Source organism: Amblyraja radiata, chromosome 4 (genome assembly GCF_010909765.2).
Source record: "Amblyraja radiata isolate CabotCenter1 chromosome 4, sAmbRad1.1.pri, whole genome shotgun sequence".
In the NCBI taxonomy this organism is placed as follows: Eukaryota; Metazoa; Chordata; class Chondrichthyes; order Rajiformes; family Rajidae; genus Amblyraja; species Amblyraja radiata.
In genome coordinates, this window is record NC_045959.1 from 52,307,097 (window position 1) to 52,379,185 (window position 72,089).

Genomic DNA, 72,089 nt, shown 5'->3' on the forward strand with positions numbered 1-72,089 from the left:
AAGGCGGAATGGCCGGGATGTGACTGGTCCTTGACTGTGTTGGCTGGTTCCCAGAGGGCGTGTGAAGTATATCTAGAGTTGGTGTTGGGTGGAGTAATCCAGTTGCTATCTAATTCTTGATTGTTCTTCCACACACTTTTCCCTGGGACTTTCACTAAATTCTGTCCAGATTGGAACTGATTTATTCTACAAGTGCCACTGTTCACAACTTAGCACCCATTCTTCTCAAAGATAGTTGCTCATATGGGGAAAATTACACAACTAATTTGTCAGTACCGCAGGAAGCAATTTAAACACGTACTTGTGACAAATCAGTAATTTGCATCTCGTTGATATATTTTGGGTATTTATTAACAAGCAGTGGATCAACCAATGAAATGGAAGGTTGTTGGAACATGAGACTTGCAGCAAATGGCGGAATGATCAACAGATATAGTTATTTTAGTGAGAAAATAGACCGTTCAAAGAGTAGAGGAAAAAAAATCAACAGCGATTTCTTTGAGTCACGCAGTGTCTCTTGCCCAGAGTGGGGGAATTAAGAACCAGAGGGCATAAGAATAAGGTGAGGGGGTAAAGATTTGATAGGAATCTGAGGGGTAAACTTTTCACTCCAAGGGTGGTGGGTGTATGGAACGAGCTGACAGAGGAGGTAGTTGAGGCAGGGAATGAGTTGCCAAAGGGAGATATAGAAATAGACACAATTAGAATTCCCCCCCCCCCCCCCCCCCAGATATATAGATAAGAAGGGTTTAGAGGACGATAGGCCAAATTCTGGCAACTGTTAATGGTCTAATATGTCGATATGGACAAGGTGGGCCGAAAGGGCTGCTTCTGTGCTGTATAGATCTCTGAAAAAATTAAGCACGGTATTTGTTATTCGTGAGGATGCTTTGAGGATGCAGGGTGTCTTGGACAGGTTGGGTGAGTGAGCAGATGCATGGCAGATGCAGTTTATTATGGATAAATGTGAGGTTATCCATTTTGGTGGCTAAACTAGGAAGGCAGATTATTATCTGAAAGGTGTCAAGTTGGGGAAAGGGGAAGTACAGAGAGATCTGGGTGTCCTTGTTCATCAGTCATTGAAAGTAAGGATGCAGGTACAGCAGGCAGTGAAGAAAGCGAATGGTATGTTAGCCTTCATAACCAGAGGAGTTGAGCAAAGAGGTCCTCCTGCAGTTGTACAGAGCCCTAGTGAGACCACACCTGGAGTATTGTGTGCAGTTTTGGTCTCCAAACTTGAGGAAGGACATTCTTGTTATTGAGGGAGTGCAGCGTAGGTTCACAAGGTTAATTCCCGGGATGTCGGGATAGTCATATGTTGATGGATTGGAGTGGTTGGGCATGTATACTCTGGAATTTAGAAGGATGAGAGGGTATCTTATTGAAATATATAAGATTATTAAAGGTTTGGACACGCTAGAGGTAGGAAACATGGTCCTGATGTTGGGGGAGTCCAGAACCAGGGGCCATAGTTTAAGAATAAGTAGTAAGCCATTTAGAATGGAGATGAGGAAAAACTTTTTCACACAGATAGTTATGAGTTTGTAGAATTCTCTGCCTGAGGGTGGTGGAGGCTGGTTCTCTGGATGCTTTCAAGAGAGAGTTAGATAGAGCTTTGAGGGATAGCAGAGTTAAGGGATATGGAGAGTAGGCAGGAATGGGGTACTGATTGTGGATGATCAGCCATGATCACATTGAATGGCGGTGCTGGCACGAAGGACCGAATGGCCTACTCCTGCACCTATTATCTATTATGCTTGAAAAATGCAGTGAGTGACTTTAGTTACTTAAATCCAGTGTTTAAAATCAATCTCAGTCATAGCTGTGTGGAAATGGGGCAGCACGGTGGCGCAGCAGTAGAGTTGCTTCCTTACAACGCCAGGGACCCAGGCTCAATCCTGACCATGGGTGCTGCCTGTACGGAGTTTATACATTCTCTCTGTGACCGCTTGGGTTTTCTCCGAGTGCTCTGGTTTCTTCCCACGTTCCAAAGACTTACAGGTTTGAAAGTTAATTGACTTCTGTAAATTGTAAATTGTCCCTGGTGTGTAGGATAATGCTAGCAGGCGGGGTGCTCGTTGGTTAGTGGACTTGGTGGGCCAAAGAGCCTGTTTCCGCGCTGTATCTCTAAAGTCTAAAGTCTAAAGGTAGCAAGCACGATTAATGCCCCTGTCCCACTTAGGAAACCTGAACGGAAACCTCTGGAGACTTTGTGCCCCACCCAAGGTTTCCGTGCGGTTCCCGGAGGTTCCCGGAGGCTTTTGTCAGTCTCCCTACCTGCTTCCACTACCTGCAACCTCCGGCAACCACCTGCAACCTCCGGGAACCGCACGGAAACCTTGGGTGGGGCGCAAAGGTTTCCAGAGGTTTCCGTTCAGGTTTCCTAAGTGGGACAGGGGTTAAAGCTAAGGAATTACCCATCTCCACACCCATCTCCCCACTGCTGGTTAAGGTATTTGCCAAATGAGTCAACTAGGAAGGGATAAAGTGAAGGCAGTATTGTTGTAATTATGGCACAGTTGGTGGAGCTGCTTCCTCACAGCACCAGAGACCTGGGTTCGATCCTGACCTCTGGTGCTGTCTGTGTGGATTGTGCACACTCCTCTGTGACCACATGAGTTTTCTCCGGGTGCTTGGGTTTCCACCCACATCCCAAAGACGTGCAGCTTTTTAGGTTAATTGGCCTCTGTAAATTGCGCCTCATGTACAGGGAGTGGATGAGAAAATGGGATAACATAGAACCTGTGTGAACGAGTGATCGATGGTCAGCGTGGACTTGGTGGGCTGAAGGGCCTGTTTCTATGCTGTATCTCTAAATTAAATTGCCAAGTTGTCCAAAAACCACATCTGATATAGTCTCGCCCTCCAGGCAAGGGAATCCCCTGCCTCATAGATGGGCCTGTCCCACTTAGGCGATTTTTTAGGCAACTACATGCGACTAGTTTGTCGCCACATGTTCGCTGGTGGTCGCCGGGAGTAGTCTCCTCAGTCGAGCAAAAAGTCGTAGCATCTTTCTGGTCGCCGCTAAATTTTCAATGTTGAAAACATTTTGGTGACAGTGGGTTTGACGCCAATGAGAGTAGCTTGACTTCTCCTAACATAGGTGCTGTCGTAGGTTGTAGCCGGTTTTTCAGTGACCTGCTATGACTATGACAGTCGCTGGCATTTTTCTAAATAAATCGCCAAGTGGGACAGGCCCAAGAGTCATAGAGTCATTCAGTATGGAAATAGGGTGGAAGATTGCAACCTTCACGTGGTCCACCCTGTTACGAGGAATGCAATCAACCCGGCGTGCACAATCAACTGAGATCAAATAGGACAAGTTGTAGCAATGTTACAAAATTTTGAGATTTTAAAAATCAAGTCTGTAATTTATCCCATCAGATAAAGCATAAAAATAAGTTTAATTTGACACCTAATTCACTTTCATATCTCAAGTATTTAAAAAGTTATGGCCATTTTCATACTGGGAAATGAGCATCTTGTTCCCTATTGATTTTCTATGGACATAACAAAAAAGCTGTGATCGTGAACAGTCAAAAGCCCATAACTTTCTTAAAAATTAAGAGAACTGAATGAAATTTTCAGTTATCATAGATTGAAGCATTCTGAGACAAATATAAAATAATCTTACTTGGATGACCTGAAATTAAAGCATATAATTAGTTAGTTACCTAATTGTAGCTAATTTCAGACTTCAATTACTAGATCTAAACATCTATCCATTTCTTAATAAATGATTAACATTTTTAAATAGCCTAAATGTCCAAATAATATTCACAAATAATTCACAATAAAACATGATTTTTAAATCTCATTTACATTAATTTATAGACCAAATGGAAGGAATTTAGTGTTTAATTGCTGTAAATAAATGCCCATTTAAATCAGCTTTCCAGTGGGTCCCTGTGGAACGCGCTGGTTTAGAACGTTCACATTGCGGTAGATTTGTGCCCCAAATGCCGAGAAAAATACTGCGCGATATAATGGGCCCAAATTGAGCTACTCGCAATATTAAACTTTGTATAAAGGGATCTTTAGAAGCACTTTTTAATGTAAAAATATGCAGCTTACCTTCAGATATTTGCTTTATGAGACCCTGCGGTTGCGGGCGGTCGCGGGTTTAGAGATTGATTTTTAAACTACTATAACTATTATTCAAGGCCTTTAAACCTAATAATAGCTTTTGCGACGGGGTCTTCCAGCGATTTTTCGTTAATAATTAACTAGGCTGAACATTTTCGATTGGAACAGCTTAGAGAAAATCGCGTTTTAAACCCGCCCCCTCTAAACGGCGCCAAAATCGCGCACACGGGCAGCAGCAGATCTTCAACGACGCTTCAGGTAGGCTTTGCAACATACCTACAAGTTGTCCTAAAACTTTAGGCTGTGCATGCCATACACTAGAAGAAGTATGGAAATAGGCCCTTTGACCAATCTCGTCCATGCTTACCAGGTGTCCATCCAGGTCAAACCCATTTTCCTGTAATTGGCTAATATCCTTCTAAACATTTCCCATCCATGTACCTGTCCAAAACTCTAAACTGGGTGGCACAGTGGCACAGCAATAGAGCTGCTGCCTGACAGCGCCAGTGAGCTCGGTTTGATTCTGACTACGGACACTGTCTATACAATTTGTACGTTCTCCCTGTGACCCTATGGGTTTTCTCCGGGTGCTCCAGTTTCCTCCCATACTCCACAGGTTTGTAGGTTAATTGGCTTAGATAAAAATTGTAAGTTGTCCCTAGTGTGCAGGATAGTGTTAGTGTGCAGAGATTACTGGTCAGCGTGGACTTGGTAGGCCGAAGGGCTGTTTTCACGCTGTCTCTCTAAACTGAACTAAAACTAAAATTGGCAGTGAATTCATAAGCTTCCACTATACCCTTTACTCTATAATATCTTTATCCTGTACCTGTACACTTTGCTTGATTATAATCATGTGTAGTCTTTTTGCTGACTGGACAGAACGCAAGAAATAAAGCTTTTCACTGTACCTCGGTACACGTGACAATAAACTAAACTAAACAAAAACTGTACTCTAGAGATGTCACCTGATGTTCACCTATTTTTCATTATTGCGGCACAGTGGTGCAGTGGTAGAGTTGCAGCCTTACAACGCCAGAAACCCGGGTTCAATCCTGACCACGGGTGCTGCTGTATGGAGTTTGTATGTTCTCCCTGTGACCTTCGTGGGTTTTCTCCGGGTGCTCCGGTTTCCTCCCACACTCCAAAGTCATTGCAGGTTTGTAGGTTTTTAAGAAGGAACTGCAGATGTTGTAAAATCGAAGGTACACAAAAGTGCTGGAGAAACTCAGCGGGTGCAGCAGCATCTATGGAGCGAAGGAAATAGGCAACGTTTCGGGCCGAAACCCTTCTTCAGACTGGGTTAATTGGCTTCTGTAAATTGTACATTGTCCCTAGAGTGTAGGATAGTGCTAGTGTATGGGATGATTGATGGCTGACGTGTGCTCGGTGGGCTGAAGAACTTACAACTTACAACTAGTTAACCAGACGCGCTGTTTAGCTGGAAACTCACATCAGCAGCAGTGGGAGACTCGGTATGGATCATTTCCTCTTAAGGAACACCACGGAAGGAGAGCATTCAGAGTTTTGGACCCATGTGGCTCTTTGAAAGAACGATCCAATTAGCCCAATTGCCATTGAACTTTCTGCTCACCTCTCCTCGTTCAATTATTTATTCAATCCCCCCCTGAACGTTACTAAATCTGCTTCCATTGCCCTTTCCGATCATTCCTGACCACAAGCTGATGGGCTGAAAAATTCTCATCATCTCTATTTCTGAATCAGCAAAATAAGCAAAGGCAAGATCGGAATGATTTTTTGTTTGCCTCACACTATGCGGTTGCTACAATACACAGGGCGTATTATTGGACATTAAATATGTATGGTCTTGAATTCAGGTCAGTGTCTGGAGAATGTGTATTGAGAGTGAAATTGGATTTACTGAGCAAAACGGGAGGTTAAACACCCTGCCTCTCACTTTAGGTTAGTTTTGTTTATTGTCACTTGCACTAAGGTACAGTGAAAGGCTTTTGTTGCGCGCTAACCAGTCAGCGGAAAGACAACACATGATTACAATTGAGCAATCCACAATGTATAGATACATGAATAGGGAATGATGTTTAATGCATGATAAAGTCCAGTAAGGTCCGATCAAAGATAGTATGATGGTCTTCAATGAGGTAGATAGTAGTTCAGGACTGCTCACTAGTTGTGGTAGCATGCATGGTTCAGTTGGGAAAGAAGAAACGGCTTGTGGAAAGAACCGGTTGAATGTGACCCAAAGATATCTGTCTTTACTGAGCGTTGAAGGTCATTGCTTTTCCCAGTATCACTGACGTGAGGAACTGGGGTGGAAGTGGTATTAAAGACGTGTAGAGTCACCAACATTGGATTTGGACTGAAAATCCAAACCCCATGACATGTGATCTGGATAATTCACCTTCATTATTTCCTTATTCAACTCCTAGGGATGAACCGCTTTAATTCATCTTACGGCAGCACAGTGATGCAGCTGGTAGAGATGCTGCCGCACAATGCTGGAGGCCCAGTTCAATGCTGACTACAGGTGCTCTCTGTGTGTAGTTTGTACGTTCTCGTAGAAACATAGAAAAATAGGTGCAGGAGTAGGCCAGCGCTGCCATTCGATATGATCATGGCTGATCATCTAAAATCAGTATTGCTTTCCTGCTTTTTCCCCATATCCCTTGATTCCGTTAACCCAAAGAGCTCCTAAACTCGAATCCTCTTCTCCTATTGATCGCTTCGGTTTCATCCGGATGCTCTGTTTTCCTACCACATCCTAAAGATGTGCGGGTTTGTGGGTTAATTGGCTTCCTTAAATTTCCCTTAGTAGGGTAGGCAGTGGATGAGGAAGTGGGATAACGCAGAACTAGTATGAAGATAGACACAAAATGCTGGAGTAACTCAGTGGGACAGGCAGCATCTCTGGAGAGAAGGAATGACTGTCTTTAGGGTCGAAATCCTTCTTCAGTCCCGAAACGTCACCCATTCCTTCTCTTCAGAATAACTCCAGCATTTTGTGTCTACCTTTGATTTAAACCAGCATGTGCAGTTCTTTCCTTCACAAAGAACGAGTGTGAATGGGTGATCGATGGTTGTTGTGGACTTGATGAATTAGTGGGCCTGTTTCCATAAAATATAAAAGAAGATAAAATAAAATTCCATGAAATAAAAAATTAAATTAAATTAAAAATTCCATAGAAAATAATATAAAATTCCATAACATAAAAAAACAATTCTTATTCTAAGCCAATATTACATCAGGGATTTTGAACATCATAGAATTTTAATTACTTGCAATAGGTTACATTTGGTTACTTAGAGGGTGGCACAGAGGCGCAGCGGTGGAGCTGTTGCCTGACAGTGCCAGAGATCTGGGTTCGATCTGGACTAAGGGTGCTGTCTGTATGGAGTTTGTATGTTCTCCCCGTGCTCCGGTTTCCTCCCACACTCCAAAGACATGCTGGTTTGTAGGTTAATTGGCTTTGGTAAAATTGTAAATTGTCCCGAGTGTGTAGGATAGTGTTAGTGTACGCAGTGATCACAGGTTGGCGTGGAGTCGGTGGGCCAAAGGCTGTATCTCTCAAGTCTAAAGTCCTGTGGTCATGGATTGGTTACTTTGGAAGATTTTAACCCTGTCTCAAACACTTTAACCAATACACTGGTCTAAATTAATTGCATGTTTCTTACAGAAAAAAAACAAAGCTAGGTTTAAAATTTCTTATCAAAAGATTTAAAAAAAGAAACCATGAGGGTTTTAAAACCCATGTAAATGCGGGCTGATGTGTTCTTTGCTGCAAACAGGATTTCTAAGGTCAAACGCCCAAACAATGGCAATGAATGTAAATTTGAATATTTATGAAAAACCATAAGCTTCATAGGCAAATGGGCTCCAAATTTACATCATAATACTTGATGCTGCACAAAATAGGTGACCTCAGCAATGCATTAATGAAGCATTTAATCTGATGCTTGTGCCGATCTAAAATGCATTGCATTTTGCAAAAAAAAAAATTGATTAAAAAAAAACAGATCAATAAGCCAATGCATCAAAATCTTTTAAAAGCAAAAAGCAAGGACCTTTCACATTCTGTGTGAAAAACATCAATTAAGCAAAACATTTGACAGGCCCTGTGGTGTAGAGGCGAGCTAGCCTCTTGTTTCATCTCGATAGCCAGGAAAAGTAGAAATGCAGACATAAAGACTGGATAGACTTGGTTTATACTCTCTAGAATTTAGGAGATTGAGAGGGGATCTTATAGAAACTTACAAAATTCTTAAGGGGTTGGACAGGCTAGATGCAGGAAGATTGCTCCCGATGTTGGGGAAGTCCAGGACAAGGGGTCACAGCTTAAGGATAAGGGGGAAATCCTTTAAAACCGAGATGAGAAGAACTTTTTTCACACAGAGAGTGGTGAATCTCTGGAACTCCCTGCCACAGAGGGTAGTCGAGGCCAGTTCATTGGCTATATTTAAGAGGGAGTTAGATGTGGCCCTTGTGGCTAAGGGGATCAGAGGGTATGGAGAGAAGGCAGGTACGGGATACTGAGTTGGATGATCAGCCATGATCATATTGAATGGCTGTGCAGGCTCGAAGGGCCGAATGGCCTACTCCTGCACCTAATTTCTATGTTTCTATGTTTCTATAAATTTGGAATCAAACTCAAAATGCATGACAAATAACATAGGGAAAGATTATTCTCATTGACTGCAGAGGTATTCTGTGCTGGTCGGATTTGTGAGATGGCTGACCCAATAATTCAATGGGATTTCAAGGACTGGTATTGGTTTTTTTAGTTTTAGAGATACAGCGTGGAAACAGGAACTTCGGCCCATCGAGTCCATGCTCACCATCGATCACTTGTTGACGCTATCACTCCTATACACTTGGAGGCAATTTACAGAAGCCAATTGACCTACAAACCTTTGGGGTAGTTTAAAGGTAGACAAAAATGCTTTGGAAACTTAGCGGGTGAGGCAGCATCTATGGAGAGAAGACATTTTGAGAGAAGAAATCGTTTCGTGTCGAGACCCATCTTCAGACTGATGTTGGGGGGCGGGAAAAAGAAAGGAAGAGTGGGGGACAGTAGGTTTGTGGGAGCCCTCCATTTCTTCCTCGACCGTAGAACCAACCAAACCCCATCTACGTATACTTTCCTCCTCCTAGCGGAGCTGGTCCTTACCCTTAATAACTTTTTGTTTGACTCCTCCCATTTCCTCCAAATACAAGGCGTAGCTATGGGCATGCGCATGGGCCCTAGCTATGCCTGCCTCTTTGTAGGGTACGTACAACAATCCATGTTCGAGACGTACCATGGCCATATCCCCGAACTCTACCTCTGCTACATCGACGACTGCATTGGTGCTACCTCCTGCACCCATACACAACTCACTGACTTCATCCATTTCACCACTAACTTCCATCCGGCACTCAAATACATCTGGACTATTTCCGACATTTCCCAACCATTTCTAGACCTCACTATCTCTATCGCAGGTGATAGACTACTGACCGACATCCACTACAAACCCACTGACTCACATGGCTATCTGGACTACACTTCTTCCCACCCTGATTCTTGTAAGGACTCCATCCCCTACACCCAATTCTTCCGTCTACGCTGCATTTGCACCCAGGATGAGGTGTTCCGCACCAGGGCATCGGAGCTGTCCTCATTCTTCAGGGAACGGGGGTTCCCCTCTTCTACTATAGATGAGGCTCTTACCAGGGTCTCTTCTATACCCTGTGACTCTGCTCTCACTCCCCGTCCCCCCCACTCGTAACAAGTGCAGAGTCCCCCTTGGCCTCACCTACCACCCACCAGCCGTCACATACAACAAATAATCCTCGACATTTTCGCCACCTCCAACATGATCCCACCACTTGCCACATCTTCCCATCTCCTCCCCTGTCTGTTTTCCACAGAGACCGCTCCCTCCATAACCCCCTGGTCAATTTGTCCCTTCCCACCCTTCCCACCCCCTCTCCGGGCACTTTCCCTTGCAACCGCAAGAAATGCTACACTTGTCGCTTTATCTCCCCCCTTGACTCCATTCGAGGACCCAAGCAGTCTTTCCAGGTGCGGCAGAGGTTCACCTGCACCTCCTCCAACCTCATCTATTGCATCCGCTGCTCAAGATGTCAGCTGCTCTACATCAGTGAGACCAAGCGTAGGCTTGGTGATCGCTTTGCCGAACGCCTCCGCTCGGTTCGCTTTAACTAACCTGATCTCCCCGTGGCTCAGCACTTTAACTCGCCCTCCCAATCTGAATCTGACCTTTCTGTACTGGGCCTCTTCCATGGCCAGAGTGAGGACCACCGTAAATTGGAGGAGGAGTACCTCATATTTCACTTGGGCACTTTGCACCCCAGCGGTATGAACATTGAATTCTCTAATTTCAGATAGTCCCTACTTTCTCCTCCCCTTCTCAGCTCTCCCTCAGCTCTCCCTCAGCACACTGGCTCCTCCTCTTCCATCCTTCTGCCCCCCCCCCCATCCCCCTCACCCTCACATCAGTCTGAAGAAGGGTTTTGAACCGAAACGTTGCCCATTTCCTTCGCTCCATAGGGGCTGCCTCACCAGCTGAATTTCTCCAGCATTTTTGTCTACCTTCGATTTTCCAGCATCTGCAGTTCCTTTTTAAACAGGTTTGTGGGAGAGCTGGGAAGGGGGAGGGGAAGGAAGGAGAAAGCAAGGACTATCTGAAATTGGAGAAGGCAATGTACATACCACTGGGGTGTAAACAACCCAAGCGAAATATGAGGTGCTGTTCCTCCAATTTGCGGTGGGCCTCACTTTGGCAATGGAGGAGGCCCAGGACAGAAAGGTCAGATTCGGAATGGGAGGGGGAGCCACCGGGAGATCAGGTTGGTTAATGCGAACTGAGCGGAGGTGTTGGGCGAAGCGATTGCCAAGCCTGCGCTTGGTCTCGCCGATGTAGAGAAGTTGACACCTGGAACAGCGAATGCAGTAGATGAGGTTGGAGGAGGTGCAGGTGAGCCTCTGCCACACCTGGAAAGACTGCTTGGGTCCTTGGATGGAGTCGAGGGGGGAGGTAAAGTGATAAGTGTAGCATTTCCTGCGGTTGCAAGGGAAAGTACCCGGGGAGGGGGTGGTTTGGGTGGAAAGGGATGAATTCACCAGGGAGTTACGAAGGGAACAGTCTCTGCGGAAAGCAGAAAGGGGAGGAGATGGGAAGATGTGGCCAGTGGTGGGATCCCATTGGAGGTGGCGAAAATGTCAGAGGATTATATGTTGTATGCGACGGCTGATTGGGTAGGAAGGTGAGGACAAGGGGGACTCTGTCCTTGTTACGAGTAGGGGGATGTGGAGTGAGAGCGGAGCTAACGGATATCGAGGAGACCCTGGTGAGAGCCTCATCTATAATAGAAGCGGGGAACCACCTTTCCCTAAAGAATGAGGACATCTCCGATGCCCTGTTTTGGAACACCTCATCCTGCGTGCAGATTCGGTGTAGATGGAGGAATTGGGAGTAGGGGATAGAGTCCTTACAGAGAGCAGGGTGGGAAGAAGTGTAGTCCAGATAGCCATGGGAGTCAGTAGGTTTGTTTAGTTTAGTTTAGAGATACATCGCGGAAACAGGCCCTTTGGCCCACCGAGTCTGCGCCGACTAGTATTCACACCATACACTGACACTACCCTACACACTAGGGACAATTTTTACAATTTTACCAAACCAATTAGCCTACAAATCTGTATGTCTTTGGATTGCAGGAGGAAACCAAAGCACCCAGAGAAAACCAATGCAGGTCATGGGGAAATTGTACAAACTCCACGCAGACAGCACCTGTAGTCAGGATTAAATTCGGGTCACTGGCTCAGTAAGGCAGCAACTCTACCGCTGCGCCACTGGGCCACCAAAAGAAGGCATCCCCAGGACACAAGAGACAAGCTGTCAAGGGTGGTTTTGTCAGCAAGATCATGGCATCCATGGAATTAGGGCTGGAGGAATTCAGCAGATCAGGCAGCATCTGCGGAGGGAATGGACAGAACCTTAAAAACAGACTGAATAAGGGTCCCGGCCCCAAATGTCAACTATTCTTTTTCTCCAGAGATGCAGCCTGATGCGCTGAGTTACTCCAGCACTTTGTGTTTATCTTTGTTATAAACCTGCATCTGCAGTTCATTTTTATTACATTTTATCATATTATATATTGAATTTCCAGCCGTGATGGGCTAAAATAACCACTGCTCTGTGGCAGTTCCCAGGACACGTTGTGACTCATCAGTTTGCGTTGAGCAGATAGTCAATAATTTCATCTGAGTTCTGCGACCTTCTCTTCCGAACGCTAATTAGTTGGCCATTAACTCGCAAGGACACCTGTTAGCGCCAATAACTGCCTTTGAAGACATGCTGTGTTATCAGAGCTATTCTCTACCTGCACCACGGCATAGCTCCTGTCATTATTGAACAACCTGTCATTCAGTTCACTGCAAGAGTCAGCACAAGAAGCCTTTAGACATTAGACTTTAGAGATGCAGCGCGGTGACAGGCCCTTCAGCCCACCGAGTCCGTGCCGACCAGCGATCATCGCGTACACTATCTTTATCCTAAACACACTAGGAACAATTTACAATTTTTACTGAAACTAATTCACCTACAAACCTGCACGTCTTTGAAATGTGGGAGGAAACCAGAGCACCCGGATAAAACACGCGCAGTCACAGGGAGAACGGACAAACTCCATCTAGACAGCGTCCGCAGTCAGGATTGAACCCCGGTCTCTGGTGCTGTAAGGCAGAAACTCTATCGCTGCACCACTGTGCTGCCCCAAAAAAGTCTGCTTTCAACCACCATTCCAATTTTCTGGTTTGATGATATTAAACATTCAAACATTGCGAAGGAAATTAAAGAATATTTTTACAAGATGACCATAAGACTATACGATATGGGAGCAGCATTTGGTCATTCGACTCATCGAGTCTACTCCACCATTCAATCATGGCTGATCTATTTATTCCCTCTCAACCCCATTCTCATGCCTTCTCCCTGTGACCTTTGAAACCCTTACTAACCAAGAACCTATTAATCTCCGCTTTAAAAATACCCAATGACTTGGCCTCCACAGCCTTCTGTGGCAATGAATTCCACAGATTCACCACCATCTGACTAAATAAATTCATCCTCATCTCCTTTCTAAAGGTTCATCCTTTTGTTCTGAGGCTGTGCCCTCTGGTCCTAGACTCTCCCACTAGTGGAAACATCCTCTCCACATCCACTCGATCTAGGCTTTACATTAACTGCTTTTACATTATCGATTATTAAATGGATTACCTCTGCTTTCAACCGCTCTTCAATTTTTGTTTGATATTAAACATTAATACATTTCAAAGGAAATTATGGGATATTTTTACAATATGAATACTTCAGACACATTTATATTGAGCTCAGTTTGTGCAGCCTGTCACAGTGAAGTCCAATTTTAGCTACTAGTAAATTATTTCTGTGGTTCTACAGTTCAATGGGGCTTTTATTGTCACGTGTGCAAAGTACTGACACAGTGACATTCTGTGTCATACAAACAGTGCAGTAGAGTGTTGCCATTATACCCCCAATGCCCGAATAGCAAGTGTACAGAAACAGTCTACTGAGGCCGCATGCAAGAGGCACTTTGCTTTGGCGCCATTTTCAAAGTCCACACCCCCAGTTCTTCTGTTCCAGGCGAGTCCCAGACTGTTGCGGGTCGCCAGCATCTCCTTCCTTGGACGCCACATCCCTCTCCTCGGACGTCCATCTTTGTTCCCCGTGGGCGCCTCCCGCAGTCGACCACAAGGGCGCGGTAGACCAGTCCCTGCCTCCCTCTCCTCTCCTACCGGCCTCGTTCCTTGACGGTCATCGCTGGCTCCATCCCCCTGGTCACATTCCTCTCACCTCTGTAACTACCTTGTCCTCGAAGATTTGTTGAAAGAAAAAGCAATATTTTGTTCACATTATCCTCAATCTTCTCATTATCTTCTGCTACTGGCAGGGTTAAGTGCTATGTCTCTCTTAATTGGTGGCATCCACGATTATATATTGAGTGAAACATAATATGTTCAATGATCTGCCCTCCAGAACTCCCCAGAGCAGAGGATTTCAAATATTCTTAAACCTCCCAAAAAACAATATCCTCCACACACTTCAACATCTTAAATGGGCAATGTCTTATTCTGAGACGAAACCCCTGGTTCTGGATCCCCCATAAAGACAAGCGTTCTTTCAGACTGTACCTTCTCAAGCCCCTTCTAAAATCTACATGTTTCAATTTGTTAGAGTCCTAGTCATACAACACAGAAACAGGCCAAGAGGTTAGCTTCTAAGTTCATGTTATAGGCCATTCAGCCCATCACGTCTACTCTGTCATTCAATCTTGGCTGATCCATCTTTTTTATCTCAACCCCATTCTCCTACCTTCTTCTCTTAACGCCTAATACCCTTAATAATCAAGAATCTGTCAATCTCTGTCTTAAGAATATCAATATTCTTGGCCTCCACTGCTGTGAATGAATCAATTCCACAGATTTATCCAATTCATCCATCCATCTTAGCATTCTAGCATCCATCCAGCTAACTGAGACAAAGGCACACTGGATAGCCACCAAGTAGTCACAGGAGTGGAAGGCAACCACATCTCCATTACACAGCTACATCTCTTCACCAGATAAAAGCTGTCCAGGGTCTGACCTCCCCAGAGGAGCATGGGTGAAGCTCAACAGACTTTGTACTGGAGTTGGGCGTTTCAGTGCCAGCATGTGGAGATGGGGACTCCGCCAGAGCCCAGCCTGTGAATGCGGAGCAGAACAACAGACAGCCAACCATGTCATCTCTTGGTGCCCGCTCTACCACCCACCAAATGGAGCTCAGGGCCTGGCAGACATTGACGCAGAGACAACAACCTGGCTGCTCAACACCCGGCTTGAGATCTAACTATTCCTTTGGTTTATGTTTCATTCACAAGAAGAAGATCCAATGCATCCATGCTGACCAAAATGCTTCACCTAATCTAGTCCCATATGCCTCTAAACATTTCCTATCCATGTACATGTCCAAGTGTCTTTCAAATGCTATTATAGTGCCTGCCTCAACTACTTCCTCCGGCAGCTCGTTCCATACACCCACCACCCTCTGAGTGGAAAAGTTGGCCCTCAGGTTCCTATTATATTTTGCCCCTCTCACCTTAAACCAATGCAGTTCTAACCCGAAACGTCACCTGTCCATGTTCTCCAGTGATGTTGCCTGACCTGCTGAGTTACTCCAGCCCTTTGTTACTTTACTTGTAAATCAGCATCTGCAATTCCTATTTTGAACAATGGGCCACACCAACCGCAATTTTCCGCTGATACTAATTCAGTGGAGAGGTTGAGATACACTTGCTGTCCAAAAGCACCATACAATGACTTACGTATCTTAGTTAATCTATAAATGATGCATCTGCCTCACGCAAAACTCACCTCATTAGGTGCAATTATTAAACTATCAAACAGGGAACCAAGGGAACAGAGTTATTGCAAGAGGAAGAGCAAATGTGCCAACTAATGAAATATTCTCTAATCAGTAATATATACTTATTTCAGATGTGGATGATGACTAATACCATTGGTAACTTTACATGTCAGGTTGGTTTTTAATTAGCATGATGAAGGTGATTTTCTAACTCATGATTCACAATCCCTATTTATGCTCTGCCACTTTAGCTTCTTTTCTTTCTTTCTTTCTTTCTTAATTTATTATTATTATTTTTTTTTAAAAACTTTTATTAGAAGCAGTATACAAAAGTATAAACCGCGGCATATGACATAATACATTTATTGTACAGCTTCAATTTTAATTTTTAGCTAAGATGAAATAGAAAAAGAGAGAGAAAGAAAGAGAGAAAATGAAAGAGAGAGTGAATGTGTAAGAATAGAACGCCTAGACTACCAAATAGGTGTAGTCGAAGAGTAAGTAAAAGAAATGAGAAAAACATAAAGAAATAAAAAGACAAAAACAGAAAGAAAAACAAAAAGTGATGATATACCTGCTTCATATCTCTCCCCATCCATCCTCCCCACCCAGTCCGTAAGTCGGTTTCATTCCGAAGTTGTGTTGCACCATACTATCCTTGTAATGAATCAATGAATGGAATCCATGTCTTCAAAAATTGCTCTGGTTTTCCTGCTAAGACAAGTCTCATATTTTTAAGATGCAGCATCTCAGACATGTTTGTAATCCACATTTTAAGAGTAGGGGCAGATGTATTTTTCCAAAATGTAAGTACCTGTATTAGTTTTTTCGCCGTTATCAGGACATAATTAAGGAAACGTCTTTGAAATATTGATAGCTCAGGGCAGGCTTCTGATGTTCCGAAAATAATCAGTTCCGTATGGGGGTCCAATTTTGTTTTTAATGTTTTTGAGAACATTTCAAAAATTCCTTCCCAAAAGTTAAGCAGTTTTATGCAAGAGGCATAGGAATGTGTTATAAGGTACACAAAATTGCTGGAGGAACTCAGCGGGTGCAGCAGCATCTATGGAGCGAAGGAAATAGGCGACGTTTCGGGCCGAAACCCTTCTTGAATGTGTTATAGTTGCTTCTTGAAGGAGACATTTGTCACAAATAGGAGATACATGTGAAACAATCTTATTCAGTTTAGTCTTTGAGTAAGAGTCTGCGCAGTGTTTTAAATTGGATTAAAATGTGTCTAACATTAATCGAACAATTTTGTATATATAAAAGATATTTTTTCCCATCTGTCTTTGGAAATTTTTAGGCCTAGTTCCTCTTCCCAGTCTCTTCTAATTGCATCTGACGATGGAATTTCTATATTTAGAAGGGTATTATACAAGTATGATGTTAGATTGTTTGACTCTGAGTTTCTATTCATACCTTCGTCTAATATATCTGGCAGCAGAGTTTGATAATCATGGGTATATGTTTTCAAGTAATCTCGAAATTGAAGATATCTAAAATATTGATTTCCTTTCAGATTGTATTTCGATTGTAATTTCTAAAATGACAGAAGATTTCCCATCTCGTAGAGATCTCCAAGTTTTTTAATTCCTAGTCTTTCCCAAAAGTAAACGTTTTATCTATAATAGATGGCTTGAACGACGGGTTATTAGCTATTGGTGAAAGAAGAGATAAATTTCTTAGTTTAAAACTTGATTTTACTTGTCTCCAGATTCGTAAAGTGCTGTGAATAATCGGATTTTTATCATATAGTGTGTTCTTCAACTTTGGTGGGGAGAGAAGGATCGCGCCTATATTAAAAGGCGAGCAATCCTCTCTCTCCATTATTAACCAGTCTACCTGTTGGCATGCATTATCCAGCCAGTAAATTACATTTTTAATATTCGTTGCAGAGTTGAACAAGAACGTTTAATTTAGTAACTAAAGGCGGGAAATTTGCGTTGAATAAAGAAGTATATTTTCTGGCTACCTGAACACCCAGATATTTAAATTTTTCTGTAGCAATTCTGAAAGGGAATTTTAAAAGGTGTGTCGCCTCTTGAGGTTTTATTGCCATAATTTCACTTTTGTTCCAGTTTATTCTATATCCTGAAAAGGAACCGAATTCCTCTATAAGATTTAATATATTTGGAATACTAACTTGAGAATTGGTGATGTATAATAATACATCATCTGCATATAATGATATTTTATTATTGGAGTGTTTAGTATTATAGCCGTGAATGTTCGGATGTACTCTTATACTTTCCGCTATGGGTTCAATCGCAAGGGCAAATAACAGGCGTGATAATGCACATCCCTGTCTATTGCCCCTGGATAGCTGAAATTTTGGAGAAAGTATGTGGTCGGTCAGTATTCTGGCAGTCTGCCTATCATATAATAATTTTATCCATGAAATAAAATTCTCTCCCATCTGAAATTTTTGTAGTACTGTGAAAAGGTATTTCTATTCTACTTGGTCAAATGCTTTTTCTGCATCTAATGAAATAATTGATTAGTTTTCTTCTTTAGTTCTGTATGAGTACATTATGTTAAAAAGGCATCTCAAATTATTAAACGAATGTCTCTTGGGTATAAACCCAGTTTGATCTGAATGTATTAGTTCATTAACGTATTTACTTAATCTTCTTGTCAAAGTTTTCGCTAGTATTTTCTGATTTGTATTTAACAGGGCGATTGCTCTGAATGAATCGTCTAGATCTTTTCTTTTTTGGGTATAAGTGTGATAGTTTATTCAGCTAGTGTTTGTGGTAATGTCTGTTCTTTAAATGCATATGTATAAAAATTGTGTAAACGTGGGGAAATTACCTCGTAAAATCTTTTATAAAATCCGTTACTGAACCCGTCTGGTCCTGGCGTTTTACCATTCTTCAGTGAATTGATTGTCTCTTCTATTTCTTTAATTGAAATCTGTGCTCCTAATTCCTCTTGTTCCAGCGGGTTAAGTGTTGGAAGTATACTGTTATCCAGAAAGTTTGTAATTTTTCTGTTTTCTGTTGATGTTTTGGATGTGTATAAGTTTTGATAAAATTGGACAAATCTTTCATTAATATCTTTTGGAAGCATTAACAGTTCACCTTTATCTGATTTAATTTTTAGAATAGTCTGGTCCTTTTCAACTTTTCTCAGCTGGTGTGCTAAAGGTTTGTGTGGTTTGTCGCCGAGTTTCTTTTCTTATTAGCATTTGATCGACTGACCAAATGGTGCCAGAGCAACAACTCTCTATGTCAATAAGACCAAGGAACTGATTGTAGTCTTTGGAAGAGGAAGGACGAGGATCCACAAACTTCTCTTCATTGACAGGATGGGGGTGGAGGGAGTCAAACGCTTCAAATTCCTGGGCGTGCATCTCTCTGAAGATCTGTCCTGGACCCAGCACATTGATGCAATCATGATGAAAGCCCATCAATATCTCTACTTCCTCAGAAGATTGAGGAGATTTGGTATGTCAATGAGCACTCTCTTGAACTTCTACAGGTGTGCAGTAGAGAGCATATTGACTGATTGCATCACAACCTTATTAAGCAACTCGACCACCCAGGAATGAAGAGGATTGCAAAAAAGTGGTGAATCCTGCCCGGTCCATCACGGATACTGACCTCCACGCCATCGAAGGGACCTATAGGAGTCGCCACCTCAAAAAGGCAGCCAGCATCATTAGGGACTCACACCACCCTGGCCACACTCTCATTTCACTCCGGCCATCGGGAAGAAGGTATAGGAGCCTGAAAACTGTAACGCCTAGCTTCTTCCCAACAACCATCAGGCTATTAAACACTACAACCTCCAAATAGGCTCTGAACTATGTAGACCTGGGAACATTATTTTTGACTCTTCACTTTTATTGTTTATTTATTTGTCTGTTTATTTTTATATATATATACACATGTATACGGAACTTTTTTTTGTTATTACAGGTTTTCGGGAGTACGATGTTTATATACCTGTTGTGCTGCTGCAAGTAAGAATTTCGTTGTTCTGTCATCAGGACATATGACAATAAAACACTCTTAACTCCTGATTCTTGAAAGCAATCATTACTGATCTCCATCGCAAAATCAAATGCAGAACACAAAGCACTGGAACAACTCAATGGATCAGACAGTATCTGTGGAGGGAATGTACAGACAACGTTTTGGTTCAGGACCCTCCTTCAGACTGTTTGTGGTAAGTGGGGCAGGTGAAAGCCTGGCAGGTCATCCACCTGTATCCACCTATCAATTGGCTGGCTTTGTCCTGCCCCCACCTCTCTTTTCCAGCTTTCCCCTCCCCTACTACAGTCAGTCTGAAGAAGTATCCAGACCTGAAACGTTGCCTATCAATGTTCCCCAGAGATGCTGCCTGACCTGCTAAGTTACTCCAGCTAGGTCCATTGGTGTTGAAGGTGATGTGTTGATGGCAGTCACACAGATATTTCTGCAAGCTGGCTTGGTTGAAGTCCCCAGCTATGGTGATGAAGACCATCAGGGTACGCTGTTTTGTGCTTGTTGATCACAGTGCTCCACTCCTCAAGTGCTAACCTGATGCCTTCCTGAGGTAGGATGTAGACTATAGTCCTTGCAGGTGTGATAGAGGTTCACATGAACTGCATTCAGTGCTCTTGATGTGGCCTCCTGTACATCATATAGTCATAGAGCCATCCACAGTGTACAGATATATGATAAAGGGAATAACGTTAATAATGTTTAATGCAAGATAAAGACCAGTAAAGTCTGATCAAAGATAGTCCGAGGGACTCAAATGAGGTACAGCTCAGGTGTACTCTCCAGTTGTTGGTTATTCCACTAATTCCCAGTGGCTTTGTAGTAAGACCATCTGACATGTTTTATTTTACCTGGAATAATTTGGTTAGAGTCAGAGTTATACAGCACTGAAACAGGCCCTTCGGCCCAACGCGTCCATGCCAATCGTGATGCCCCACCTAAGCTAGTCCCATTTGCCTGAGTTTGGCCCATATCCCTCGAAACCCTTCCTATCCATGTAACTGTCTATACGACTTTTAAATATTGTTATAGAAGCTGCTTCAACTACCTCCTGTGGCACCTCGTTCCATATACCCACCATCTTCTATGGGTAAAAGTTCCCCCTCAGTTTCCTATCAAATTTTCCCCTCTCACCTTAAACCTACAGAGCACATAGATCCTACACATAGATTTTTACACAGAGAGTGGTGAATCTCTGGAATTCTCTGCCACAGAATGTAGTTGAGGCCAGTTAATTGGCTATATTTAAGAGGGAGTTAGATGTGGCCCTTGTGGCTAAAGGGATCAGGGGGTATGGAGAGAAAGCAGGTACAGGATACTGAGTTGGATGATCAGCCATGATCATATTGAATGGCGGTGCAGGCTCGAAGGGCCGAATGGCCTACTCCTGCACCTATTTTCTATGTTTCTATGTTTCTACCCTGGATTAAAATACTCTATGCATTCACCCTATCTATTCCCCTTATGATTTTATACAACTCCATAAGATACCCTGTCAGCTTCCTGTACTCCAAGGAATAAAGTCTTAGCCTGCCCAATCTCTCCCTGTAGCTCAAGCCCTCGAGACCTGCCAGCGTCCTCGTAAATTTTATCTGCAGTTAACAGGCTGAAATATTTACACCGTTAACTAATTACCTCAGCAATTAGTGCTTCCATCTTTCTGTTTAAGTACTTTCATTACTTTCAAGGGGAAAAGATAATTTAATTAGGACCCCTGCAAGCATCTGTTTACACCCGTAGTCAAGGTGGCATCCAAGCCAGGCGACTCTCTGTGTACTGGTCCCAGAAATGGATCGGCAATCACTCATTACAATCGCTCCACTCCTTTAAGCCTCTACTATAACATTTAATGTTGCACGGTGGCGCAGCGGTAGTGTTGCTGCCTCACAGCACCAGAGACCCGGGTTTATTCTCCCCGTGACCTGCATGGGTTTTCTCCGGGTGCTCTGGCTTCCTCCCACACTCCAAAGACGCACAGGTTTGTAGGTTAATTGGTTCCGGTAAAATTGTAAATCGTCCCTAGTGTGCGTAGGACAGTGTTAATATGCAGGGGATCGCTGGTTGGCACAGGCCTGTTTCCTTTCTGTATATCTAAACTAATCTCTGAACTACATCAGTACACAGTGGCTCGATTGTAATTGTGTATAGTCTTTCCGCTGACTGAATAACATGCAACAAAAAGCTTTTCACTGTACCTCGATACACATGACAATAAACTACTCTCAGTCTGAATAAGGGTCTTGACTCGAAATATCACCTATCCATGTTATCCAGAGATGCTGCCTGTCCCACTAATTTACTCCAGCATTTTCTGTCTACTTAAACTAATTTACAGGTCAATTAGTATTTTTTTTTAATTTGATTTCCTTAGTGACCCGCTTCCAGGTATTAATAATGTCTTCAAAATTAAATACAAGCTTCATCATTAGATTGAGCGTTATTGTATTGAGCTTAAAATTAATTCCATCTTTCCATTGTGGGCTTTGGAAAAGGTTTAGATTTATTATTGATCGCGCCATCCCTTTGCTAAGTATGATTTGTGTTTTGCAGTGGGGTCTTGGTGAGATGCTCAATACAACTCATTTTAGAAATGAGTTGGAAATTTTGCAGTTTCATCAGAAATATCAATCGATGAAGTATGTGGCAGCCAAGAGCTACAGCCTCAGCCTCTGTTAGAAGTTAAAGTTTGGTCAGGATTGTGTTTATTTTAATTTAACTCGTGTTTCCCTCCGGTTTGAAAAGATTGAAACATGTTTCAGAAACACAAGGCAATCTTCAATAATTCCAACAGGGACTTTTCTGTCGAGAGAGTGTCGAAAACAAGCGATTGAATATTGTTGCTAACCATTCTAATCCCCTTCCCATTCCCATACTGACCTTCCTGTCCCGGGCCTCCTCCATTGACAGCATGAGGCCACATGCAAACTTGAGGAACAGCACCTCGTATTCCACTTATCATGCATAAATACAAACAGGCGACCTAAATACAATATGGGTGGTAGAGTTGCTGCCTCACAGTGCAAGAGGCCTGGGTTTGATCCTGATTACAGGTTCTGTCTGTACGGAATTTGTACGTTCTCCCCGTGACCTGCATGGGTTTTCACCGGGATCACCAGTTTCCTCCCACACTCCTTAGATATACAGGTGTGTAAGCTAATTGGCTTCGGTATAATTGTAAATAGTCCCTAGTGCATGAATGTGCGTAGATCACTGGTCGATGCGGACTCGGTGGGCCAGTTTCTTTGTGGTATCTCTAAATTAAACTAAACAAACCTCGATCAAGAACAAAATGCATAGAAACAGCCCACTGAGTCCATATACAAGTCTCCTGGTTTTGGCGCTATTTCCAAAGTCCCAGCTGCAGCTGGCCATGTAGGCCCATGTCGTCCGTCACCTCTGTACTGGATCGTCGAGCAAGCCGTCGTTCTTCTCCTCACCCGGTCACCATCAGTATTCATGCCCGGGGTGGGGGGTTGCCTCCTGCAGCTGACCATGAGGGCGTGGAAGGTAAGGACTCTGGTTCTTCTTACCGGCCTTTATTCTAGCAGGTGCATTTGAGTGGAAGTGCCGAATACGAGCTCAGATTTCGGGAGCTCCTTGAAGCCCTGTGTCAACATGGAGGGTGAGTATCACCTCACAAACCACCCACTGTCCGACCCATCGGACAACTGCCCCACCTAGGGTAGGATCTACTGTTCCCACATTACCTCCATCAGCCATCTGACACCACACACAATCAAGTCACCAAGAAACAAGTCACTTTCCATTCTGAGCAGCTTCCTAATAAGGATGGTTGATTACATTCATGGAGAAAATGTGTTATTGAGTTGATGTTGTACATTTTGCAATTCCGGTCAATAGAGGGCAGCACAGAGCCGCTGCCTCATTGCGCCAGAGACCCGGGTTCGATCCTGACCTCGGGGGTTGTCTGTTTGGAGTTTGTTCTGCCTGTGACTGTGTGGGTTTCCTCCGGGTGCTCTGGCTTCCTCTCACATCCCTACGACGTGTGGGTTTGTAAGTTAATTAGCCTCTGTAAATTGTCCTCAGTATGAATGAGAAAGTGGGATAACGCAGAATTAATGTGATCGATGGTCGGCATGGACGTGGTGGGCCGAAGGGCCTTGTTCCATGCTGTGCCTTTCAGTCGATCAAACAATATTTCAATTAATCAAACAAGTATACATGTTCAAGACACAAGGCTGTGTTTCCCTCTCTGGGCTCCCTTGCACATTTTCTCTGATCAATCCTTCCGTAGTATATTCCTGTGGAACTCAATGGTTAAATGGTTCTTTTAATGGTGACTCAGTGAAATTAGTTTAATTTAACTCAGTGGAACAAGAAAGGAGAATATAGAAACAAGGAACTGTAGATGCTGCACATCCTCGACAAGGCCAGCAGCATAATCCAGGATGAGTCTCACCCCAATACTCCCTCTTCTCCCCTCTCCCATCAGGGAAGAGGTACTTGATAGAGGCCTTTAAAATTATGAGAGGGATAGACAGAATTGACGTGGATAAGCTTTTTCCATTGAGAGTAGGTAAGATTCAAACAAGAGGACATGATTTGAGAATTAAGGGACAAAAGTTTAGGGGTAACATGAGGGGGATCTTCTTTACTCAGAGAGTGGTAGCTGTGTGGAATGAGCTTCCAGTGGAAGTGGTGGAGGCTGGTTCGATTTTATCATTTAAAAATAAATTGGATAGATATATGGACGGGAAAGGAATGGAGGGTTATGGTCTGAGTACAGGTAGATGGGACTAGGTGAGAGTAAGTGTTCGGCACGGACTAGAAGGGCCGAGATGGCCTGTTTCCATGCTGTAATTGTTATATGGTTATATGGTTTATATGGTTATAAGGTAGAGAGGTGTGAAAACGCACACCTCCAGATTTAGAGACAGTTTCTTCCCAGCTGTTGTCAGGCAACTGAACCGTTCTCTCACCAACTAGAGAGCAATCCTGACCTACCATCTACCTTATTGGAGATGCTTGGAGTATCTTTAATCGGACTTTACTGCACTTTATCCTGTGTTAAATGTTATCCCCTTTATCCTGTATCTGTACGCTGTGGATGGCTTGATTGTAATCATGTATAGTCTTTCTGCTAACTGGATAGCACGCAACAAAAAGCTTTTCACTGTACCTCAGTACATGTGACAAAACTCAACAAAACTATGCTGGTTTACAAAAAAAGGACGTAAAGTGCTGGAGTAACTCAGCGGGTCAGGCTGCATCTCTGGAGAACATGGATAGGTGACATTTTGGGTCTGGACCATTCTTCAGACCGATTAAAGAGAGGAGTATATTTCTCCTGTTTACATCAAGCGGGCAGATGTTTGCAACATTTTATGCTCATTAATTCAATGACAAAGCCCAGTCAATTCATCAGCAACCGAACCAACTGTGGTGGATTTACAGAAGAAAGAGATTGGAAAACCTACAAAGAGTTTGTTAAAGTGTGGATCAAAATTCAATTCTGGTTTAGCTCGATCAATATCAATTTAGCCTTCGATCCATTTGGAAAACATAAAAATCCATCTGTATACATAGTAAAATTCATCCATCATGGGATGCTGGTCAAAGCTCTTGAAATGTCAGTCATATCGCTGATTATATGGCTTTCTTTATCAGTGTGGTAATAATGGTGGTCAAATGGAGAACAAACTAGATCGGGGAATCATTCAAGGCTTTAATCTTGTGACGGATTTCAAATATCATCTTAAAGAGTACAGCATTGTACAGAATCCAACCTGATTTTAACATAACATTGAAAGCATTGCAGATAATCCACTAGTATTGATAATAGAGAACACAGAAGAGTGCAGTACAGGATCAAGCCCTTAGGGGTGACTGACTTGGCAAATGAAATTCCTTGTATGTTGCAAAACATACTAGGCTAATAAAGTATTATTGTGATTGTGATTGTGATTGTGATTATTCCTTGTAGTGCAGGAGGATGAGGGGTGATCTTATAGATCTAGGTGTGCAGGTTTTTAGTTCCTTGAATGCGGGACTACAGGTATATAAGGTCGTCAAAAAGACTTCATCAGTAGTAGTATTGACTATGGAAGTTGGGTGGTGATTTTTCAGTTGTATAAGACGTTGGTGAGGCCACATTTGGAGTATTGTGTTCAGTTTTGATCTCCATGTTGTAGGATAGATGTTGTCAAGCTGGAAAGGGTGCAGAGAAGATTTGCAAGGATGTTGCTAGAACTTGAGGGCCAGAGCTATGAGAGGTTGAGCAGGCTGGGACTCTATTCCTTGGAGCGTTGGAGGATGAGGGTGTGATCTTAGAGAGGTGCACAAAATCATAAGAGGGATAGATCAGGTAAACACACAGTCTTTTGCCCAGAGTTAGGGAATCAAAAACCAGAGGATATAGATTTGAAGTGAGGGGGGAAAGATTTAATAGGAACCTGAGGGGTAACTTATTTACACAAAGGGTGGAGGGTGTATGGAACGTGCTGCCGGAGGAGGTAGTTGAGGTAGCATGGATTGTATTTTCATAACATTTAAGAGACATTTGGACAGGTACATGGATAGATCATGTTTAGAAGGATATGGGCCAAATGCAGGCAGGTGGGACTAGTGTAGATGGGGCATGGGCAAGTTGGATCGGCATGGGCAAGTTGGGCCAAAGTGCTTATTTCCATGCTGTGTGACTATGATTATGTCCTTGCCGAACCTGATGCCAAGTTGGACTGATCTGCTCATGATCCAAAATGATTTTCTCATCTCGGTCCTAAAAGATTTTCCTCTTATCCTTAAACTGTGACCCCTAGTTCTGGACTTCCCCAACATCGGGAATAATCTTCCTGCATCTAGCCTGTCCAACCCCTTAAGAATTTTGTAAGTTTCTATAAGATCCCCCCTCAATCTTCTAAATTCTAGCGTGTACCAATACATCTATGTATTGTATATCTAATCTGTTTGGATAACATGCAAAACAAAGCTTTTCACTGTACCTGAGTTAATGTGACAATAATAAACCTAAACCTAAGGTTGTTATTTTAGTTTAATTTAAAGATACAGCACGGAAACAGGCCTTTGGCCCACTAGGTACACGCCGAACAGTGATCCCTGCACACTAACAATATCCGCACACTAATCATAAGTATAATCATATTAGTACTTTATTAGCCAAGTATGTTTTTTCAAAATACGAGGAATTTGATTTGCCATATAGTCATACCAATAAAGAGCAACAAGCCACCCAAATACATTTTTAACATGAACATCCACCACAGCAACTCCCCCACATTCCTGACTGTGGTGGAAGGCAAAACAAGTTCAATCTTCTTCCTTTCTTTGTTCTCCCACGGTCGGGGCATTCGAACCTTCCGTTGTCGGGGCGATCTTGGTTCCTGCAGCCGGCGGTCGAGCCCGCCGCGTTGGGGGATCTCAGCTCCCCCGCGCTGGGTAATCGGACCCCAGGCTGGGGCTAGTGGAACCTCGTGTGGCTTGGAGCTTCCCGACATCAGTCTCTACCCGAGACTGCGAGCTCCTCGATATTGAAATCCGCAGGGACAATTTACAATTTTACCAAGCCAATTAAGCTACATACCTGTACGTCTTTGGAGTGTGGGAAGAAACCAGCGATCCCGGAGAAAATCCACGTGGTCACAGGGAGTATGTACAAACACTGTACAGACAGCACCCATGGTCAGGATCAAACCTGGGTCTCTGGTACTTTAAGGCAACAACTCTACCACTGTGCCACTGTACCTCCCCGTTATCTTAATGGATTCCCTTCCTTTCATCCTATTCAGATAGAACCCTCTTCCCCTTTTCGCATCATGGGTCATAGGACAGATTCCTCCCTGTTGTCATTTGGCGACTGAACTGTCCTCTCACCAACTAGAGAGCAGTCCTAACCTCCCTTCTACCTCGCTGGAGTTCTTTAAACTATCTTTATTCGGACTCAACTGGACTTTATATTGCACTAAATATTATTCCCTTTATCATGTGTCTATGCACTCTGGATTGCTTGATTGTAATCATGTATAGACTTTTCTCTGACTGGATAGCACGTAATAAAAAGCTTTTCACTGACTTCTCCGACTTCAGGGCTGTGGCGGCATTCCGGCGGCGAACCGACCTCGGGGCTGTGGCGGCGATGGCGACCCGACTTCGGGGCTGTGGCGGCGATGGCGACCCGACTTCGGGGCTGTGGTGGCGTTCCGGCAGCGGCGACCCGACTTTGGGGCTGTGGTGGCGTTCCGGCAGCGGCGACCCGACTTCAGGGCTGTGGCGGCATTCCGGCGGCAGCGACCCGACCTCGGGGCTGTGGCTACGTTCCGGCAGCGGCGACCCGACTTTGGGGCTGTGGTGGCGATACGGCGGTGGTGACCTGACTTTGGAGCCTCGGAGGCTCGACCGCGGGCCCAGTGGACGATAACATCGGGAGCTCGCAGGTCACACGTTGGTGGCCTGTTCTCCGGAGGTCCCGCAACAACAGCTGCTTCCGTTGGACTGGAAGGCGGCAGCTTCAACCGCCCCGGGCCGCGGAGTTTGAACCGGCCCGTTCGTGGAGCTCGGATTCAGCCGTGGAATTTACTTACCATCACCCGGTGGGGTCACAACATCGGAAGTTTGGATCGCCTCAATGCAGAGGGAGAACAAGGAGGGAAGAGACAAGGACTTATGACTTTTGCCTTCCATCACAGTGAGGAGGCCTGGTGGACTCACTGTGGTGGATGTTAAATCTGTGTTTATTGTGTGTTTTGTTATTTTTATTCTATGATATGACTGCAAGGCACGAAATTTCGTTCAGACTGAAAAGTCTGAATGACAATAAAGGATACTTGATACTTGACTTGACATCTGTGAAGAAAAAGGATGAGTGACATTTTGGGTCGGGACCCTTCTTCAGACTGAATTACTTTAATTGCAATGGATAGAATTATCCCCACAACTAACAGCACTGTCATGTACAATCTAGTCTCTCTATTCTATCATAGGGCCTGTCTTGGTGTCAGGAAAGATTTTACTGAATGCAAAGAGCGGAAGATTAGCTTGTCATTGTGGCTGACATCTCTTCTGGTGCAGCTTTCAGCACCAACATTACCACATTTAGATTGAAGTAATAGACAACCATTGTCAGCTTCTGCCTGGCTGACCACTCAATATGAACAGACTCTCTCCCACTGTGTCACTCCATGTTCAAGTTCCACTTGTGAGGGCTGTAATCCCTGGAAGCAATCTAGTTGGAGGCTCATAGAAATGGCCCTTGCCTTGCCTTGCCTTGCCTGGCTCTCCCACCGACAGTTCAGGAGTAATTGACCCAACGTGTTCAAGAGGCAAGTGGGTCACGAGTGGTTTATCGTCAGAAATATGTAAACGTATGTAGGAAGGAGCTGCAAATGCTGGTTTATACTGAAGATAGACACAAAATGCTGGAGTAGCTCAGCAGGTCAGGCAGCATCTCTGGAGGAAAGGAATAGGTAACATTTCTTCAGACTGAATGGTAGAGGTGGTGGGTGGGGGTGGGGGTGAGGGGAAACTGGAGGCAACGAAAGGCCAGAACAAATCTGAGCTGGCAATACAGATAACCTCAGGAAGGGTGGCCCATTGTTGGCTGGGGAAGGGGCAGGGATACAAGAATGCGAAGGAAGAGGGACAATTGAGGACTATGATATTGAATACTTTTGTAGCTTTGTCAGTGCCCTATGCATACACTTTGCCTACTATGTATTTATTCTAAAACAAAGAATTTCACTGTACCAAGTACACGTGACATTGAAGTATCAATCAATCAAGGCTCTGAAGAAGGATCTCGACCTGAAACATCGGCCATTCTTTTCCTCCAGAGATGCTGCCTGACCCGCTGAGTTACTCCAGCTCTTTGTGTCTGTCTTTGGTTTAACCAGCAACTGCAGTTCCTCCTTACACAAGGCACTGGAAGTACAGACTTCTAAAGATATTAAGAGGCCACGAAGCACTTTGAAAATGTCTTGCAAATAAAATATCAATAAGAGGAAGATATATTAACTTTAACTCATCAGCTGAATGTGGGTCTGCGGAGCGCAGCGCAGCGCAGGTGCGTAGATTGGGAGCTGTAGGGTAAAACCTCCCAGGCACGTGCACACATCTTCAAAGCAGTCAGGTTCTGGAGACAGAGTTCAATGCCTGGCTGCCCGTGCTGAACATGATGCCTGGCTGAACTGAACTAATCTGCCTGTAACTGATCCATACCCCTCGATTCCCTGCAATTCCATGTGCCTATCTAAAAGCTTCTTGAACGCCACTATCGTAAATGCCTCCACCACCACCTCTGACAATGCGTTCCAGGCCTCCCCACCACCCTCTGTGTAGGGTGATAGGAGAAGAATTAGGCCATTTGGCCCATCTAGTCTAGTCTGCCATTCAATCTTGGCTGATCTATCTTTACCTCTCAACCCCATTCTCCCGCCTTCTCCCCATAACCCGTACTAATCAAGAATCGATTAATCTCTGCCTCAAAAATATCCATCTACTTGGCTTCCACAGCCTTCTGTGGCAATGAATTCCACAGATTCACTAGCCTCTGACTGAAGAAATCCCTTCTCATCTCCTTCCTAAAGGTACGCCCTTTTATTCTCAGGCTCTGGCCTCTGGTGGTAGTGGAGGCCAAGTCACTGGATGGATTTAAGAGAGAGTTAGATAGAGCTCTAGGGGCTAGTGGAGTAAAGGAATATGGGGAGAAGGCAGGCACGGGTTATTGATAGGGGACGATCAGCCATGATCACAATGAATGGCGGTGCTGGCTCGAAGGGCCGAATGGCCTCCTCCTGCACCTATTTTCTATGTTTCTATGGCTCTATGGTCCTAGACTCTCCCACTAGTGAAACCATCTCCATTAAACTTTCTCCCTCTCACCTTATTGCTATGCACTCTAGTATTGGACATTTCCACCCTGGGAAAAGGGTTCTGATTATCTTATTTATGTCTCTTAAAATCTTGTTGCTTGAAGGACTTTTACATGGGTACTTTTATCTGTGAGATTTGGGGAAGTTTTAAAAATGTAAAGGGTCCACAGTAAATGTAGGGTCATGAGTCGGGTAACGAGAAGTGGATTGAGAGGGTTTCCAGAGGCAGCGTCAGGTAATGAAATGTTCGTGGGAATGGAAGATCTCAGATATAGTCTGGATGTCCACTTAGAATCATAGAGCTACAGAGCTGGAATCAGGCTCCTCGGCCCACCCAATTCATGCCGACCAAGTTGGCATTCTGCACTGGAGGAGGTTGCCATGGTTTCTATATCTTTAAGTTTGCAGTTTTATCTCTCTCACTCTCTCTGTTCTCTTTTTTGCTGACTCTCGCTTGCATCCCCCTCTCTCATTCTCTCTCTCCCCTCTCTCACTCTCTCCCTCCTCTTTTCTCTCCTCTCTCTCTCTCTCCCTTTTCCTCTCACACACACTCTCTTTCTCTCTCCTCTCCCCTTCTCGCTCCTCTCTTCTCCATCTCATTTCCTCCCTCTCACTCTCTTCTCTTTTTTTGCTCTCTCTCGCTTGCATCCCTCTCTCTCACTCTCACTCCCCTCTTTCCCTCCTCTCTCTTTTCTCTATCTCTCTTTCTCCTCCCTCCCTTTTCCTCTCACACACACTCTTCTCTCTCTCTCTCCCTCTCCATATCTCCCTCATTTCCTCTCTCTCTCTCTCTCCCCCCTCTCTCTCTCTCGCTCCCTCTCTCTCTCTCCCTCTCTCTCTCTCTCTCCCCCCTCTCTACCTCTCTCCCTCTCTCTCCCTCTCTCTCCCTCTCTCCCTCTCCACCCCCCCTCTCTCTCTCTCTCTGTCAATATCTGTCCTCCCTCTCTAAAGCCCAGCAGTAAAAAGTAACTTTACAAAGTTGACGAATAAAGCAATTTGTTTAATGCAGGAAAAGAGAGTTACCCTTTTGATGTAAAAAAACCTGTGAATAACAGAAACAAGTTTTATCATTATCACTGTGAGATATTGGTGATAATAGACTTGTCAAGCTGCTGCAAGTAAGAATGTCATTGTTCTGTTTCCTGTGCATATGACAATTAAACACTCTTGACTTTGACACCTGGTAAATTAAACCAACAAAGTGTTTTATTAAGAGCTGTATTAAAGCTCTACCAGAATGCTGCCTGGATTCGAGGGTCTCAGCTACAGGGAGAGGTTGGATAAACTTGGATTGTCTTCTCCGGAACGCCAGAGGTTGAGAACAGACTTGAAAGAAGCGTATATAATTACGAGAGACATAGATAGGGTAGACAGTCAGAGCCATTTTCCCAGGGTGGAAATGTCCAACACTGGAGCACATAGCTATAAGGTGAGAGGGGGGAAAGTTTAATTAGATGTGCGGGGCAAGTGCTTTGTTACAGAGTGGTGGGGGCTGGGAAGGCAGTGGTAGTGGAGGCAAATACGACAGTGGCATTTAAGAAGCTTTTAGACAGGCATGTGGAAGTGCGGGGAATAGAGGGATATGGATCAGGTACATGCAGATGAGATCAGTTTTATCTGGCACTAACATTCCTGTGCTGTACTGTTCTATGACCTATGTTTGAAAATAACTTACAGAGAAATACATTTAGAAACATAGAAACATAGAAAATAAGTGCAGGAGTAGGCCATTCGGCCCTTTGAGGCAGCACCGCCATTTAATATGATCATGGCTGATCATCCAAAATAAATACCCCGTCCCCACTTTTTCCCCATATCCCTTGATTCCGTTAGCCCTAAGAGCTAAATCTAACTCTAACTCATTTGCTTTACTTGCATGCACAGTCTTTTGCCCAGAGTACAGGAAGACGTTGGTGAGGCCACATTTGGTGTATTGTGTTAGTTTTGGGCAGCATGTTATAGGAAAGATGTTGTCAAACTGTAAAGGGTGCTGAGAATGTTTGCGAGGAAGTTGCCAGGACTCCAGGGCATGTGGTATAAGGACAAGTTAAGCAGGCTAGGCTTTTATTCCTTGAAACACAGGAGGATGAGGGGTGTTCTTACAGGGGAGTATAAAATCACGAGAGGAATAGATCGGGTAGACGCACAGAATCTTTTGCCCAGAGTAGGGGAATCGAGAACCAGAGGACATAGGTTTAATTTAGTTTAGAGATACAGTGCGGAAACAGGCCCTTCGGCCGACCGAGTCTGCACCGACCAGCGATCCCCGCACATTAACACTATCCTACACACACTATCCTACACACACAATTTACACTTATATCAAGCCAATTAACCTACTAACTTGTACTTCTTTGGAGTGTGGGAGGAAACCGAAGATCTTATTGAAATATATTAGATTGTTAAGGGTTTGGACACGCTAGAGGCAGGAAACATGGTCCCGATGTTGGGGGAGTCCAGAACCAGAGGCCACAGTTTAAGAATAAGGAGTAAGCCATTTAGAACGGAGATGAGGAAATACTTTTTCTCACAGAGAGTGGTGAGTCTGTGGAATTCTCTGCCTCAGAGCGCGGTGGAGGCCGGTTCTCTGAATACTTTCAAGAGAGAGCTAGATAGGGCTCTTAAAGATAGCGGAGTCAGGGGATATGGGGAGAAGGCAGGAACGGGGTACTGATTGGGGATGATCAGTCATGATCACATTGAATGGCGGTGCTGGCTTGAAGGACCGAATGGCCTACTCCTGCACCTATTGTCTATTGCCTATTGTCTATCTCGGATAAAACCCACGCAGTCACGGGGAGAAGGTACAAACTCCTTACAGACATAGTCGGGATCGAACCCGGGTCTCTGGCGCAGTAAGGCAGCAACTCTACCGCTGTGCCACCGTACCATCGTTTGAGGTGAGGGTGGAAAGATTCAATAGGGACCTGAGGAAAAATCCTCTGCCTGCTTGCCCAACTGATCAAGATCCTGCTGTAAATTTTGACGATCAAGATCCTGCTGTCAATTCTGATGACCTTAGTGTGTCAGATGGTAGACAAAAATGCTGGAGAAACTCAGCGGGAGGCAGCATCTATGGAGTGAAGGAAGGTGACGTTTCGAGTCGAGACCATTCTTCAGACTGATGTGAGGGTGGGGGGTGGGAAGAAGATACTGTGTCAAATACTCTTTTCGACCTACCTAGTCTTTGATTCCATGTCTGGGACAATTAAGTTGGCCATCAAGAGTCGAGAGTGTTTAATTGTCATATGAAACAATGTAACAATGGCATTCTTACTTGCTGGGCACATTAATGCAACAACACAACAAAAAAATATACAATGAACAATAACACAATAAATTATCAGTAGACACTCTTGCACCGTCGCTTCTCATAATCTCTTGGCGCTGTAAGGCAGCAACTCTACCGCTGCGCCACTCTGCCGCCCTAATACTAGTCAACTAGTCAACTAATTGCCTTCCCTCACAGTGAGAACGTTGATTCCGCTGTGTGGGAATGTTTATGTTACACTCTATCATGTATTGTGTTCTTTTTCTATTCGTATGGCTGTATGGTAACTCAAATCTCACTGTACCAATTGGTGCATGTGACAATAAATGTAACTTGAACTTGAACTAATTATACTAGTCAAGACTGTGGTATCAAATGCTTTCATGTTTTCTGCTGGTGTTTGAAGTCACCTAAAAATATTATGTGAACTGACGAAAGTAATTGGCATCCAGTTAAAATGTTTCAATCACAATTGCAAGAATTTTGGCTTCATGATTTTGAATTAGGAGGGATTTTTTTTTCAATTGAATCAGATTTTCTAACAAGGTTTTATGATCTCATAATTTTCCTGGACAACAGTCATAGAATATGGCTTGTTTGTTTTTTTACACCAGTTACATGAGCACAAGTAAGATCACAGTAGTACATGTTTTGCAAATTGCTGATGAAAACAACCTGAGTACAAATTGCATGTCATCTGATGTGATTGATAATGCCTCTGTTAATCTTGGGAAACACAGATCAGTTTATCAGAATATAAGACAGATTGGATGTAAGTACAATGTAATTCAGAGCTGTATTAAAAACCTTGTTGAATCATTAAAGCAACAAGGAACTGCAGATGCTGATTTATGAAAGTCCTTCATATGGTCATTTATATTTACAACTTGCAATTAAACTTGTTGCAAAACACAATATGTTCGAGGAAAGCAACGAGTTAGGCAGCATCCGTGGAGGGAATGGACAGATGACGTTTCAGTTAGGGACCTTTCTTCAGACTTCTGACCCGAAACCTACACTGGGAGAAATTTGTAAGGGACAATTAATTTACTGATCGACATTCCTTTCGGAAGTGGGAATAAATCAGAGCACCCGGGCAAAGGAGAAAGGAGAAAGTGCACACTCCACATAAAGAGTAGCAAGGCGGTACAGTGGTGCAGCCGTAGAGAGGATGCTTTGCAGCGCCCGAGACCCGGGTTCGATCCTGACTACGGTGGTGTCTGTACAGAATTTGTACGTTCTCCTTGTGATTACGTGGGTTTCCTCCGGGAACTCCAGTTGCCTCCCACATTCCAAAGATGTGCAGGTTTATAGGTTAATTGGCTTCTATAAGCCGTCCCTAGCGTGTACAATAGAACTCTGTGCAGGTGATCACTGGTCGGCGTGGACTCGGTGGGACGAAAGGCCTGTTTGACAGACACAAAATTCTGGAGTAACTCAGTGGGACAGGCAGCATCTATGATTAGATGGAATGGGTGACATTTCCGGTCAAGACCATTCTTGTTTCCACACTGTATCTCTAAACTAAACTGAACAAAACATAGGTGGGGTATCTTGGTTGGCATGGGCGAGTTGAGCTTGTTTCCGAGCTGCCTGACACTATGGCTGTAAAGTGCCCAAGGTTGTATGGGAGTGGTTAACGAGGCCTTCATGAGGGCCGTGACCACAGTGCCCACCAGGAAGACCTGAAGCTCGGCGGACTGCAGTACCAGGAGAGAGCCACTAGAGCAAGGGCTGGTAGGAGGGTTAACCGGTGTATTGTCCCTGGCGCCATCAAGATCGGCTGCAAGAGACGCCTCCGGGATGCAAAGATGGCCGGGTGTGGAAAGGGATGTTGGTTCGTGGGCCTATCCAGTCGAAGGCGACGGAGGAAGGCCCCGAATAATGAAAGACTTGTACAGAGTGAATGTGGGGAGGATGGTTCCACTGGTGGGAGAATCTAGAATGAGAAACCATAGCCTCAGAATAAACGAACGTAGATGAGGAGAAATTTTTTTAGTCAGAGGGCAGTGAATCTGAGGAATTCATTGCCACAGTCGGCTGTGGACGCCAAGTCAATGGATATTTTTAAGGCAGAGATTGACAGAGAAGAGTACATCCGGTCATTCACGGTTATAATACTAAACATACCAATAACAAAATGTTGTTATATGCAGACGATGTACTTTTATATATTACCAATTCTCAAGTCAGTATCCCAAATATATTAAACCTTATAGAACAATTTGGTGCCTTCTCAGGGTATAGAATAAACTGGAATAAAAGTGAAATTATGCCAATAAAAGCTCAAGACCCTTCACATCTTTAAAAATTTCCCTTTAGAATTTTCTGAAAAATTCAAATACCTTGGAGTTTGTGTGACTAGAAAATATACCTCTCTATTCCAAGCAAATTTTCCACCATTAATTACTACATTAAATGCCCTTATTCAATTTTGGAAAACACTTCCTATTTCCCTTATAGGTAGAGTAAATGCTATAAAGATGATTTTTCTTCCACAACTCATGTACCTATTTCAATCAATACCGATTTATCTCCCTAAAAGTTTTTTTTAAACTTGACTGCGATTACAAATTTTATCTGGGATTATAAAACCCATAGAATTCACAAACCACATTTATGTTAACGTAAAGAAAACGGTGGATTAGCACTCCACATTTTTCTTTTTTATTACTGGGCAACTAATATTAAAATTTAATCTACTGGATGGATGATACATGTCAACAAGTAAACTGGCTAAAAATGGAGAGGGAAGATTGTTCGCCTTTTATTATAAGCGCGATTCTTCTTTCTCCAATACATCTGAATAAATCAACGTATGAGAAAAATCCAATAATTCATAGCACCCTACGAATTTGGAAACAGTTGAAATCATCTCTCAAAATGAGAAATTTCTCTCTCCTTTTACCAATCACCAACAATCCCTCGTATAAACCGTCTACATTAGATAAGGCGTTTGCACAATGGAAAAACTCAGGAATCAAAACGCTGGGAGATCCTTACGAGAAGGGGATCTTCCTCTCATTTGAAGAATTACAGGAGAAATATCGTTTGAAATTAGTAATTTTTTTAGATATCTTCAAATCTGAGACTATGTGAAAACATACACACAAGACTGTCATTCTATGGACCCAGATATATTAGACGAATGCATGAATAGAAAGGCGGATACAAGTAAGTTAATATCCTATATTTACAATACCCTTCTAACCGTACACATCCCATCTTCTGAAATGCTTAGGCGAGCATGGGAAGATGAATTGGGTTTACTAATCTCAAAGGATAGTTAGGAGGAAAGCCTTTTATACATACATTACTGCTCTCTTAACGTTAGGCACTCCCTGCTACAATTTAAAATACTGCATAGACTATTACTCAAAGTCTAAATTGAACAAGATCTTCCCAAATGTCTCACCTATTTGTGATAAATGTCTCCTCCAAGAAGCGACTCTAACCCATCTCTCACTTCCTGCACAAAGTTACAAAACTTCTGGAGGGGAATATTTGATACCTTTTCCAAAATACTTAAAATTAAATTGGATCCAGATACAAAACTGATCATATTAGATATGTCAGAGGCCTCCTCTAAGCTAATGATATTTCAAAGATGTTTCCTCAATTATGGCCTAATAATGGCGAAAAAACTAATACTTAAATTTTGGAAACAGACAACAGTCCCCACAGTGAAGATGTGGATTACAGATATGTCTGAGACATTATACTTGGAAAACATTAGGTTTGCCTTGGCAGAAAAACCAGATCAATTTCTTAAGACATGGATACCCTTTACTGAATTCTTACAACAACAGAATGGTGAAACACAAATTTAAATCTAAATCCGATGCTATGATGGGTGAGGGGATGGCGGAAAAGTATATCTCCATCTTTTCTTTTCTTATTTCCTTTTCTTTCCTCTGCACTGCTTTGGTAGCTTAGGGGTCTTTTTCTTGTTCTTTTCTACTTTATCTCTTCATTTTTTCTTATCTTCTTTCCTTGTTTTCCTTTTTTTTTTTTTTTTAATTTAGGTTGTAAGGTTAAAATTGAAGCTGTACAATAATTGTATAATTGTGATGTCGATCGTTTTATCCTTGTACAATTGCTTCTAATTTAAAAAAAAGAGATTGACAGATTCTTGATTAGTAAGGGTTGGGTTATGGGGAGAAGGCAGGAGAATGGGGTTGCGAGGTAGATCAGCCATGATTAAATGGTGGAGTAGACTTGATGGGCCGAATGACCTATTTCTGCTCCTATAACTTATGAACTTATGAACTCATGAACTCATGAAGTACAGAGGCCTGAGGCTTATCTAGATTGGGAACTGTTCCAGTCGACCAAGCGCCAGGGCCGGATTTACGTATTCAAGTCAATTCAAGTCACTTTTATTTCTATAGCACATTTCAAAAACAACTCTCGTTGGCCAAAGTGCTTTACAATGGTGGAGGTACTAACGTTATACAACATTGGTTCATAGATTAAGTACATACATAAATACATACATATAGCCCTCACTCAGAGGACGTCAAGAAAGGCTTGAGAGTAAAGATGAGTTTTAAGTCTCGACTTAAAGGAGTCGGTGGAGGGGGCAGTTCTGATGGGAAGAGGGATGCTGTTCCACAGTCTAGGAGCTGCAACCGCAAAGGCGCAGTCGCCCCTGAGCTTATGCCTAGACCGTGGGATGTTCAGTAACCCCAGGTTGGCCGATCTGAGGGACCTGGAGGTGGTGTGGTGGGTAAGCAGACTTTTGATGTAGGTGGGGGCAAGCCCGTTAAGGGCTTTGTAGACATAAAGGAGGACCTTGAAATTTATTTGGAACCGCACAGGACCACACAGTGGAGAGAGGACAGGATCGGAGTGATGTGGTCCCTTTTTCGGCTGCCCATCAGGAGTCTCGCTGCAACATTTTGGACCAGTTGCAGACAGGACAGGGAAGATTGGCTGATGCCAGTGTAAAGGGAGTTGCAGTAATCTAGGCGGGAGGAGAAAAATGTGTGGATGATCTTTCGAGGTCATCAAACTAGAGGAATTGTTTTATTTTATCTATGGTCCGAAGCTGGAAGAAGCTAGCTTTTACCATGGCAGTACACAAAAATGCTGGAGAAACTCAGCAGGTGCAGCAGCATCTATGGTGCGAAGGAAATAGGTGACTTTTCGGGCCGAAACCCTTCTTCAGACTGATAGGGGGTGGGGGGGGAGAAGGAATGAAAAAGGGGAGGAGGAGGAGACCGAGGGCGGGGGGATGGGAGGAGACAGCTTGAGGGTTAAGGAAGGGGAGGAGACAGCAAGGGCTAGCAAAATTGGGAGAATTCAATGTTCATGCCAGCCGGCCGCAAGCAACCCAGGCGGAATATGAGGTGCTGTTCCTCCAATTTCCGGTGTTGCTCACTTTGGCAATGGAGGAGACCCAGGACAGAGAGGTCGGATTGGGAATGGGAGGAGGAGTTGAAGTGCTGAGCCACCGGGAGTTCAGGTAGGTTATTGCGGACTGAGCGGAGGTGTTCGTCGAAACGATCGCCCAACCTCCGCTTAGTCTCACCGATGTAAATCAGCTGGCATCTAGAGCAGCGGATGCAGTAGATGAGGTTGGAGGAGATACAGGTGAACCTTTGTCGCACCTGGAACGACTGCTTGGGTCCTTGAATGGAGTCGAGGGGGGAGGTAAAGGGACAGGTGTTGCATTTCTTGCGGTTGCAACGGAAAGTGCCCCGGGAGGGGGTGGTATGGAAGGGAAGGGAAGAATTGACAAGGGAGTTGCGGAGGGAACGGTCTTTGCGAAAGGCAGACATGGGAAGATGTGGCGAGTGGTGGGGTCACGTTGGAGGTGGCGAAAATGGCGGAGGATGATTTGTTGTATTTGCCGGCTGGTGAGGTGAAAGGTGAGGACTAGGGGGACTCTGCCCTTGTTGCGAGTGCGGGGATGGGGAGAGAGAGCAGTGTTGCGGGGTATGGAAGAGACCCTGGTGCGAGCCTCATCTATGGTGGAGGAGGGGAATCCCCGTTCCCTGAAGAGCGAGGACATTTCCGATGCCCTGGTGCGGAACGTCTCATCCTGGGAGCAGATGCGGCGTAGACGGAGGAATTGGGAGTAGGGGATGGAGTCCTTACAGGGGGGCAGGGTGGGAAGACGTGTAGTCCAGATAGCCATGTGAGTCAGTGGGTTTGTAGTGTATGTCGGTCAGAAGTCTATCCCCTGCGATGGAGATGGTGAGTTCAAGGAATGGTAGGGACTGGTTTGTCAAATTTCAATGCTGAGTCAAATATCACGCCAAGGTTTTTGACGTGAGGTTTGAGTAATGGGGTAAGGCTTCCAAGGCTGCCTGCTATCATTTTGATTGAGTCCGAGGGGCCGAGAAGGATGACCTCAGACTTACTCTCGTTTAATTGGAGGAAATTCTGGGCCATCCAACACATTATATCCTCGAGGCAAGCAGATTTGATCATTTTTTGGGCTTCAGGGGGAGATAAAGTTGTGTATCGTCTGCGTAGCAATGGAAGGAAATGCCGTGCCTTTGAATGACTTGGCTTAAGGGGAGCATATACAGGGAGAAGAGAATGGGGCCAAGTATGGAACGTTGTGGAACCCCACAGCAGTGGCTAGCTGGGGAGGAGAAAGAGTTGCCTCTGTTAGTAGAGAAACTCCTACCTTTGAGGCAGGAGATGAACCAGCTCAGGGCAATGCCATCAATACCAACCCCATATTAGTTTGACAAGCTTAAGCTTAGGCCTCGCGATCTAGGGGGGCCTCGCAGAGACGGATTTACCACTAGGCTTCATAGGCTGAAGCCCAGGGCCTCGAAATCTAGGGGGCCTCCGGCCAAGGCAGGACACCTGCCGTTCAACTCTGGGTGGGCCCCCCTCTCTATCTCTCTCTCTCTCTCTGTCAGTCAATCTCTGTCTCCGCCCGCCATCCGTATCCATGTCCGGGTCTCCGCTCTCCATCCGCTCCTCATCCACCGGCACGGCAGGCCGCCTTGCACATGCGCACTGCTACAGCCAGCACATCCTCCCCCTACACATGCGCACAACCACGGCCAGCACATCATCGGCTGCCCTGCGCATGCGCACTGCCACGGCAACTGGTCGGCGCTGGGCACTTTCTCCCTTGCTTTGAATTGTGGGAGATCTGGCCGCCATTGCTGTCCGGTCACTGCCTCGCCGCGACGCTGAAAACCAACGCAGAATCACTCCCTGACCCTGGATCTGGAGTAACTCCCTGGATGTCTATCCCACACATTAGTGGAGTAAGTCAAGAGTCAAAAGTTTTTTATTCTCTCACGTCTCAGTTAGAACAATGAAATCCTTAGTTGCAGCAGCACAACAGAATATGTAAACATAGTACTCTGTAAACAATGTTATAAATGAGAAAACAAAGCGGTGTATAATTATATAAGAAAATATAACTATATAAATATATATATATATATGTATGTGTGTGTGTGTGTGTGTGTGTGTGTATAATATATATACCCACACACACACCCACACACAATTTCCCTCCTGAGATTAATAAAGTTCTATAGTATCGTGTGTGTAGGAATGAACTGCAGATGCTGGTTTAAACTGAAGATAGACACAAAAAGCTGGAATAACTCAACAGGTCAGACAGAAGCTCTGGACAAAAGGAAAATATTACGTTTTGGGTTGGTTCTGAAATAGGTTCCTGCACACCTTTGGAATGTGGAAGGAAACAAGAGCACCCGGAGAAAACCCATGCGATCAAAGGGGAAAGGAGAAAACTCTATGCAGACAGCACCCATATTCAGGATCAATTCTGGGTCTCTGGCACTTTTAGGCAGCAACTTTATTCCCAATGTACTGCCCCATAGTCTTGAACTTAATTAAAACAAACAGTAGCTGTAAAGGGGGACATCGCGTCACTTGGAGATTTAAAACTGAAAATTTATATTTTCATTTTTTTAGTAACCAAAGTTATCAACGTATAATTTTTTGTGTGTAGGGAAACAAAATATAGTGTCACAGCTGGTAGACTTGCTGCCTCACACGCCAGAGATCTGTGTTCGATCCTGTCCACAAAGCCACGACAGAAAGGTCAGATTCGGAATGGGAAGGGGAGTTGAAGTGTTGAGCCACCAGGAGATCAGGTTGGTTATTGCGAACTGAGTGGAAGTGTTGTGCGAAGCGATCGCCAAGCCTACGCTTGGTCTCACCGAGGTTAATCATACACTGAATAATCCAACCACATTTTTGTTTGGAAGTGGAAAGAAATAATAGAAATTGCATTAATTGCAATGTGTAAAAACAGTTGAGATACTGTATTATAATTTTGCTGCATGTCATTGTGGTATATATTTCTTGATTGGTGAATATGTTTAGTTTGTGACTTTATTTGAAGCAGAAATAATATGTGAATGTTTCATTGAGCATAATTACAATACAATACAATACAATTCAATTTATTGTCATTTGGTCCCCTTGAGGTCCAAACGAAATGTCGTTTCTGCAGCCATACATTACAAAACAAAAAGACCCGAGACACAACACAGTTTACACAAACATCCATCACATCGTTGTGATGGAAGGCAAAAAAAAAACTTATCTCTCCACTGCACTCTCCCCCCCGATGTCAGAGTCAGAGTCAAAGTCAAAGTCAAAGCCCCCGGCTGGCGATGGCGAGTGTCCCGCGGCCATTAAAGCCACGCCGGGTGATGCAAGGTCGCGCACCAGGTCTAGTTGTTAGAGCCCCTGACGTGCGCTCGCAAAGTCCCGCGGCCATCCCAAGCCGCGCGGGGCGATGGTGTAAGGCCCCGCTCAGGTGCTCTTCAACCCAGCAACTCGGGCGGGAGAAGTCGCCGTTGCGGAAGCCCCGAAAAGCGGTCACCCAGCAGGGACCCGCGGGCTCCTGGTGCCGCCTCCGCCAGACCCGCAGTTGCAGCCTCCGAAACTCCGGAGGTCGGGTGGCAGCAGCGCTTCACCACAGCTCCACCCGCTCTGGACTCGGCCAGCCCCGTGACGGTGAGTAGTCGGCAGCTCCGCAGCTGGAACCCCAGGTCGTTCCTGTTGGAGGCCGCTCCACGTTGCAGCCCCAACGACACCGGAGACCCGACAAAGAAAAGGTCGGGTCTCCCGTGCAGGGGAAAGATTTTAAAGTTACCCCCTCCCCCACACACATACCCCAACAAAAAAATAACAAAAACTACTTAAAAACGAGACAAAAAATGATAAAACACAGACGGACTGCAGAGGCCGCTGCTGACGAGAGTCGCGCCGCCCACCGAACTTTACGACTGGTAACTATGCACTTCGTCCGAGCACATTATCGCACGCGTCATGCAAGCCATCTTAAATGACCACCTAAACTGTCATCTGGCAACTTAAAAATCTGCCAAGGTTGCCCGGCTGACAGCAGAAAAAAATAATTAATTGAGAGCCCTGCAAGGTGTATAATATTTTAAACACTGTTATAGGCCTTTCTTACATATGCTGTCACAATGCACTGTAGTCTCTAAACAACCCTTCAGTAATTTTCCTTGCCCTCCATTTCAGAATAATAGTGTTTTAAGCCAATAACTCAACACTAGCACTGGCAATAAATAAATAAATAAGCGCACCTTTACAGCCCCTTATCTCATTGGCCATGCTCGGGTGCAAATCAGTGTCAATCTGGTGGACCATCTTCCTCTAGTCGTGGGGTGGGGGATTGGGAGGGGCCTTACAAGTGGAATAGCGTAGGGCCTCTCTTCATCTAAATCCGGCCCTGCCAAGCGCGCAGGCCAAACGGACTTTGGACTTGTGGAAATCTCGTCAAAACAATGTTTGTGTGAATATGCAAAATGTATTTCACTGCCCAGTTACTGACAAATAAATAACCATGAACCATTGGATAGACACAAAAAGCTGGATCTCTGGAGAAAAGGAATAGGTGATGATTCGGATCGAGACCCTTCTCGGAAACGTAGATGGAGCATCTTGGTTGGCATGGAAGAGATGGGCTGCAAGGCCTGTTGCCAAGCTGTAGACTCAATGTCTTTATAATGTCCAAGGTTACAAGGGTGTGGTTAACAAGGCCTTCCTGAAATGCCGTGTGGCAGATGTCTGAAGAAGGGTCTCGACCCGAAACGTCACTCTTGAGATGCTGCCTGTCCTGCTGAGTTACTCCAGCATTTTGTGTCTATCTTCGGTGCATAACCAGCATCTGCAGTTCCTTCCCCCACATTGACCCATTGGAGATGGACTGCACTCTTTCACTTTGCTGTGTCGCCAATTTGCTCAGCCTAATGTCTCTTAAGATGCACTCATAAAAAAACCCCATAAGAAAGCTGCCAATCCTGCAACGAGTACGGTTATCTCCTGGAAGGTTTTCGCTATAGAAAGAATGATGATCACTGTGGGAAACAAATTGCTCTGTGTATTTTACACAATGTCACCCAATAAGTGGAAATTTAAGGGAGAAGCGCATCGGGCATTGTGATGGAACACTGCATCTCTTGAGAAAGGTCACAATTTCAGGACATCCATTTTCAAAACAATATTGATCATCTCACTGGATAATGAAGCGAGGGGCTCCGATGTCAAGAAGTCGGCGAATTAAGTTTCTGCGTCATTCCAATCCGTTATGGTGAACACAGCTATTTGCTACAAATCGGATATAATTTCAAAGGAGCAAAAATTGGATAAAAATTGTCCAAAAAATGCTGCCTCGGAAGTCAAATATTTAAACGTGTCGTTCACACTTATTGTCCTAGTTTCAAACGGTAGCCAATTCAGTTGAATAACTCTGCTTTGGAGCAAAGAAAGAAAGGGATTGAGTGAAAATGTTGTAAGAGCTGAACTGAAAAGGTGCACATGTTCGGCAGTGTGATGCCAGAAGTGTCAGATAAGTGTCAGAAGTCAAAGACAAGCCTTGTGCCAGCTTTGGCAATGATACAATGAATTGAATGACCTTGCTCTGTCTTACGATAAAGGCTCTCGTCCACTGTTCATTGTGCTTCTCCGGCAAAGTTTAAAGGCAGAATTAATTGAAATAGTAGAGAAATCCATAAATACTTTGTTGTGAATAATAGGCCGACTGAATACAGATTTAAGAAGTCACAAAAAATGTACAAATGCACTTTGTTATTGGAAACTCAGCCTCCATAAGCCAAGGTGACTGGAAGTTTTATTATGTGTCACTTTCATAAATCAGAGTGTTTTATCTGAATTTTTTTAAAGTAATACCTAAAATATATTTTTATGCATTGGAAAAAATGCCTAATGAAATTATTTACGGCACGTGTACACAATATATTTTAAGTCAGCATTAACCCATTTTATTAACCTCTAACATAATTAACATCAATTAATTTACCTCTAACAATTCCCCAGTCTCTCCTTCTCCCCCAAACCCTCCATTTCTTCCACCCTGTACCCTACTTAGACTCGCACCTATTTCTCCCCTTCCCATCCCATCCTCGCATATTCCTTCCCCAGGCTCCATACATTGCAACACTTCAATCCTTCCGTTTCACATGCTCTTCACCCCTGTCAATTGTGCCCACTATTACCTGCCATGCTTTGTTCTACCTCTCCTCTCTCAGCTTTCTTCCCCACTTCCACTCCAATCAGTCTGGAGAAGGATCCCGACTGGAAATGTCATCTGTCTGTGTTCTCAGAGATGTTGTCTGACCCGCCGAGTTACTCCAGCTCTAGAGACTTCAGACATCCGAGACACAGCATGGAAACAGGCGCTTCTGCCCACTGCCCACCAGTGATCTCCCCGTACACTAGTATTACCCTACACTCACTCGGGACAATTTACATTTTTTACCAAAGCCAATTAACCTAAAAACCTGTACTTCTTTGGAACATGAGAGGAAACTGGAGCACCCGGAGAAAACCCACACGATCCAGGGAGAACGTACAAACTCCGTACAGACAGCACCCGTAGTCAGGATCGAACCCGGGTCTCTGACGCTGTGAGGCAGCAACTTTACCGCTGCACCACCGTGCCGTCCTTGTGTCCTTTTTAAAAATTCAACTTTGTTTAAAATTAAGCTCTGTGCTACCATTCAATATGTTTGAAACTGTTTATGTTTAGGATATAAAAAGGTGAGGCTTCTTCCTAATTCCCACCAATGTACTGGGCAGGCAAAGCCATGAAACACCCAAAACAGAGACAAACAAAAACTGGGTTCCTTCATTGTCGGCTGAGACCATGCCCTCCGCTCCATAACCAATGAAGCAGCAAAAGAAAGGCTTGAGGGAGTATGGAGACCTCAAGATACACAATGGAAACAGGTCCTTCAGCCCATAGAGTCCGCGCTGAACAGCGATCACCCGTTCACACTAGTTCTATCCTACACACTAGGGACAATTTACAGAGGCCAATTGACCTACAAATCTGCACGTCGTCGGGTCATGAGAGGAAACCGGAGCTCCCGGAGGAAATCCAGGCGGCCACGGGAGAACGTGCAAACTCCACGCAGACAGCACCCGATGTCAGGATCAAATTGGGATCGTTGGCGCTGCGAGGCAGCAACTGTGCCAGCTGCACCACTGATGTAGGCCTGGAGAAATTTACGCAGGGAAGATGGGGTGACACAGCAGTAGAGTTGCTGCCCTACAGCACCAGACACCCGGGTTTGATCCTGACTACGGATGTTGTCTCTACGGAGTTTGTACATTCTCCCTGGGACATGCATGGAGTTTCTCCCGGTGCTCTGGTTTCCTCCCACATTCCAAAGACATGCAGGTTTGTAGGTAAAAATCATAAATCATCCCTAATTTATAGGAAGTGCTAGTGTGCGGGGAGCGTTGGTCGGAGCAGACTCGGTGGGCCAAAGGGCCTGTTTCCACGCTGTATCTCAAAACTAAACTAAGATAACACTCTCATTGATACACATGTGCCTGAACCACATCCTTGGTTACCTGCAATGGTTGACATAAGTTTGGCTGCATCATTGGCCAACAAGTCTGATAACAGTAATGTTGGCCAAGCAATAAGGAAAAGTTAGACCGACTAAAATTTGGAAGAATCAGAGCAATTCCATTTAATCTTTTTTTTAATATATATTTGTTCAAGGGATGTGCACTACAGTAATTAAATATCCCGACCTAGATGTCCTTAAGAAGACGGTAGAGAGCTTCCTTCTTGAACCTTGAGGTGTGGGTATACCTATATAGCTGGCAGAGAGGTCCCTGATCTTGACCCAGCAATGGTGAAGGAACAGTGCATTATTACCAAGTCAGGATGGTGCGTTAGCTGTAACCAGGAGCAACATCTAGAAATATCATTGTCGGCACGGTGGCGCAGTGGTAGAGTTGCTGCCTTACAACGTCAGAGACCCGGCTTCAATCCTGACTACGAGTGCTGTTCGTATGGAGTTTGTACGTTATCTACATGACTGCGTGGGTTTTCTCCGAGATCTTCGATTTCCTCCCACACTCCGTGGATCGCTGGTCAGCGCGGACTCGGTGGGCCAAAGGGCCATGCTGTATCACTAAAACTAAGAATAAAATTAAAGCTATCATGGAATTCTCTGCAGTTTGAAATAACTTTGCATTTAAAATGTAGAAATAGCATAACGGAGATGAGGGGAAAAAAAGACATAAAGTGCTGGAGTAACTAACGGGTCAGGTAGCATCTCTGGAGAACATGGATAGGCAACATTTCGGGTCAGAACTCTTCTTCAGGCTGATGTTTCCAGTCAGGACCTTTCTTCAGACTCATGGAGATGAGAGTTATTTGAGACAGTAGAATCGTTCGCTCGTGTGTCAGATGATGTAGCTCGCTGTTGCTTCTGTCGTCGTCCAACAAGTTGACAGAATTGGTCGCCTGATGTGTCACAGAGTGCACCACGTCATCGCTTCCAGGGATGACCACGAGCAGGCTTCTGTCATGATCCCCATGACAGTAGAATGATATACCATGAAACCAGGCTGATTAACCCTTTGTACCATTGCTAGATCTTGTAAAGAGGCATCCAATTTGTTCATGTTCCCCTCAGCCCTGTGACATCCAATTCTTTGTCTTTTCAACACTCTTACAGAAAGTAGATTCCGAGCTGTAATTAGTGTTGGGGTTTTTGCAACCATTTGATAGATTCATTATCACGTTGCTCTTTCCTTTCTCGAGGTACTAAGCTGTAGGGAGAGGTTGAGCAGGCCAGGACTCTGTTCTTTGGAGCACAGGAGGATAGGGGGTGCAGGGCCAGCCTTAAGCCGATTGCTCCCAATTGGGCCCCGCGCCTAAGCAGGGCCCCGCACTAATGTTCCATATTTCGTACGGAAATACGAATTATCTTTGCTAAATAAAGATGTTTTTTAATTCGCCATCCGGATTTTTTTTAAACGAACATGTATAACAACCGCTGCACGGCCATCAGACACAAACGATTTGTTAACTAGTACTGTTAGCACTTCTTAACAGCAAGTACTTAACACCTTGTTATACAATGTTATCAATCTGCATCCATCCGCATTCCTCAGTAAATGTTATTGTGTTTTGAATAAATAATGACGCCATGTTCCTTTGAATAAAATTCACGCGGCGTCATTAATACTTGTTTAAAACACAATTACATTTACTGAGGAATGTAGGTCGATGACACATTGAGAATTTCATTAAACTCACCATCATGAGTGAGGGCCCCGGACCGCGAGAAGGGGCTTCTTCCTGGTGTACAGGTTAGTCATTCACCTACCGACCCACGTTGTGTCTGTCTTTTTCTCACTCCCTCCTTCTCTCGGGCTCTCTCTCCCGCTCCCCATCTCGTCTCTCTCTAGCTCTCCCACTCCCTCTCTATCACCCTGTCGCCTCAGCATTCCCGGAATCATTGACGTTTTGCGGTAGACAAAAATGCTGGAGAAACCCAGCGGGTGAGGCAGCCGCCTTGCCCGCTGAGTTCCTCCAGCACTCTGTTTTTTGTTTGGTTCTGAAGTTGAAGGTGGCTCAGCGGGACAGGCAGCGGCTCTGGGGAGAGGGTTGCGTTTCTGGTCGAGACCCTTCTTCAGACAATCACAAGTACTCTCACCGACGTGAGTTCAGTTCAGTCTGAAGAAGGGTCTTCTCTCCAGAGTTGCTGCGCTGCCTGTCCTGCTGAGTTACTCCAGCTTTATGTCTATCTTCAATTTCAGAGAATTACAATTTCTCACGGGGGGGCTTATAACGTCTCTAAACCCCTCTGGGGCCCTCTGAACACCTCTAAACCCCATATTCCCCTCTAAACAATTCTAAACACACCCGAACCCATCTGAAGCCCTCTAAACATCTCTAAACCGTTTAAACCTATCTAAACTAGGAGGCTGCAAGTTGACTTGGATAGGCTGGGTGAGTGGGCAAATGCATGGCAAATGCAGTATAATGTGAATAAATGAGAGGTTATCCACTTTGGTGGCAAAAACAGGAAAGTAGACTATTATCTGAATTGTGGCTGATTAGGAAAAGGGGAGATGCAACGAGTCCTGGGTGTCATGGTTCACCAGTCATTGAAAGTAGGCACACAGGTGCAGCAGGCAGTGAAGAAAGCGAATGGTATGTTAGCATTCATAGCAAAAGGGTTTGAGTATAGGAGCAGGGAGGTTCTACTACAGTTGTACAGGGTCTTGGTGAGACCACACCTGGAGTATTGGTAGTTTTGGGCTCTTAATCTTGCCATAGAGGGAGTACAGAGAAGGTTCACCAGACTGATTCCTGGGATGTCAGGACTTTCATATGAAGAAAGACTGGATAGACTCGGCTTGTACTCGCTAGAATTTAGAAGATTGAGGGGGGGGGGGGGGATCTTATAGAAACGTACAAAATTCTTAAGGGGTTGGACAGGCTAGATGCAGGAAGATTGTTCCCGATGTTGGGGAAGTCCAGAACAAGGGGTCACAGTTTAAGGATAAAGGGGAAATCTTTTAGGACTGAGGTGAGAAAAACGTTTTTTACACAGAGAGTGGTGAATCTGTGGAATTTTACTTCGGAGTCACGTGAGTGACTACGTGAAGAACCCGCTTACGACGCATGCGTGTCATTACGCTACACGCATTCGAACTCGTCATTGCTGGAGGAAGGACGTTCCTCCCAAAAGGCAGGGGTTAAACCTGCAACAGTAAGGTGAGGGAACGTCGTTTCTTTTACTTACCTTTTTTCTTTCTACAGAAGGCTGATGAGATCTGGCTGGGGAGAGTCTGCAGAACTGCAGGCAGCCAGCAACGGCCGGGGCACTGCTATCTCCCTTAAAACGGGAGCCGGAGCCGACCAGCTCCAGGAGCACGCCGACAGCGGTGGAGCATGTCTGGAGCAGTCATTTCCGACGACTCGGACTACAGCCCCACGGACCTATACATGGGTCCGAGGCGCTGGAAGGAGCGAGAATGCTGGCGGGGGAAAACCTGCAAAATTGCGGGCAGCAGCAGCAGCAAACGGCACGCTGATCTCCCGTAATGGGAACAGCTGTGCTCGATTTCGCTCCCGACTTCGCTCCCGCGCCGGCCCCGGCCGGTCGGGAGAGGAGCAGCCGCGAGCGACCAGTGCCCGTGTGCATGGGGGTCGGTTTGAGCGGCTGGAGGAGATGGCAAGCAGCCGCGAGCGACCAGTGCCCGTGAGCACCGGGGTCGGTTGGAGCGGCTGCAGCATGACCAGCAGCCGTGACGGCCGGTGCCCGTGAGCACCGAGGTCGGTTTGTAGCGGCTGCAGCTGCAGGATAAAGAGCAGCCGGGAGCGGCCACTGCCCGAGAGCATTGGAGCCGGTTGGACCGGCTGCAGGAGAAATTAAGCAGCCGCGAGCGACCAGTGCCCGTGAGCACCGGGGTCGGTTGGAGCAGCTGCAGCATGACAAGCAGCCGTGAGCGGCCGGTGCCCGTGAGCACCGAGGTTGGTTGTAGCGGCTGCAGCATGCAGGAAAAGAGCAGCCGGGAGCGGCCAGTGCCCGAGAGCATTGGAGCCGGTTGGACCGGCTGCAGGAGCAGTACCCCTTGTGGGGCTGCAGAGTGGAAATACTCCAAAGTGGCAAAGCCACAGTGGGCAACTAATAAGCCCCACAGCAGTACTCCTTGTGGGGCGGCACAGAGTTTCTCACTCAACAGAGGGGAACACCGAGATTCAATCCTGGGCTGGCTGCAGGAGCTGGAACAGGAGCAGCTTCAGGAGCAGCCGTGACGGCCATTGCCCGTGAGCATTGGAGCCGGATGGAGTGGCTGCAGGAACTGCAGCAGGAGCAGCCTCAGGAGTAACGGCTTCAGGAGCAGCCGCGATGGCCAGTGATCATGTGCATTGGAGCCGGTTGGGTGCCCGAGAGCATCGGGACCAGCTGGAGCGGCTGTTGGAGCATGTAAGTGGCAGCTCCATGAGATGGAGACTAGTCACAGAGGGGCAGCTAGTAAGTCCTACAGCAGTACCTCTTGTAGGGCTGCACAGTGTTCTCCCTCATCAGAGGGGAGTATAGGGGGTCAAGTTTGGGCTCCACTTGAACAGGGGAGCAGAACATACCCCTAGTACACTTAGGGTGCGGAAACCCTATGGGAAAACACTTACCATCAGGGAACTGCAAAACCTGAATGTTCCCAGTATCAACCTAAACATGGTAGGGCAGGGAATTGAAATGAAAGAATGTTCTAAGTCCTAACAGATGAAAACCTGGAACCTCCCAACCTCCAATATTAAAATTTGGAGGCATCTTATCTTAACAGGGAAGATCTTCACATCGAGGGAACTCTGGGACACATTAAGAAACGTCTTAAAAACTACTTCCTGAGAAATGTGCTACCCTCATCAGACACCGGCACCTCAACGACCACGGAGGATGCCGAAATAGTAACTAACCTACTAATAGGAACCAGGGAGGTTGGTAGTGGATAACAGATCTATCTGTATGCATAGATTATTCTAACCGACACTTAAAATTCAGAAGTACAGGGGTATACCTTAGAATTCTTCATTCCATTACCCTCCAGTTCAGCATGTACCGAACTGAATGTTCATGCTTACAGGGAAAGAAACAACTAAAGCCCATACTGAACTACAGTGCCCATATATTATAGGACTTATGGAGGACATCCACACGAATCACAGGGGTTCGTGTCCGAAATATCCTTCTCATAATTAGAGGTGGTTGCCACTTCATCTTAGATTGACTAATTTGAATACTTCGTACTTTATATTCATTACAAATGGGAACCTTTGGTGCAACTAAGGGATTGATCCTAGGGTACTACATGGCAAGCATGGTATTAAAATACGCTTGCTATATAGGACTCATTGAAGGTGCCCACAGATGTATTTAACACAACAGATCGTCTGCGATCCACCGTTAACACACTTCACATTGCAGTAACTTTGCCGTAAGAAAGGGTACAGCCTTTATGGAGGCTTCCAGGGAACTAAACCAGCCATCAGACTGGTAGTAGAATAATTGGCATTAGGGGCTGTGTGACAGCCACATGATATCGGGCCTTTACATAATCATAGTACAGAGCGCTACACGCGTCACTCAAGAAATTATGTGGGGGTCATTCTGACCGACTTATGAAACAACCAAACACAGTTATCCATCTATGGAACCACATACTGATGGGCCTTGGATTGGGATGCTACTAATTCCATCTCCAGCTGTGGGGGAGATGGAATGCTCAGGAGGCATCACTACTAACGTTGGGCATATATACCTGGGGAAGTGAGAGCTAGTCATGGCTTTAAGTCAAATTGTTTTGGGTTATAACACCAGTATGTTAATCTACAAATTGACAACATCACCGGAGTAGCATATGTCAACCATATGGGTAGAAACATATCGACACCATGTGACTATCTAGCCAACACTATTTGTGAATTGAATTAAATCCTTCTTGTCAATCAGACCTTTCGGTCTGAACGAGATGTTGTTGCCTGCAGCCATACATGTAATAATAGCAGCACACAATGGACACGGGCTGGCATCCGCCGCGGTGAGTTCTCCGGGTACCTCCTCACTGTGATGCAGGCTATAGTCTGAGAGTTACTGTCTCTATTAATCTGGATTAATAGCGTATCCAGATAGAGATTGGATATCAGCTTCCAACTACCAGGAAAACTGAATTTAGTGGCAGACAACAGGTCACGCTAAGTCTAAAAACTCTGTATGGATGTTGGATAAAATATGTATTGCTGGACAGCTGGTATGGAACACCAGATAACGACCTATTCACATTCATGCTCTTACCAGTTATCAAATTATGTTCTTGGGAGCCAGAACCTGGGGCAGTGGTTCAGATGTAACTTCGCTGATTGGGGGATCATTTATGCATCCCTCCCTTTTGCCTCATCAGTCGGTTATTTAGGAAGAAACTATAGACTTCACGTCTCGAATTTTGATAATACCTGATTACCCTACGCAACCAGAGGTACTGGTGATATCAACATGGGTCAGAACCATACATCACCATCCATCATAGACCTAACTTACTGGGTCTTCCCGCAACAAGGGGAGTTACCCGTCACTATTATATATTAACCTATTTATTTAGAGTTGGAAGCACCTCTTCTACACCTGGGACTGACGGACCGAATGCGGAATTATTTCAGCGGGTCACAGACAGTCCACCTAAACATCAGTACTTGGTATCATCTAGTAATGGGAAGTACTGTCACAACAATAATCATCACCCACAGATCTATGAACATCCCGTCTGTCCTGGAATTCCTGGCAAGCCTCCATTATGATGAGAGGCTCAGTCATAGTGCCATCAACTGTGCCAGAGGTGCTCTGTCAATATACCTATTGAAGGTTTTCAAAAGGGAACTGCAGATGCTGGAATGAAGGTACAGAGCGGCATTCTGTTGGGACAAACCCTGGTAAACAAACTCATGAGGGGCATTTTTAAAATTAGCCCCAAGAACCAGGTACTCCCAAATATGGGATGTGAGCATTGTACTGACCATTTTAAGAAACTGGTCTCCAGCTACAGCTCTGTTCCTACGGGAACTGACTATGAAAACAGTCATGCTGATGGTCCTGGTCACGCCACAAGGGTCCAGTCACCACAGAAAACAAGGTTGGACAACATGATTAATTCATCTGGAATTTATGGTTTACATCAGTGTAATAGTCATACAGAACAGACGGGGGTCAGCAGGCCTAAAAAACAGAATTCAGGGTCTACCCTACAGATGGTCGTCTCTGTATTATAACACACTTACTATCATAATTGAAGTATACTAAGATCAGCAGAGGGGAGGAATGTCACTTTAATCAGCTACTAACAGCCATTTAAAACAGTGACAGTCCAGACCATTTCTGGATGGCTAAAACAAGTCCTAAATAGGCTGGAGTGGGAACTAGCATTTCAAATCTCACTCCACCAGGGCTGCAGCTACATTAGCAGCTATGAAGTTGGACGTACCAATGGACCAAATCCTCAAGACAGCAGGATGGCCAACGGAGGAATTTTCCAACGACTTTATAACAAACCAGTCATTGAACCTGAAACATTTACAGAAACAAATTTAAGTTCTGTAATATAATAGACCCATAAATAGGGGCAATAATTGGTGTTCATAATTTTACTGTTGGATTTCAATATCGTATTGATGTCTAATGTTGTTAACTCTACTCTCCCCAAAAATCAAGGCAGATGTGATGCATGGACTCGTTCCACGGCATGAAATCACAGAGCTTTAAAATCTTCACGTAGTCACTCACGTGACTCCGAAGTAAAATAGTAAGATTAAACGAGAATTTACCAGTTTGAAGTTTGATCCTTATTTTATGAGGAGGAACGTTGAGGGACTACGTGCCCTCCGCTCCCACCCTTGATCATAGTCTGAACTGGTATCTGTTGTCTGATCTTACTATGTTTAGTCATTATAGTTATCTGTGATTCCACACCGCTGCTTTGAAGAATGACACGCATGCGTCGTAAGCGGGTTCTTCACGTAGTCCCTCAACGTTCCTCCTCATAAAATAAGGATCAAACTTCAAACTGGTAAGTTCTCGTTTAATCTTACTATTCTCTGCCACAGAAGGTAGTTGAGGCCAGTTCATTGGCTATATTTAAGAGGGAGTTGGATGTGGCCCTTGTGGCTAAAGGGATCAGGGGATATGGAGAGAAGGCAGGTACAGGATACCGAGTTGGATGATCAGCCATGATCATATTGAATGGCTGTGCAAGCTCGAAGGGCCGAATGGCCTACTCCTGCACCTATTGTCTATGTTTCCATGACTGCGTCCAACTGCTGTCTGGTTCGTTGATCGGTTTGCTAGATATGAACTGTTTTGGGAGAGAAAAATGCTCACAGCAGACCAAACGTGTTAAACAGAAATTGGTCAGATATTGAGCTTTACACAGTGAGAAATCATGTGAAATAATCACTGAATTTAATTTTAAATGAGTGTACCTGCATGTTATACTGTTTAGTTTGGAGATACAACCAGATAGTCTGTTGTGTTCAAGAAGGAACTGCAGATGCTGGAAGATCGAAGGTACACAAAAATGCTGGAGAAACTCAGCGGGTGCAGCAGCATCTATGGAGCGAAGGAAATAGGTAACGTTTCGGGCCGAAACCCTTCTTCCGACCAGCGATTTTTGTTACAGATTTGACAATTTTATTTGGCGGCCAATCAAACGCTGTCTCTAAGGGGGTTGCATCCAATCACCAATCAGCTTGCCTTAAAATTCCCGTCCAATCAACAAATAGGTCTCCTCCCGTCCAATCAGCCGCTGTCTCCAAGGACATTGTGTCCAATCACATAATTAGCAGCTACAGTAAAGGTTGGAAGCCAGCGGAGCTACTGACAGGCAAACGGGAGGGAGCAGGAGAGATTCACACAGTGTATAATCCATAGCACCTAGTGTACAATTTCATAATATATACTAAATAACTGGGCTGACACACCTTGGCTGGGAATCTGGGGTTCACCAAAATTGTTCCCAATTGGGCCCCGCACCGCCTAAGGCCAGCCCTGAGGGGGTGATCTTACAGAGGTGTACAAAATCAAGAGAGGAATAGATTGGATAAATGCACAGAGTCTCTTGCCCAGAGTAGTGGAATTGGGAGGACATAGGTTTAAGGTGAGGGGGGAAGGTTTCAATAGGAACCTCAGTGGTAACGTTTTCACACAAAGGGTGGTGGGTGTATGCAAAAAGCAACCAGAGGTGGTATTGATGCAGGTAAGGCAAAGCTTAATGGGCTTGTCCCATTTATGCGACTTTTTTGGCGACTTGCCGGCACCTGTCATAGTCATAGCAGGTCGCCGAAAATTTGTTGAAAATCCAACGGCGACCAGAACAAGGTACGATTCTTTGGGCGACTACTCACGACCATACAGGCTTCACCCTGCGACATGTCGCCAGGGTGTTGCCTGTATGGTCATGAGTTGTCTCCTCAGTCACCCAAAGAGTCGTAGCGTCTTTATGGTTGCCACTGAATTTTCAACATGTTGAACATTTTCGACGCCCTGCAACGACCTATGACGGGTGCTGGCAGTCGCCGAAAAAGTCGAGTAAGTGGGACAGATCCATAAGAACTATTTGGACAGGTACATGGCTAGGACAGGTTTAGAGGGATACTAGACTAAGTGGGACCCGTTGGGTCCCATGTTCACACGGGAGGGTTGGTCCCCCGACACAATATTCCACCTCTCCACCAATTCCAATATTGATGGCCAGTGGGGGGGGGGGGTGGCTTTCTGGAGGGCTGGTATGGGCTCTTGGGGTGGCAGCTTAGTCCCTCAAGCTTGATCTGCTGGCAGCTAACTCACGGCTGGTGGGCTGGCAGTTGACTCATGACTATTCCTTGAAATTCCATTTCAAGCAGGGTGCAAGGCCACCAAATTCAAGTGCAGTTTCTTACCACTTCAAGCTGGATCCATGGCCACCAAATTCAAGTGCAGTTTCATACCACTTTCAGCAGGGTGCAAGGCCACCAAATTCAGTGCAGTTTCATACCACTTCAAGCAGGATGCAAGGCCGCCAAATTCAAGTGCAGTTTCATTCCACTTCAAGCAGGGTCGAAGGCCACCAAATTCAAATGCAGCTTCATACCATTTCATGCAGGGTGAAACCACCATAAAACCACACAAAACACCAAACTCACAGTTCAGTAGACATTCAGTGTGTTCAGTTGATTCGCAGCTTAGACAGAGTCATGACCTCTCCCTCCCCCATCATGCAGACACAGAACCACACCCACACTTCCGAGTTTTATAACCCCACCCCCTCCCACCGGAAAAGGTGTGGCTTTCAGGGCGTGATTGACAGGAGAGAGATTCTCAACATTTTTTAAACACTTATAACACTTTTATTTTTCATTGATGGGAAGAATTCCCTGCACCTGCTCAGCGGAGGGGGGACTGAGTAAGATGGCCAAAAATCACAGCCGTAAGTGGTAGCATTTTATCTTAAATCAATATACAGTGCAAACAGGAAGTAAGTGCATTTGCAGTAGTGCCTTTTAACTTCAAGCCAAAGCACCCAAGCCACCATTTGCAGTAATTAGTGCCTTTCAACTTCAAGCCAAAGCACCCAAGCCACCATGTGCAGTAAGTAGTGCCTTTCAACTTCAAGCCAAAACTCCCTAGCCACCATTTGCAGTAAGTAGTGCCTTTCAACTTCAAGCCAAAGCACCCAAACAACCATTTGCAGGTAGTGCCTTTTACTTCAAACAACCATATTTTCATTTTCAAACCACATTAAGGGTACTCACAGTTGTGTAGACATTTGTTCAGTGTTATTCAGAGCTCATAGAGACGTGACCCTTGGCTTCATCCATCTTGCAGAGAGTGAGGCACACCACTTACTGGTTTGATAGACCCTCCCCCTCCCTCCAGCAGGTGCAGCAGAGAGAATGGTGATTTTTTTAAACTTCAAGCCAAAGCTCCCAAGCTACCATTTGCAGTAAATAGTGCAATTCAACTTCAAGCCAAAGCACCCAAGCCACCATTTGCAGTAAGAAGTGCCTTTCAACTTCAAGCCAAATCACCCAAGCCATCATTTGCAGTAAGTAGTGCCTTTCAACTTCAAGCCAAAGCACCCAAGCCACCATTTGCAGTAAGTAGTGCATTTCAACTTCAAGCCAAAGCTCCCAAGCCACCATTTGCAGTAAGTAGTGCCTTTCAACTTCAAGCCAAATCTCCCAAGCCACCATTTGCAGTAAGTAGTGCCTTTCAACTTCAAGCCAAAGCACCCAAACAACCATTTGCAGGCAGTGTCTTTTTACTTCAAACAAACCATACTTAGATTTTCAAACCACATTAAGGGTACTCACAGTTGTGTAGACATTTGTTCAGTGTTATTCAGAGCACAGAGACATGACCCTTGGCTTCATCCATCTTGCAGAGACTGAGGGAGGCACACAACTTCCTGGTTTTATAGTCCCTCCCCCACCGTCCAGCAGGTGCAGCAGAGAGAATGGTGATTTTTTTAAACTTGAAGCCAAAGCTCCCAAGCCACCATTTGCAGTAAGTAGTGCCTTTCAACCTCAAGCCAAAGCACCCACGCCATCATTTGCAGTAAGTAGTGCCTTTCAATTTCAAACAAAGCACCCAAGCCACCATTTGCAGTAAATAGTGACTTTCAACCTCAAGCCAAAGCACCCAAGCCACCATTTGCAGTAAGTAATGCATTTCAACTTCAAGCCAAAGCACCCAAGCCACCATTTGCAGTAAGAAGTGCCTTTCAACTCCAAGCCAAATCACCCACCACCATTTGCAGTAATTAGTGCCTTTCAACTTCAAGCCGAATCACCTGCCACCATTTGCAGTAATTAGTGCCTTTCAACTTCAAGCCAAAGCTCCCAAGCCACCATTTGCAGTAAGTAGTGCCTTTCAACTTCAAGCTAATACACCCAAGCCACCATTTGCAGTAAGTAGTGCCTTTCAACTTCAAGCCAAGGCTCCCAGGCCACTATTTGCAGTAAGTAGTGCCTTTCAATTTCAAACAAAGCACCCAAGCCACCATTTGCAGTAAATAGTGACTTTCAACCTCAAGCCAAAGCACCCAAGCCACCATTTGCAGTAAGTAGTGCCTTTCAACTTCAAGCCAAGGCTCCCAGGCCACTATTTGCAGTAAGTAGTGCCTTTCAACTTCAAGCCAAAGCACCCAAGCCACCATTTGCAGTAAGAAGTGCCTTTCAACTTCAAGCCAAAACACCCAAGCCACCATTTGCAGTAAGTATTGCCTTTCAACTTCAAGTCAAAGCACCCAAGCCACCATTTACATTAAGTAGTGCCTTTCAACTTCAAGCCAAAGCTCCCAAGCCACCATTTGCAGTAAGTAGTGCCTTTCAACTTTAAACCAACGCTCCCAAGCCACCATTTGCAGTAAGTAGTGCCTTTCAACTTCAAGCCAAAGCACCCAATCAACTATTTGCAGGCAATGGCTTTTTACTTCAAACAAACCATATTTTCATTTTCAAACCACATTAAGGGTACTCACAGTTGTGTAGACATTTGTTCAGTGTTATTCAGAGCTCAGAGAGATGTGACCCTTGGCTTCATCCATCTTGCAGAGACTAAGTGAGGCACACCACCTCCTGGTTTTATAGTCCCTCCCCCTCCCTCCAGCAGCAGCAGAGGGAATGGTGAATTTAAAAAAAACATTAATATATCTCTGATTTTTAATCGATGGGAAAAATCCTCCGCACCCGTATGGCGGAGAGGGGCTCTGAGCGAGGTGCCCAAAAATGACGGCCGTAGGTGGCGGCATTCTGTCGGAAATCGCAGCACAGTGGGCCAAAAGCGGCCAAGATCAGAGATTTACTAATATAGATGGGCCAAACGCAAGCTGGTGGGAGTAGTATAGATGGGACATGTTGGTTGGTGTGGGCAAGTTGGGCCAAAGGGCCTGTTTCCACATTATAAGACTCTATGGCTCAAGTTCAAATTTCCAAATGGCTTTCATGAGACTTGAACATCATAAGACTTTTGAATTTTTTTCCTCCAAGTTTTGAAGATGTCAGGATATTTCTTTCTTTCTTTTAAAACCTTTTTATTATTTTTTTTCCAAAAATCAAAAACAAAACAAAAAACAAAACAAAAAGAATAATGATAAACATAACAATGATATTGATACATAGGGATCAAGATTACATTGATAACATGTATAACCTAAATATGAATCCAGAATCAAATATGAATACACATTGAATATAGACCTCCTGGTCTCTATGTAAATATAGTTAAATGTTTAAAAGAAAACTTATATATGTAGAAAAAAACCCAAAAAGATAAAAAGAAAAAAAAGGAAAAAAAGAGAAAAAAGGAAGAAACAAAACCCCCCTAAACTCGAAAAAAAAAGCAAAACAGAATCTGAGCTGAGAATTTCACCAATTTCAACAACAGTCCATTTGTCGTTAAGTCTGTTCCACCATATAACGATAAAATAATTTTTATAACGGTTGGAGAGGGAGCAATTTATGTTGTGTGAAAGTGTTGAATAAATTTTCCCCAAGTCTTATCAAATTTAACCAAGGGTTCAACAAAGTCACTCCTGATCTTTTTTCTAAATTTAAACATGATATTGTTTCAGATTACCAATGGAGTGCGGTCGGAGGGTTAGAGTCTTTCCATTTAAGTAAAGTAGCAACAGTAAAAAAGCAATCAGCCGATGGGTGGAATGGGACAAATGAATAGAATCTAACATTGGTAGCCCAAAAATTGCAGTAGTAGGACGAGGTTGTAAATCAATACCTAAAACTACAGAAATAGTATCAAAAATTTATTTCCAATATTTTTCCAAAAGTGGGCAGGACCAAAACATATGGGTCAGTGAGGCCACTTCAGAGTTACATCTGTCACAGGTAGGATTTATATGACCATAAAAATGTGCTAACTTATCTTTTGACATATGAACTGTGAACCACCTTGAATTGTATCAGAGCGTGTCTTGCATACATTGAGGAAGTATTAACTAATTGACGAATCCTCTCCCATTTCTCCATAGAGAAATTAGGCATTCTCTTTCTCAGTCATTCTTAATTTTATCAAATATATCTATTTGTAATTTCAAAATCAACTCATAAATAGTTGTTATTAATCCTTTCTGATAAGGGTTCAAATGTAAAAAAAATTCCAAGATTTCGGTTAGATGTGGTAGCGGACAAAATGGTAGAGTAGCCTTCAAAAAATGTCTACTTTGTAAATATCTAAAAAAGTGTGAATTAGGTAAATTATATTTATTGGAGAGTTGTTCGAAAGACAAAACAACCATCCAAAAACAAATCACGAAAAGCTACTAATCCCTTCCTCTTCCATAACAGAAAGGCTTGATCAGTACTAGAAGGTTGGAAGACAAAATTAGATAAGATAGGACTCGATAAGATAAAATCATTCCGTCCAAAATACTTACAAAATTGAAACCATATTCGAAATGTATGTCTTATTATTGGGTGAGTCGTATATTTATTCAATCTCGTAATTGTAAAAGGTAACGAGGCCCCTAGAATAAAAGCCAAGGATAGCCCTTGTATAGAATCACGTTCAAGATTTATCCATCCTGGGCATTGGGTATCTACTAAATCTTTTGTCCAAAACGTTAAATAACGAACATTAACTGCCCCATAGTAGAATCTAAGGTTCGGCAATGCCAAACCACCGTCTTTTTTTGATTTCTGGAAGTATTTTTTACTTAGTCTGGAATTTTTATTCTGCCATATATATGAAGAAAGTTTGGAATCAATAATATCAAAGAAAGATTTGGCAATAAAAATTGGTATCGTCTGAAATAAATACAAACATTTGGGTAAGATAAATATTGATTCGGCCAATTAAAGATAAGGACATTGGTGACCATTTAGTAAATTGTTGTTTGATATGGTTGTAACGGGTATAGCTTGGACCCAATTGCAGCACAGAATCAGGCAGGTATAGTTGGTAACGAACTTTATTACGATACCGTAACACAGAGTAGTAACACAGGAATGGATACACCGTACTCACACAGAGGCTCAGGATTGAGCGAGGGTTCCGAAGAGAGGCAGGCAGGAGACGTAGTCGGGGTAGCGGAAGGTCCGGTCACCAGGAGATCCAACACACGATGCAAACAAACCAGCGAGGGACAGACGAAAGGAGAGTCGAAGCCAGGCAGGAAGTCGGGAAATCGCTGGAGAGTCTTGCATGAATGCTGAGAACAATCTGGCACTGTGTGAACGGTGAGGAGAGTCTATATACCAGGTTAATTGGTGATCAGAGGTAACTGAGTGCAACAGGTGAGGAGAGTTGGGCTGATGAGAGGGGGGTGGCAGGCAGGCAGGTGAAGTGGATGAGAATGAGGAGAGGGCAGGCTGTGACAGAACCCCCCCCTCAAGGAACGGCTCCTGACATCGCAAAACAAAAAAAAAAACAATAAAGAAAATAAACCCAATCCCACGCAGAGTTGGGTGGGAGGAGGGGGACCGGAGGAGGGCTAATATTCGTCCGAGACATCCATGTCCGCATCCTCCTCCATAACATCAGAGGAAAGCTCCGTCTCGTCGTCACTGGGCGCCTCAGACGGAAGAGGGGACAGAGTCTCAGGGGCGGCGACCCCTCTAGGAGTGGTGGACTTGGACGGCTGGTCGGGATGACGCCGGTGAAACTCCCTGATGAGGGAGGCGTCCAGGATGTGTAGAGCAGGAACCCAGGACCTCTCCTCTGGACCGTAACCCTCCCAATCGACCAGGTATTGGAGACCCCTCCCGCGATGGCGGGAGCGCAGGAGGCGGTGCACCGTAAAGGCGGGGCCTCCGTTGATGAGATGAGGAGGTGGAGGAGGAGGGACTGCGGGGTCCAGGGAGCTCTCCCGGACTGGCTTTACTCTGGACACGTGGAACGTAGGATGGACCCGCATGGAACGAGGCAACTTGAGCCTCACAGCCGCTGGGTTGATGACCTTCTGGATCTCAAAGGGACCGATGAACTTGGGTGCCAACTTCTTGGACTCCACCCTCAAGGGAAGGTCCCGGGTCGACAGCCACACCTTCTGGCCCACGAGGTAGGTGGGGGCCTGGGTGCGGTGACAGTTGGCAGCCGTGGCGTAACGGTCCACGGAGCAGAGAAGAGCCGCCCTGGCTTGGGTCCACGTCCTGCGGCAGCGACGAATGAAGGCCTGGACGGACGGGCAGGAAACCTCTTTCTCCAGTGCCGGGAACAGTGGAGGCTGGAACCCGTAGGCACACTGGAAAGGGGAGAGCCCAGTGGCCGAGCTTGTCAGGGTGTTGTGGGCGTACTCCACCCACAACAACTGCTGGGACCAGGAGGAGGGATGCTTGGACACCATACAGTGCAGCGCCTTCTCCATCTCCTGATTCTTCCTTTCAGTTTGGCCGTTGGACTGGGGATGAAATCCGGACGTCAGACTCACGGTGGCCCCCACAAGCGTGCAGAACTCCCTCCAGAACACAGAGGCAAACTGGGGTCCCCGGTCAGAGACCACATCGACGGGGAGACCATGGAGCCTGAAGACGTGGAGTAACATGAGCTCGGCAGTTTCCTTGGCTGACGGAAGCGTGGGCAGGGGCACGAAGTGAGTCATCTTGCTAAATCTATCGACCACGGTCAGGATGGTGGAGTGGTAATGAAGTCCAGGGAGATGTGGGACCATGGTCGATGGGGTACAGGCAGTGGAAGCAGATGACCCGCAGGAGCTTGGTGTGAGACCTTGTGCTGGTTGCAAAACGGGACAGGCGTTGACAAACTCCCGAGTGTCCTTCTCCAGCGATGCCCACCAGAACCTCCGTAGCACCATCTCCTTGGTCCGCTGAATGCCGGGATGACAGGCGAGTCCAGAGCTGTGGGCCCACTGAAGGACGTCGGACCGCAGGGCAGAAACCACAAACAGGCGATCAGGAGGGCGTGCGCTGGGTCCCGGCTAGTTCTCCAAGGCCGCCTTGACCCTCTCCTCCACTTCCCAGGTGAGGGAGGCAACCCTGTGCGAGGACGGGAGGATGGTGTTGGGGCCAGAGGCAGGCTCTTCCTTCGCCAAGAACTGTCGAGAGAGGGCATCGGGCTTCACGTTGCGGAACCCAGGTCGGTAGGAGAGGGAGAAGTTGAAGCGGGTGAGGAAGAGAGACCAGCGGGCCTGACGAGAGTTGAGCCTCTTGGCTGACTGGAGGTATTCAAGGTTCTTGTGGTCAGTCCAAACCAAGAAAGGCTGCTTGGTTCCCTCCAGCCAGTGACGTCATTCCTCCAACACCAACTTAACCGCCAACAGTTCTCGGTTGCCAATGTCATAATTCCTCTCAGCAGGGGTCAGGAGAAGAAGGCGCATGGATGGAGCTTCTGGTCCCCGGCAGCCCGCTGGGACAGAACAGCTCCCGCCCCCACGTCGGAGGCGTCCACCTCCACCACGAACTGTCTCTCTGAGTCCGGAACTTGGAGGATGGGGGCCGATGTAAACCGTGTCTTGAGTGTCTGAAAAGCTTCGTCGGCCGCGGCAGACCACCGGAATGGAACCTTGGAGGAGGCGAGTGCCTTGAGGAGTGCGGCCATAGTACTGTAGCCACGGATGAACCATCGGTAAAAATTGGCGAACCCCAGGAACCCTTGGAGCTGCTTGCGGGAGTCAGGAACAGGCCAGGTGGTGACAGCAGAGACCTTGGCGGGGTCCATCTTGATGTTCCCTTGGCCAACGATGTATCCTAGGAAGGAGACTGACGGGGAGTGAAACTCGCACTTCTCAGCTTTAACGAAGAGCGAGTTCTCCAGGAGCCGGTGTAGAACTGCCTGGACGTGGTGTACGTGTTCCTCCTTGGTCTGTGAAAAGATGAGGACTCCGCCCAGGACAGGAAGGCTCTGCAGGAACGGAAGGGACGTCACGACCGCGGTGCCACAGGTGCTGTCGCCGAGGGAGGACGGACGGAGCCGCGGCTCGAGAGACTAACAGAGACTAACAGAGGCAAAGAGGTTTGCCTCGCACTGCAAGGGAGCAGTGGACCAGACAGGAAGAGCGGACGGAATTACCACTAGACAGCCAAACCAGTAGGTAATTTACGGCTGGGGTGAGTACTTTCCCATTTATAGGAGGTAGGATTATATAAATAAGGGGTGTATCAATACAGTAGGGGATTCTTAAACAGGACCAGTTAATTACCTATATAAGATGGGCGGTCAGGAGATGTGCCAATACTGCGAGATGTGGGAATTTGTCGACACCATTGATGTAGAAGATCCCTACAGCTGCAGTAAGTGTTTGAGGCTAGAGGAACTCCAGCTCCGCATTGATGAGCTGGAGACCCAACTTCATACGCTGCGGTACATCAGGGAGGGGGAGTATTACCTGGATGTTTTGTGCCAGGGGATGGTCACACCGACCAGTTTAACTAATTCAGTAGGCAGTGAGCAAGGAAAGGAAGGTGTGGCCATAAGCGAGGCAGGTAGGGGGAACCAGGAGGAGATGTGGCAGGAGCCACAGCCCTTGTCCCTGACGAGCATGACCGAGGCTCTTACTCAATGTAAGGACGGGATCAGGGGCTGTGGGAGGGATGAGCAACCTGGCTGCAGCACCGTGGATCAGGAGGCCATTCAAGAGGGGGGAGTTAGAAGAAATGCCGTAGTGATAGGGGATAGTATTATTCGGGGGGTAGATAAGGTTCTCTGCGGCCAGCAGAACATGTCCCGAAGGCTGTGTTGCCTACCCGGTGCTAGGGTTAAGGATATCTCTGCGATGCTGGAGAGAAATTTGCAGAGGGAGGGGGAGGATCCAGTGGTCGTGGTCCATGTGGGGACCAATGACATAGGAAGGACGAGGAAGGAGGATCTGCTGAAGGAGTTTGAGCAGTTAGGGAATAAATTAAAAAGCAGAACCTCGAGGGTACTGATCTCCGGATTGCTACCTGAGCCACGGGCCAAATCGGCGAGGGTACGTAAAATTAAAAAGCTAAATGCGTGGCTCAAAGACTGGTGTGGGAATAATGGGTTTGGTTTCTTGGGCCACTGGCACCAGTACTGGGACAGGGGGGATCTGTTCTGTAAGGACGGACTTCACCTGAACGGTGCTGGGACTGGGGTCCTGGCAAATCATATAACTAGGGCAGTAGAGAGGTCTTTAAACTAAGTAGCGGGGGGGAGGTATCAAGGGGGGTAATAACGGCAGGGGTAGAGGAAATAGAGCAGGGTATCAGTGGGGAAGCGGAAATTCAAAATGTGACAGGAGACAGAATTTGTGAAGATAAAGATCTAGATGTAAAAGGGGCAAAAACGGAAAGGAAGGGTAGTAAAAATCATCTGAAAGTGCTTTATCTAAATGCACGGAGTATTCGTAATAAGATAAATGAATTAACGGTGCAATTAAGTATATATAGTTATGATATCGTGGCCATTACGGAGACATGGCTGCAAGGAGATCAGGACTGGGAGTTAAATATAGAGGGGTACTCGACAATTAGGAAAGATAGACAGGAAAGAAAGGGAGGAGGGGTGGCCCTTTTAATAAGGGAGGGAATAACGGCAATAGAGAGGAAGGATATTGCGTTGAAGGATCAGGATAGTGAAACAGCTTGGGTACAGATAGAGAATAATAAGGGGAAAAAAAACACTAGTGGGTGTAATTTATAGACCTCCAAATAGCTGTGACGCTGTTAGTCAGAACATAAATCTGCAAATAGTTGACGCATGTAAAAAGGGAACTGCTGTAATCATGGGGGACTTCAATTTTCATATTAATTGGGCAAACCAAACTGGGCAGGGTAGACTAGAGGAAGAGTTTATAGAATGTATTAGAGACGGGTTCCTAGAACAGTATGTCACCGAACCGACAAGGGGGGAGGCAATCTTGGATCTGGTCCTGTGTAATGAAGCAGGATTAATTAAAAATGTCATAGTTAGGGACTCGTTGGGAACAAGTGACCACAATATGGTCGAATTCCATATTCAAATAGAAGGGGAGCAGGTTGAAACTCAGGCTAGGGTGCTTAGTCTAAATAAGGGGGATTATGAAGGTATGAGGACTGAGCTGATCAAAGTTGACTGGGATAGCAGACTCAAGAATAAGACGGTACATGAGCAGTGGTGTACGTTTAAGGGTATACTGTATAACCTTCAAGAAAAATTTATTCCTATGAAGAAAAAAAGGGGTAAGGGTAAGAACAGTCAGCCATGGCTCAGTAAAACTATAAAGGATAGTATTCGGCTGAAGGCAAGGGCATATAAGGTAGCCAGAGATAGTGGGAGGGTAGAGGATTGGGAAGCATTTAAAGGTCAGCAAAAAATAACTAAGAGATTAATTAAGACGGGGAAAATAGACTATGAAAGGAATTTAGCGAACAACATAAAAACTAATAGTAAGAGTTTTTATAGCTATATAAAAAGAAAAAGGGTGGCTAAGGTGAACGTTGGTCCATTGGAGGGTGAGACTGGAGAGTTGTTGGTGGGGAACATGGAAATGGCAAAGGCATTAAACGAGTATTTTGTATCAGTCTTCACCATAGAAGACAAAAAATATTCCAACGCTGGATAAACAGGGGGCGGTAGGAATGGAGGAGCTAAATACTATTAAGATCACCAAGGAGGTGGTATTAGGGAAATTAATGAGACTGAAGGAGGATAAATCCCCTGGGCCTGATGGATTACATCCAAGGGTCTTGAGGGAGATAGCGGTGGGGATTGTGGATGCATTGGTGATAATTTTCCAAAACTCCCTGGAGGCAGGAACGGTCCCAGTGGATTGGAAAATGGCCAATGTAACACCTATATTTAAAAAAGGAAGTAAACAGAAGGCGGGTAACTATAGACCGGTTAGTCTAACATCGGTGGTGGGTAAAATGTTAGAGACAATTATTAAAGAAACACTAACGGGGCACTTGGATAAACATGACTTCATCGGACAGAACCAGCATGGTTTTGTGAAGGGGAAGTCCTGTTTAACGAATCTGCTCGAATTCTTTGAGGAAGTAACAACCCGGGTGGATAAAGGGGAACCGGTGGATGTGGTATACTTGGACTTCCAAAAGGCTTTTGACAAGGTGCCACATAAGAGACTATTGCTAAAAATAAAAAATTATGGGATTGGGGGTAATATATTAGCATGGGTAGAGGATTGGCTAACAAATAGGAAGCAGAGAGTGGGGATAAATGGTTCATACTCGGGATGGCAACCGGTAACTAGCGGGGTTCCGCAAGGGTCGGTGCTGGGACCCCAGTTGTTCACAATTTATATAAATGATTTGGAGGAGGGAACCAAGTGTAATATATCAAAATTTGCGGACGATACAAAAATGGGAGGAAAAGTAGGGGATGAGGAGGATAGGAAGAGTCTGCAAAAGAATATAGATAAGCTAGGTGAGTGGGCAACAACTTGGCAGATGAAATTTAATACTAATAAATGTGAAGTCATTCACTTTGGGAAAAAAAATGATAGGGCAAGTTATTTTCTAAATGAGGAGGAGCTGCGTTGTAATGCAACGCAAAGGGATCTAGGGGTATTAGTACATGAATCACTAAAAGTTAGTATGCAGGTGCAGCAAGCAATCAGGAAGGCCAATGGAGTTTTGGCCTTTATTACTAGGGGGATTGAGTATAAAAACACGGAGGTCTTGCTGCAGCTGTACACAGTATTAGTGAGACCACATTTGGAATACTGTGTACAGTTCTGGGGTCCATACTTAAGAAAGGATGTACTAGCCCTGGAGGCAGTGCAGCGAAGGTTTACAAGATTAATTCCTGCAATGAGGGGATTGACATATGAGGAAAGGTTAAGTAGGCTGGAACTCTACTCTTTGGAGTTTAGAAGAATGAGAGGCGATCTCATTGAAACATATAAGATCGTGAGGGGCCTTGATCGGGTGGATGCACCGAGGATGTTCCCAATGATCGGGGAAACTAGAACTAGGGGACATAGTTGCAGAATAAGGGGGGGCTCTTTTAAAACTGAGATGAGGAAGAACTTCTTCACCCAGAGGGTGGTTAATTTATGGAATTCACTGCCCCAGGGAGCAGTGGAAGCAGAAACTTTAAATATATTTAAGACTAAAATAGATGGTTTTTTAGCTGCCAAGGGGATAAGGGGCTACGGGGAGAGGGCAGGGATATGGACCTAGGTATGGTTAGTATAGTAAGACCTGAGTGATCTCCTGGACAAGTGTCGATCGCCTGGATTGGGGTCGGAGAGGAATTTCCCGGATTTTTTTCCCGAATTGGACCTGGGTTTTTATCCAGTTTTTTGCCTCCCCCAGGAGATCGCGAGGTTCTTGGGGTGGAGAGGGGTGATAGCGGTATAAAGGGGAGGGTAGTGTCTTGTGTTCTGTGTCTTGTGTCTGCTGTTTGTGGGTAAGTGTGTCTGTTTAGTGTTCAGCCATGAGCGAATGGCGGTGCGGGCTCGACGGACCTGGTGGTCTACTCTCGCACCTACTTTCTATGTTTCTATGTTTTCTATGATGTCATCAATATAGACGAACACGTACTTGTTCAACATGTCTCTGAGAACGTCGTTGACCAAAGCCTGGAAGACGGCCGGGGCGTTGGTGAGGCCAAAGGGCATCACCAGGTATTCATAATGTCCCGTGGGAGTGTTGAAGGCGGTCTTCCACTCATCTCCCTCTTTGATGTGGACCAAGGGGTAGGCGTTGCGTAGTTCCAACTTCGAAAAGATGGTGGCCCTCTCCAGGAGCTCGAAAGCAGAGGAGATGAGTAGGAGAGGGTAGCGATTCTTCACCGTGATGCCGTTGAGCCCCCGGTAATCTATGCAGGGACGCAGAGATTTGTCCTTCTTCTCCACGAAGAAGAACCCAGCCCCAGCAGGAGACAAGGAGGGATGGATGAGACCAGCAGCCAAGGAGTCGTTTATGTATTTCTCCATGGCGCCTCTCTCAGGGGCGGACAGGGAGTAAAGGCAACCCCTAGGAGGAGCGGAACCAGGCAGGAGGTCTATGGCGCAGTCATAGGGTCGATGAGGAGGAAGGGAGGTGGCCCTAGACTTGCTAAAACCCTCCCCAAAGTCATGGTACTCGGCTGGGACCCCCGTCAGATCTGGAGCAGAACTGGAGCAGGTGGCCGGTTGAGGAGCTGAGGCTTGCTTCAGGCACACTTGGTGGCAGGAAGGGCTCCAACCCAAGATGACCCCCGTCCTCCAGTCGATGTTGGGGTTGTGTCGCCAAAGCCAGGGGTAACCCAGGATGAGGGGAAGACGGGGAGACTGCAGGATGTGGAACTGGATGGTCTCATGGTGATTACCAGACAGGAGCATGCGCACTGGGACTGTCTGGTGAGAAACAGTCCCCAGGAGATGGCCATCGAGGGCGTTGGCAGGAACAGGTTCAGGCAGGGGAACACAACTGATGCCAAGCTGGCGGGCTAGTTCCTTGTCCATAAGATTAATGTCACAACCAGACTCTATGAAGGTGGCGAGGGTGTGAGAACCATCAGACAACAGCAGACGGGCATGACAAAGAGGGCGTTGGGCAGAGGAAAGTTCAGAGGTTCGACTCACCAGTAATTCCTCCGCTACTGGTGAGTCTGGCCTTTTACTGGACACTTGGAGATGTAATGACCCGCCAGGCCACAGTAGAGACAGAGGTTCCCCCGACGCCGACGTTCCCGTTCCTCGGGGGTGAGACTGGTGCGACCCACCTGCATGGGTTCGGGTTGCCTCGACTAGGGTAGTCCAGTCTCCGGAGGAAAACGAGCTTGGGTGGATAGCTGGCGGTCCGCCTGTCCCTGTCGCCTCTCCCGACGTCTCGCCAGGATGCGTCGGTCCAGACGGGTCGTTAGCTCGATAAGCCCATCCAGAGAAGAAGGAAGGTCGTGGGACACCAACTCATCCTTGATATAGTCATTCAAGCCCAGCAAGAAAGCGTCACACTGGGCCGGGGCGTTCCAATCACTCTGACGGGCCCTGGTGCGAAAGTCGATGGCGAAGTCAGCGACGCTCTGGTTTCGCTGGCTCAACCCCAGCAGACCTCCCGCAGCATCTGTCCCCATCGAAACCTCACCGAACACCTTGCGAAGCTCCGCGGCAAAGGCCTGGAAAGAGGAGCCAGCCGGCGTGCGTCGCTCCCATTCAGCCGTTCCCCACAGCCAAGCTTTGCCAGTCAGGTGATTAATGGTAAACGCCACTCTCGCCGCTTCCTGGGCGAAGGTGTAGGGCTGTAGGGCGAAGAGAATGGAACAGTTCGTGATGAATGGGTTGCAGCCCTCCGGGTCTCCAGCGTAGCGCTCCGGGGTTCCCACCCGGGGCTCAGGTGATGGTCCTGGCGGACCGGGAGCTGGTGCTGTCAGAGCCGGAGGCGAAGCATGGGGTGTAGCCTGGGCGAGGGTGGTCATCAGCTGTTGGACCTGGGTGGCTAGTGCAACCAATGCTTGCTCCTGGTTTGACACAGCCTGTCGAACCTCAGAGTTGGAGGCAGTGAGCATAGCTTCGTGCTGCAGGAGCATGTGCTCAATCCTCTCGAAGCGGTTTGACAGAGACGTTGTGTGCGCTGAGTCCATTGTTGGCCAGATTGTACTGTAACGGGTATAGCTTGGACCCAGTAGCAGCACAGAATCAGGCAGGTATAGTTGGTAACGAACTTTATTACGATACTGTAACACAGAGTAGTAACACAGGAATGGGTACACCGTACTCACACAGAGGCTCAGGATTGAGCGAGGGTTCCGAAGAGGGGCAGGCAGGAGACGTAGTTGGGGTAGCGGAAGGTCCGGTCACCAGGAGATCCAACACACGATGCAAACAAACCAGCGAGGGACAGACGAAAGGAGAGTCGAAGCCAGGCAGGAAGTCGGGAAATCGCTGGAGAGTCTTGCATGAATGCTGAGAACAATCTGGCATTGTGTGAACTGTGAGGAGAGTCTATATACCGTGTTAATTGGTGATCAGAGGCAAGTGAGTGCAACAGGTGAGGAGAGTTGGGCTGATGAGAGGGGAGTGGCAGGCAGGCAGGTGAAGTGGATGAGAATGAGGAGAGGGCAGACTGTGACAATGGTCAATTAAAGGCATAAAATTAGCTTTAAATAAATCCTTGGGGTTCTCGGTAATCTTAATACCTAAATAAGTAAAACTTTCGGTAGTCAATTTAAGTGGAAACTGTCCATAATTTGAAACCAGATTGTTTAATGGAAAAAGCTCACTCTTACTAAGATTTAGTTTATAACCAGAGAAACGACTAAATTGATTAAGTAATGCTACTATTGCCGGAATAGATTTTTTAGGGTTAGAAATGAATAATAACAGATCATCTGCATAAAGAGATAGCTTATGTGTCTTATTCCCGCGGACAATACCAAAAATATTAGGGGATTCCCTAATAGCGGTGGCCAAAGGTTCCAAAGCAATATCAAACAGTAAAGGACTTAAAGGACAGCCCTGTCTAGTACCTCGAAAGAGCCTGAAAAAAGGGGATCTCTAATTATTGGTAAGTACAGAAGCCTGAGGTATATGATATATCAGCTTGATCCAAGAAATACATTTTGGACCAATCTTAAATTTTTCAAGTGTATTGAATAAGTATTCCCAGGCACTTTCAAACACTTTCTCTGCATCAAGTGAAATTACACATTCTGGGGGTTTATTTGACGTTGTATAGACAATATTCATTAATCTCCTAATGTTAAAGTATGAGTAATGATTTTTAATAAAACCTGTCTGATCTCAGAAATAATTTGCAGTAAAATATTTTCCACTTTCATAGCTAATATTTTG